The following is a 72089-nucleotide window of genomic DNA, read 5'->3' as shown; positions in this document are numbered from 1 at the left end:
TTCTCCCTCTGATATGTTCTCCCTCTAATATGTTCTCCCTCTGATATGTTCTCCCTCTAATATGTTCTCCCTCTAATATGTTCTCCCTCTAATATGTTCTCCCTCTAATATGTTCTCCCTCTAATATGTTCTCCCTCTAATATGGTCTCCCTCTAATATGTTCTCCCTCTAATATGTTCTCCCTCTAATATGTTCTCCCTCTAATATGTTCTCCCTCTAATATGTTCTCCCTCTAATATGTTCTCCCTCTAATATGTTCTCCCTCTAATATGTTCTCCCTCTAATATGTTCTCCCTCTAATATCAATATGTTCTCCCTCTAATATGTTCTCCCGCTAATATGTTCTGCCTCTAATATGTTCTCCCTCTAATATGTTCTCCCTCTAATATGAATATGTTCTCCCTCTAATATGTTCTCCCTCTAATATGTTCTCCCTCTAATATGTTCTCCCTGTAATATGTTCTCCCTCTAATATGTTCTCCCTCTAATATGTTCTCCCTCTAATATGTTCACCCTCTAATATGTTCTCCCTCTAATATGTTCTCCCTCTAATATGTTCTCCCTCTATTATGAATTTGTTCTCCCACTAGTATGAATAATTTCTCCCTCTAATATGTCCTCCCTCTGATATGTTCTCCCTCTAATATGAATATGTCCTTTCTCTAATATGTTCTCCCTCGAATTTGAATATGTTCTCCCTCTAATATGTTCTCCCTCTACTATGAATATGTTCTCCCTCTAATATGTTCTCACTCTAATATGAATATGTTCGCCCTCTAATATGAATATGTTCTCCCTCGAATTCGAATATGTTCTCCCTCTAATATGTTCTCCCTCTAATATGAATATGTTCGCCCTCTAATATGAATATGTTCTCCCTCTAATATGTTCTCCCTCTAATATGTTCTCCCTCTAATATGTTCTCCCTCTAATATGTTCTCCCTCTAATATGTTCACCCTCTAATATGTTCTCCCTCTAATATGTTCTCCCTCTAATATGTTCTCCCTCTATTATGAATTTGTTCTCCCACTAGTATGAATAATTTCTCCCTCTAATATGTCCTCCCTCTGATATGTTCTCCCTCTAATATGAATATGTCCTTTCTCTAATATGTTCTCCCTCGAATTTGAATATGTTCTCCCTCTAATATGTTCTCCCTCTACTATGAATATGTTCTCCCTCTAATATGTTCTCACTCTAATATGAATATGTTCGCCCTCTAATATGAATATGTTCTCCCTCGAATTCGAATATGTTCTCCCTCTAATATGTTCTCCCTCTAATATGAATATGTTCGCCCTCTAATATGAATATGTTCTCCCTCGAATTTGAATATGTTCTCCCTCTAATATGTTCTCCCTCTAATATGTTCTCCCTCTAATATGGTCTCCCTCTAATATTGTCTCCCTCTAATATGTTCTCCCTCTAATATGTTCTCCCTCTAATATTAATATGTTCTCCCTCTAATATGTTCTCCCTCTAATATGTTCTCCCTAGAATATGTTCTCCCTCTAATATGTTCTCCCTCTGATATGTTCTCCCTCTAATATTTTCTCCCTCTGATATGTTCTCCCTCTAATATGTTCTCCCTCTAATATGTTCTCCCTCTAATATGTTCTCCCTCTAATATGTTCTCCCTCTAATATGTTCTCCCTCTAATATGTTCTCCCTCTAATATGTTCTCCCTCTAATATGTTCTCCCTCTAATATGTTCTCCCTCTAATATGTTCTCCCTCTAATATGTTCTCCCTCTAATATGTTCTCCCTCTAATATGTTCTCCCTCTAATATGTTCTCCCTCTAATATGTTCTCCCTCTAATATGTTCTCCCTCTAATATGTTCTCCCTCTAATATGTTCTCCCTCTAATATCAATATGTTCTCCCTCTAATATGTTCTCCCTCTAATATGTTCTGCCTCTAATATGTTCTCCCTCTAATATGTTCTCCCTCTAATATGAATATGTTCTCCCTCTAATATGTTCTCCCTCTAATATGTTCTCCCTCTAATATGTTCTCCCTCTAATATGTTCTCCCTCTAATATGTTCTCCCTCTAATATGTTCTCCCTCTAATATGTTCTCCCTCTAATATGGTCTCCCTCTAATATGGTCTCCCTCTAATATGGTCTCCCTCTAATATGGTCTCCCTCTAATATGTTCTCCCTCTAATATGTTCTCCCTCTAATATGTTCTCCCTCTAATATGTTCTCCCTCTAATATGTTCTCCCTCTAATATGTTCTCCCTCTAATATGTTCTCCCTCTAATATCTTCTCCCTCTAATATGTTCTCCCTCTAATATGGTCTCCCTCTAATATGGTCTCCCTCCAATATGTTCTCCCTCTAATATGTTCTCCCTCTAATATTAATATGTTCTCCCTCTAATATGTCCTCCCTCTACTATGAATATGTTCTCTCCCTAATATGTTCTCCCTCTAAGATGAATATGTTCTCCCTCTAATATGTTCTCCCTCTAATATGTTCTCCCTCTAATATGTTCTCCCTCTAATATGTTCTCCCTCTAATATGTTCTCCCTCTAATATGTTCTCCCTCTAATATGTTCGCCCTCTAATATGAATATGTTCTCCCTCGAATTTGAATATGTTCTCCCTCCAATATGTTCTCCCTCTACTATGAATATGTTCTCTCTCTAATATGTTCTCCCTCTAAGATGAATATGTTCTCCCTCTAATATGAATATGTTCTCCCATTAATATGAATATGTCCTCCCTCTAATATGTTCACCCTCTAATATGAATATGTCCTCCCTCTAATATTAAATGGTCCTCCCTCTGATATGTCCTCCGTCTAATATGAATATGTTCTCCCTCGAATTTGAATATGTTCTCCCTCAAATATGTTCTCCCTCGAATATGAATATGTTCTCCCTCTAATATGTTCTCCCTCTAATATGAATATGTTCTCCCTCTAATATGTCCTACCTCTGATATGTTCTCCCTCTAATATGAATATTTTCTCCCTCTAATATGTTCTCCCTCTAATATGAATATGTTCATCCTCTAATATGAATATGTTCTCCCTCTAATATGTCCTACCTCTGATATGTTCTCCCTCTAATATGAATATGTTCATCCTCTAATATGAATATTTTCTCCCTCTAATATGTTCACCCTCTAATATGAATATGTTCTCCCACTAGTATGAATATGTTCTCCCTCTAATATGTCCTCCCTCTGATATGAATATGTCCTTCCTCTAATATGTTCGCCCTCTAATATGATTATGTTCTCCCTCGACTTTGAATATGTTCTCCCTCTAATATGTTCTCCCTCTACTATGAATATGTTCTCCCTCTAATATGTTCTTCCTCTAATATGATTATGTTCTCCCTCCAATTTGAATATGTTCTCCCTCTAATATGTCCTCCCTCTGATATGAATATGTCCTTCCTCTAATATGTTCGCCCTCTAATATGAATATGTTCTCCCTCAAATTTGAATATGTTCTCCCTCTAATATGTTCTCCCTCTACTATGAATATGTTCTCTCTCTAATATGTTCTCCCTCTAAGATGAATATGTTCTCCCTCTAATATGAATATGTTCTCCCATTAATATGAATATGTCCTCCCTCTAATATGTTCACCCTCTAATATGAATATGTCCTCCCTCTAATATTAAATGGTCCTCCCTCTGATATGTCCTCCGTCTAATATGAATATTTTCTCCCTCGAATTTGAATATGTTCTCCCTCAAATATGAATATGTCCTTTCTCTAATATGTTCTCCCTCTAATATGAATATGTTCTCCCTATATTATGTCCTACCTCTGATATGTTCTCCCTCTAATATGAATATGTTCTCCCTCTAATATGTTCTCCCTCTAATATGAATATGTTCACCCTCTAATATGAATATCTTCTCCCTCTAATATGTTCTCCCTCTATTATGAATATGTTCTCCCACTAATATGAAAATGTTCTCCCTCTAATATGTTCTCCCTCTACTATGAATATTAGAAGGACATATTAGAGATGTCCTCCCTCTGATATGTTCTCCCTCTAATATGAATATGTCCTTCCTCTAATATGTTCGCTCTCTAATATGAATATGTTCTCCCTCAAATTTGAATATGTTCTCCCTCTAATATGTTCTCCCTCTACTATGAATATGTTCTCTCTCTAATATGTTCTCCCTCTAAGATGAATATGTTCTCCCTCTAATATGAATATGTTCTCCCATTAATATGAATATGTCCTCCCTCTAATATGTTCACCCTCTAATATGAATATGTCCTCCCTCTAATATTAAATGGTCCTCCCTCTGATATGTCCTCCGTCTAATATGAATATGTTCTCCCTCGAATTTGAATATGTTCTCCCTCAAATATGTTCTCCCTCGAATATGAATATGTTCTCCCTCTAATATGTTCTCCCTCTAATATGAATATGTTCTCCCTCTAATATGTCCTACCTCTGATATGTTCTCCCTCTAATATGAATATTTTCTCCCTCTAATACGTTCTCCCTCTAATATGAATATGTTCATCCTCTAATATGAATATGTTCTCCCTCTAATATGTCCTACCTCTGATATGTTCTCCCTCTAATATGAATATGTTCATCCTCTAATATGAATATTTTCTCCCTCTAATATGTTCACCCTCTAATATGAATATGTTCTCCCACTAGTATGAATATGTTCTCCCTCTAATATGTCCTCCCTCTGATATGAATATGTCCTTCCTCTAATATGTTCGCCCTCTAATATGAATATGTTCTCCCTCGACTTTGAATATGTTCTCCCTCTAATATGTTCTCCCTCTACTATGAATATGTTCTCCCTCTAATATGTTCTTCCTCTAATATGATTATGTTCTCCCTCCAATTTGAATATGTTCTCCCTCTAATATGTCCTCCCTCTGATATGAATATGTCCTTCCTCTAATATGTTCGCCCTCTAATATGATTATGTTCTCCTTCGAATTTGAATATGTTCTCCCTCTAATATGTTCTCGCTCTAATATGAATATGTTCTCCCTATAATATGTCCTACCTCTGATATGTTCTCCCTCTAATATGAATATGTTCTCCCTCTAATATGTTCTCCCTCTAATATGAATATGTTCACCCTCTAATATGAATATCTTCTCCCTCTAATATGTTCTCCCTCTAATATCAATATGTTCTCCCTCTAATATGTTCTCCCTCTAATATGTTCTCCCTCTAATATGTTCTCCCTCTAATATGTTCTCCCTCTAATATGTTCTCCCTCTAATATGTTCTCCCTCTAATATGTTCTCCCTCTAATATGGTCTCCCTCTAATATGGTCTCCCTCCAATATGTTCTCCCTCTAATATGTTCTCCCTCTAATATTAATATGTTCTCCCTCTAATATGTTCTCCCTCTAATATGTTCTCCCTCTAATATGTTCTCCCTCTAATATGTTCTCCCTCTGATATGTTCTCCCTCTAATATGTTCTCCCTCTGATATGTTCTCCCTCTAATATGTTCTCCCTCTAATATGTTCTCCCTCTAATATGTTCTCCCTCTAATATGTTCTCCCTCTAATATGTTCTCCCTCTAATATGGTCTCCCTCTAATATGTTCTCCCTCTAATATGTTCTCCCTCTAATATGTTCTCCCTCTAATATGTTCTCCCTCTAATATGTTCTCCCTCTAATATGTTCTCCCTCTAATATGTTCTCCCTCTAATATGTTCTCCCTCTAATATGTTCTCCCTCTAATATGTTCTCCCTCTAATATCAATATGTTCTCCCTCAAATATGTTCTCCCTCGAATATGAATATGTTCTCCCTCTAATATGTTCTCCCTCTAATATGAATATGTTCTCCCTCTAATATGTCCTACCTCTGATATGTTCTCCCTCTAATATGAATATTTTCTCCCTCTAATATGTTCTCCCTCTAATATGAATATGTTCATCCTCTAATATGAATATGTTCTCCCTCTAATATGTCCTACCTCTGATATGTTCTCCCTCTAATATGAATATGTTCATCCTCTAATATGAATATTTTCTCCCTCTAATATGTTCACCCTCTAATATGAATATGTTCTCCCACTAGTATGAATATGTTCTCCCTCTAATATGTCCTCCCTCTGATATGAATATGTCCTTCCTCTAATATGTTCGCCCTCTAATATGATTATGTTCTCCCTCGACTTTGAATATGTTCTCCCTCTAATATGTTCTCCCTCTACTATGAATATGTTCTCCCTCTAATATGTTCTTCCTCTAATATGATTATGTTCTCCCTCCAATTTGAATATGTTCTCCCTCTAATATGTCCTCCCTCTGATATGAATATGTCCTTCCTCTAATATGTTCGCCCTCTAATATGAATATGTTCTCCCTCAAATTTGAATATGTTCTCCCTCTAATATGTTCTCCCTCTACTATGAATATGTTCTCTCTCTAATATGTTCTCCCTCTAAGATGAATATGTTCTCCCTCTAATATGAATATGTTCTCCCATTAATATGAATATGTCCTCCCTCTAATATGTTCACCCTCTAATATGAATATGTCCTCCCTCTAATATTAAATGGTCCTCCCTCTGATATGTCCTCCGTCTAATATGAATATTTTCTCCCTCGAATTTGAATATGTTCTCCCTCAAATATGAATATGTCCTTTCTCTAATATGTTCTCCCTCTAATATGAATATGTTCTCCCTATATTATGTCCTACCTCTGATATGTTCTCCCTCTAATATGAATATGTTCTCCCTCTAATATGTTCTCCCTCTAATATGAATATGTTCACCCTCTAATATGAATATCTTCTCCCTCTAATATGTTCTCCCTCTATTATGAATATGTTCTCCCACTAATATGAAAATGTTCTCCCTCTAATATGTTCTCCCTCTACTATGAATATTAGAAGGACATATTAGAGATGTCCTCCCTCTGATATGTTCTCCCTCTAATATGAATATGTCCTTCCTCTAATATGTTCGCTCTCTAATATGAATATGTTCTCCCTCAAATTTGAATATGTTCTCCCTCTAATATGTTCTCCCTCTACTATGAATATGTTCTCTCTCTAATATGTTCTCCCTCTAAGATGAATATGTTCTCCCTCTAATATGAATATGTTCTCCCATTAATATGAATATGTCCTCCCTCTAATATGTTCACCCTCTAATATGAATATGTCCTCCCTCTAATATTAAATGGTCCTCCCTCTGATATGTCCTCCGTCTAATATGAATATGTTCTCCCTCGAATTTGAATATGTTCTCCCTCAAATATGTTCTCCCTCGAATATGAATATGTTCTCCCTCTAATATGTTCTCCCTCTAATATGAATATGTTCTCCCTCTAATATGTCCTACCTCTGATATGTTCTCCCTCTAATATGAATATTTTCTCCCTCTAATACGTTCTCCCTCTAATATGAATATGTTCATCCTCTAATATGAATATGTTCTCCCTCTAATATGTCCTACCTCTGATATGTTCTCCCTCTAATATGAATATGTTCATCCTCTAATATGAATATTTTCTCCCTCTAATATGTTCACCCTCTAATATGAATATGTTCTCCCACTAGTATGAATATGTTCTCCCTCTAATATGTCCTCCCTCTGATATGAATATGTCCTTCCTCTAATATGTTCGCCCTCTAATATGAATATGTTCTCCCTCGACTTTGAATATGTTCTCCCTCTAATATGTTCTCCCTCTACTATGAATATGTTCTCCCTCTAATATGTTCTTCCTCTAATATGATTATGTTCTCCCTCCAATTTGAATATGTTCTCCCTCTAATATGTCCTCCCTCTGATATGAATATGTCCTTCCTCTAATATGTTCGCCCTCTAATATGATTATGTTCTCCTTCGAATTTGAATATGTTCTCCCTCTAATATGTTCTCGCTCTAATATGAATATGTTCTCCCTATAATATGTCCTACCTCTGATATGTTCTCCCTCTAATATGAATATGTTCTCCCTCTAATATGTTCTCCCTCTAATATGAATATGTTCACCCTCTAATATGAATATCTTCTCCCTCTAATATGTTCTCCCTCTAATATCAATATGTTCTCCCTCTAATATGTTCTCCCTCTAATATGTTCTCCCTCTAATATGTTCTCCCTCTAATATGTTCTCCCTCTAATATGTTCTCCCTCTAATATGTTCTCCCTCTAATATGTTCTCCCTCTAATATGGTCTCCCTCTAATATGGTCTCCCTCCAATATGTTCTCCCTCTAATATGTTCTCCCTCTAATATTAATATGTTCTCCCTCTAATATGTTCTCCCTCTAATATGTTCTCCCTCTAATATGTTCTCCCTCTAATATGTTCTCCCTCTGATATGTTCTCCCTCTAATATGTTCTCCCTCTGATATGTTCTCCCTCTAATATGTTCTCCCTCTAATATGTTCTCCCTCTAATATGTTCTCCCTCTAATATGTTCTCCCTCTAATATGGTCTCCCTCTAATATGTTCTCCCTCTAATATGTTCTCCCTCTAATATGTTCTCCCTCTAATATGTTCTCCCTCTAATATGTTCTCCCTCTAATATGTTCTCCCTCTAATATGTTCTCCCTCTAATATGTTCTCCCTCTAATATGTTCTCCCTCTAATATGTTCTCCCTCTAATATCAATATGTTCTCCCTCTAATATGTTCTCCCGCTAATATGTTCTGCCTCTAATATGTTCTCCCTCTAATATGTTCTCCCTCTAATATGAATATGTTCTCCCTCTAATATGTTCTCCCTCTAATATGTTCTCCCTCTAATATGTTCTCCCTCTAATATGTTCTCCCTCTAATATGTTCTCCCTCTAATATGTTCTCCCTCTAATATGTTCACCCTCTAATATGTTCTCCCTCTAATATGTTCTCCCTCTAATATGTTCTCCCTCTATTATGAATTTGTTCTCCCACTAGTATGAATAATTTCTCCCTCTAATATGTCCTCCCTCTGATATGTTCTCCCTCTAATATGAATATGTCCTTTCTCTAATATGTTCTCCCTCGAATTTGAATATGTTCTCCCTCTAATATGTTCTCCCTCTACTATGAATATGTTCTCCCTCTAATATGTTCTCACTCTAATATGAATATGTTCGCCCTCTAATATGAATATGTTCTCCCTCGAATTCGAATATGTTCTCCCTCTAATATGTTCTCCCTCTAATATGAATATGTTCGCCCTCTAATATGAATATGTTCTCCCTCTAATATGTTCTCCCTCTAATATGTTCTCCCTCTAATATGTTCTCCCTCTAATATGTTCTCCCTCTAATATGTTCACCCTCTAATATGTTCTCCCTCTAATATGTTCTCCCTCTAATATGTTCTCCCTCTACTATGAATATTAGAAGGACATATTAGAGATGTCCTCCCTCTGATATGTTCTCCCTCTAATATGAATATGTCCTTCCTCTAATATGTTCGCCCTCTAATATGAATATGTTCTCCCTCGAATTTGAATATGTTCTCCCTCCAATATGTTCTCCCTCTACTATGAATATGTTCTCTCTCTAATATGTTCTCCCTCTAAGATGAATATGTTCTCCCTCTAATATGAATATGTTCTCCCATTAATATGAATATGTCCTCCCTCTAATATGTTCACCCTCTAATATGAATATGTCCTCCCTCTAATATTAAATGGTCCTCCCTCTGATATGTCCTCCGTCTAATATGAATATGTTCTCCCTCGAATTTGAATATGTTCTCCCTCAAATATGTTCTCCCTCGAATATGAATATGTTCTCCCTCTAATATGAATATGTTCACCCTCTAATATGAATATCTTCTCCCTCTAATATGTTCTCCCTCTATTATGAATATGTTCTCCCACTAATATGAAAATGTTCTCCCTCTAATATGTTCTCCCTCTACTATGAATATTAGAAGGACATATTAGAGATGTCCTCCCTCTGATATGTTCTCCCTCTAATATGAATATGTCCTTCCTCTAATATGTTCGCCCTCTAATATGAATATGTTCTCCCTCGAATTTGAATATGTTCTCCCTCCAATATGTTCTCCCTCTACTATGAATATGTTCTCTCTCTAATATGTTCTCCCTCTAAGATGAATATGTTCTCCCTCTAACATGAATATGTTCTCCCATTAATATGAATATGTCCTCCCTCTAATATGTTCACCCTCTAATATGAATATGTCCTCCCTCTAATATTAAATGGTCCTCCCTCTGATATGTCCTCCGTCTAATATGAATATGTTCTCCCTCGAATTTGAATATGTTCTCCCTCAAATATGTTCTCCCTCGAATATGAATATGTTCTCCCTCTAATATGTTCTCCCTCTAATATGAATATGTTCTCCCTCTAATATGTCCTACCTCTGATATGTTCTCCCTCTAATATGAATATTTTCTCCCTCTAATATGTTCTCCCTCTAATATGAATATGTTCATCCTCTAATATGAATATGTTCTCCCTCTAATATGTCCTACCTCTGATATGTTCTCCCTCTAATATGAATATGTTCATCCTCTAATATGAATATTTTCTCCCTCTAATATGTTCACCCTCTAATATGAATATGTTCTCCCACTAGTATGAATATGTTCTCCCTCTAATATGTCCTCCCTCTGATATGAATATGTCCTTCCTCTAATATGTTCGCCCTCTAATATGATTATGTTCTCCCTCGACTTTGAATATGTTCTCCCTCTAATATGTTCTCCCTCTACTATGAATATGTTCTCCCTCTAATATGTTCTTCCTCTAATATGATTATGTTCTCCCTCCAATTTGAATATGTTCTCCCTCTAATATGTCCTCCCTCTGATATGAATATGTCCTTCCTCTAATATGTTCGCCCTCTAATATGAATATGTTCTCCCTCAAATTTGAATATGTTCTCCCTCTAATATGTTCTCCCTCTACTATGAATATGTTCTCTCTCTAATATGTTCTCCCTCTAAGATGAATATGTTCTCCCTCTAATATGAATATGTTCTCCCATTAATATGAATATGTCCTCCCTCTAATATGTTCACCCTCTAATATGAATATGTCCTCCCTCTAATATTAAATGGTCCTCCCTCTGATATGTCCTCCGTCTAATATGAATATTTTCTCCCTCGAATTTGAATATGTTCTCCCTCAAATATGAATATGTCCTTTCTCTAATATGTTCTCCCTCTAATATGAATATGTTCTCCCTATATTATGTCCTACCTCTGATATGTTCTCCCTCTAATATGAATATGTTCTCCCTCTAATATGTTCTCCCTCTAATATGAATATGTTCACCCTCTAATATGAATATCTTCTCCCTCTAATATGTTCTCCCTCTATTATGAATATGTTCTCCCACTAATATGAAAATGTTCTCCCTCTAATATGTTCTCCCTCTACTATGAATATTAGAAGGACATATTAGAGATGTCCTCCCTCTGATATGTTCTCCCTCTAATATGAATATGTCCTTCCTCTAATATGTTCGCTCTCTAATATGAATATGTTCTCCCTCAAATTTGAATATGTTCTCCCTCTAATATGTTCTCCCTCTACTATGAATATGTTCTCTCTCTAATATGTTCTCCCTCTAAGATGAATATGTTCTCCCTCTAATATGAATATGTTCTCCCATTAATATGAATATGTCCTCCCTCTAATATGTTCACCCTCTAATATGAATATGTCCTCCCTCTAATATTAAATGGTCCTCCCTCTGATATGTCCTCCGTCTAATATGAATATGTTCTCCCTCGAATTTGAATATGTTCTCCCTCAAATATGTTCTCCCTCGAATATGAATATGTTCTCCCTCTAATATGTTCTCCCTCTAATATGAATATGTTCTCCCTCTAATATGTCCTACCTCTGATATGTTCTCCCTCTAATATGAATATTTTCTCCCTCTAATACGTTCTCCCTCTAATATGAATATGTTCATCCTCTAATATGAATATGTTCTCCCTCTAATATGTCCTACCTCTGATATGTTCTCCCTCTAATATGAATATGTTCATCCTCTAATATGAATATTTTCTCCCTCTAATATGTTCACCCTCTAATATGAATATGTTCTCCCACTAGTATGAATATGTTCTCCCTCTAATATGTCCTCCCTCTGATATGAATATGTCCTTCCTCTAATATGTTCGCCCTCTAATATGAATATGTTCTCCCTCGACTTTGAATATGTTCTCCCTCTAATATGTTCTCCCTCTACTATGAATATGTTCTCCCTCTAATATGTTCTTCCTCTAATATGATTATGTTCTCCCTCCAATTTGAATATGTTCTCCCTCTAATATGTCCTCCCTCTGATATGAATATGTCCTTCCTCTAATATGTTCGCCCTCTAATATGATTATGTTCTCCTTCGAATTTGAATATGTTCTCCCTCTAATATGTTCTCGCTCTAATATGAATATGTTCTCCCTATAATATGTCCTACCTCTGATATGTTCTCCCTCTAATATGAATATGTTCTCCCTCTAATATGTTCTCCCTCTAATATGAATATGTTCACCCTCTAATATGAATATCTTCTCCCTCTAATATGTTCTCCCTCTAATATCAATATGTTCTCCCTCTAATATGTTCTCCCTCTAATATGTTCTCCCTCTAATATGTTCTCCCTCTAATATGTTCTCCCTCTAATATGTTCTCCCTCTAATATGTTCTCCCTCTAATATGTTCTCCCTCTAATATGGTCTCCCTCTAATATGGTCTCCCTCCAATATGTTCTCCCTCTAATATGTTCTCCCTCTAATATTAATATGTTCTCCCTCTAATATGTTCTCCCTCTAATATGTTCTCCCTCTAATATGTTCTCCCTCTAATATGTTCTCCCTCTGATATGTTCTCCCTCTAATATGTTCTCCCTCTGATATGTTCTCCCTCTAATATGTTCTCCCTCTAATATGTTCTCCCTCTAATATGTTCTCCCTCTAATATGTTCTCCCTCTAATATGGTCTCCCTCTAATATGTTCTCCCTCTAATATGTTCTCCCTCTAATATGTTCTCCCTCTAATATGTTCTCCCTCTAATATGTTCTCCCTCTAATATGTTCTCCCTCTAATATGTTCTCCCTCTAATATGTTCTCCCTCTAATATGTTCTCCCTCTAATATGTTCTCCCTCTAATATCAATATGTTCTCCCTCTAATATGTTCTCCCGCTAATATGTTCTGCCTCTAATATGTTCTCCCTCTAATATGTTCTCCCTCTAATATGAATATGTTCTCCCTCTAATATGTTCTCCCTCTAATATGTTCTCCCTCTAATATGTTCTCCCTGTAATATGTTCTCCCTCTAATATGTTCTCCCTCTAATATGTTCTCCCTCTAATATGTTCACCCTCTAATATGTTCTCCCTCTAATATGTTCTCCCTCTAATATGTTCTCCCTCTATTATGAATTTGTTCTCCCACTAGTATGAATAATTTCTCCCTCTAATATGTCCTCCCTCTGATATGTTCTCCCTCTAATATGAATATGTCCTTTCTCTAATATGTTCTCCCTCGAATTTGAATATGTTCTCCCTCTAATATGTTCTCCCTCTACTATGAATATGTTCTCCCTCTAATATGTTCTCACTCTAATATGAATATGTTCGCCCTCTAATATGAATATGTTCTCCCTCGAATTCGAATATGTTCTCCCTCTAATATGTTCTCCCTCTAATATGAATATGTTCGCCCTCTAATATGAATATGTTCTCCCTCTAATATGTTCTCCCTCTAATATGTTCTCCCTCTAATATGTTCTCCCTCTAATATGTTCTCCCTCTAATATGTTCACCCTCTAATATGTTCTCCCTCTAATATGTTCTCCCTCTAATATGTTCTCCCTCTATTATGAATTTGTTCTCCCACTAGTATGAATAATTTCTCCCTCTAATATGTCCTCCCTCTGATATGTTCTCCCTCTAATATGAATATGTCCTTTCTCTAATATGTTCTCCCTCGAATTTGAATATGTTCTCCCTCTAATATGTTCTCCCTCTACTATGAATATGTTCTCCCTCTAATATGTTCTCACTCTAATATGAATATGTTCGCCCTCTAATATGAATATGTTCTCCCTCGAATTCGAATATGTTCTCCCTCTAATATGTTCTCCCTCTAATATGAATATGTTCGCCCTCTAATATGAATATGTTCTCCCTCGAATTTGAATATGTTCTCCCTCTAATATGTCCTCCCTCTACTATGAATATGTTCTCTCCCTAATATGTTCTCCCTCTAAGATGAATATGTTCTCCCTCTAATATGTTCTCCCTCTAATATGTTCTCCCTCTAATATGTTCTCCCTCTAATATGTTCTCCCTCTAATATGTTCTCCCTCTAATATGTTCTCCCTCTAATATGTTCTCCCTCTAATATGAATATGTTCGCCCTCTAATATGTTCTCCCTCTAATATGTTCTCCCTCTAGTATGTTCTCCCTCTAATATGTTCTCCCTCTAATATGTTCTCCCTCTAGTATGTTCTCCCTCTAATATGTTCTCCCTCTAATATGGTCTCCCTCTAATATGGTCTCCCTCTAATATGGTCTCCCTCTAATATGTTCTCCCTCTAGTATGTTCTCCCTCTAATATGTTCTCCCTCTAATATGTTCTCCCTCTAGTATGTTCTCCCTCTAATATGTTCTCCCTCTAATATGGTCTCCCTCTAATATGGTCTCCCTCTAATATGGTCTCCCTCTAATATGTTCTCCCTCTAATATGTTCTCCCTCTAATATGTTCTCCCTCTAATATGTTCTCCCTCTAATATGTTCTCCCTCTAATATGTTCTCCCTCTAATATGGTCTCCCTCTAATATTGTCTCCCTCTAATATGTTCTCCCTCTAATATGTTCTCCCTCTAATATTAATATGTTCTCCCTCTAATATGTTCTCCCTCTAATATGTTCTCCCTAGAATATGTTCTCCCTCTAATATGTTCTCCCTCTGATATGTTCTCCCTCTAATATTTTCTCCCTCTGATATGTTCTCCCTCTAATATGTTCTCCCTCTAATATGTTCTCCCTCTAATATGTTCTCCCTCTAATATGTTCTCCCTCTAATATGTTCTCCCTCTAATATGTTCTCCCTCTAATATGTTCTCCCTCTAATATGTTCTCCCTCTAATATGTTCTCCCTCTAATATGTTCTCCCTCTAATATGTTCTCCCTCTAATATGTTCTCCCTCTAATATGTTCTCCCTCTAATATGTTCTCCCTCTAATATGTTCTCCCTCTAATATGTTCTCCCTCTAATATGTTCTCCCTCTAATATGTTCTCCCTCTAATATCAATATGTTCTCCCTCTAATATGTTCTCCCTCTAATATGTTCTGCCTCTAATATGTTCTCCCTCTAATATGTTCTCCCTCTAATATGAATATGTTCTCCCTCTAATATGTTCTCCCTCTAATATGTTCTCCCTCTAATATGTTCTCCCTCTAATATGTTCTCCCTCTAATATGTTCTCCCTCTAATATGTTCTCCCTCTAATATGTTCTCCCTCTAATATGGTCTCCCTCTAATATGGTCTCCCTCTAATATGGTCTCCCTCTAATATGGTCTCCCTCTAATATGTTCTCCCTCTAATATGTTCTCCCTCTAATATGTTCTCCCTCTAATATGTTCTCCCTCTAATATGTTCTCCCTCTAATATGTTCTCCCTCTAATATGTTCTCCCTCTAATATCTTCTCCCTCTAATATGTTCTCCCTCTAATATGGTCTCCCTCTAATATGGTCTCCCTCCAATATGTTCTCCCTCTAATATGTTCTCCCTCTAATATTAATATGTTCTCCCTCTAATATGTCCTCCCTCTACTATGAATATGTTCTCTCCCTAATATGTTCTCCCTCTAAGATGAATATGTTCTCCCTCTAATATGTTCTCCCTCTAATATGTTCTCCCTCTAATATGTTCTCCCTCTAATATGTTCTCCCTCTAATATGTTCTCCCTCTAATATGTTCTCCCTCTAATATGTTCGCCCTCTAATATGAATATGTTCTCCCTCGAATTTGAATATGTTCTCCCTCCAATATGTTCTCCCTCTACTATGAATATGTTCTCTCTCTAATATGTTCTCCCTCTAAGATGAATATGTTCTCCCTCTAATATGAATATGTTCTCCCATTAATATGAATATGTCCTCCCTCTAATATGTTCACCCTCTAATATGAATATGTCCTCCCTCTAATATTAAATGGTCCTCCCTCTGATATGTCCTCCGTCTAATATGAATATGTTCTCCCTCGAATTTGAATATGTTCTCCCTCAAATATGTTCTCCCTCGAATATGAATATGTTCTCCCTCTAATATGTTCTCCCTCTAATATGAATATGTTCTCCCTCTAATATGTCCTACCTCTGATATGTTCTCCCTCTAATATGAATATTTTCTCCCTCTAATATGTTCTCCCTCTAATATGAATATGTTCATCCTCTAATATGAATATGTTCTCCCTCTAATATGTCCTACCTCTGATATGTTCTCCCTCTAATATGAATATGTTCATCCTCTAATATGAATATTTTCTCCCTCTAATATGTTCACCCTCTAATATGAATATGTTCTCCCACTAGTATGAATATGTTCTCCCTCTAATATGTCCTCCCTCTGATATGAATATGTCCTTCCTCTAATATGTTCGCCCTCTAATATGATTATGTTCTCCCTCGACTTTGAATATGTTCTCCCTCTAATATGTTCTCCCTCTACTATGAATATGTTCTCCCTCTAATATGTTCTTCCTCTAATATGATTATGTTCTCCCTCCAATTTGAATATGTTCTCCCTCTAATATGTCCTCCCTCTGATATGAATATGTCCTTCCTCTAATATGTTCGCCCTCTAATATGAATATGTTCTCCCTCGAATTTGAATATGTTCTCCCTCCAATATGTTCTCCCTCTACTATGAATATGTTCTCTCTCTAATATGTTCTCCCTCTAAGATGAATATGTTCTCCCTCTAACATGAATATGTTCTCCCATTAATATGAATATGTCCTCCCTCTAATATGTTCACCCTCTAATATGAATATGTCCTCCCTCTAATATTAAATGGTCCTCCCTCTGATATGTCCTCCGTCTAATATGAATATTTTCTCCCTCGAATTTGAATATGTTCTCCCTCAAATATGAATATGTCCTTTCTCTAATATGTTCTCCCTCTAATATGAATATGTTCTCCCTATATTATGTCCTACCTCTGATATGTTCTCCCTCTAATATGAATATGTTCTCCCTCTAATATGTTCTCCCTCTAATATGAATATGTTCACCCTCTAATATGAATATCTTCTCCCTCTAATATGTTCTCCCTCTATTATGAATATGTTCTCCCACTAATATGAAAATGTTCTCCCTCTAATATGTTCTCCCTCTACTATGAATATTAGAAGGACATATTAGAGATGTCCTCCCTCTGATATGTTCTCCCTCTAATATGAATATGTCCTTCCTCTAATATGTTCGCTCTCTAATATGAATATGTTCTCCCTCAAATTTGAATATGTTCTCCCTCTAATATGTTCTCCCTCTACTATGAATATGTTCTCTCTCTAATATGTTCTCCCTCTAAGATGAATATGTTCTCCCTCTAATATGAATATGTTCTCCCATTAATATGAATATGTCCTCCCTCTAATATGTTCACCCTCTAATATGAATATGTCCTCCCTCTAATATTAAATGGTCCTCCCTCTGATATGTCCTCCGTCTAATATGAATATGTTCTCCCTCGAATTTGAATATGTTCTCCCTCAAATATGTTCTCCCTCGAATATGAATATGTCCTCCCTCTAATATGTTCTCCCTCTAATATGAATATGTTCTCCCTCTAATATGTCCTACCTCTGATATGTTCTCCCTCTAATATGAATATTTTCTCCCTCTAATACGTTCTCCCTCTAATATGAATATGTTCATCCTCTAATATGAATATGTTCTCCCTCTAATATGTCCTACCTCTTATATGTTCTCCCTCTAATATGAATATGTTCATCCTCTAATATGAATATTTTCTCCCTCTAATATGTTCACCCTCTAATATGAATATGTTCTCCCACTAGTATGAATATGTTCTCCCTCTAATATGTCCTCCCTCTGATATGAATATGTCCTTCCTCTAATATGTTCGCCCTCTAATATGAATATGTTCTCCCTCGACTTTGAATATGTTCTCCCTCTAATATGTTCTCCCTCTACTATGAATATGTTCTCCCTCTAATATGTTCTTCCTCTAATATGATTATGTTCTCCCTCCAATTTGAATATGTTCTCCCTCTAATATGTCCTCCCTCTGATATGAATATGTCCTTCCTCTAATATGTTCGCCCTCTAATATGATTATGTTCTCCTTCGAATTTGAATATGTTCTCCCTCTAATATGTTCTCGCTCTAATATGAATATGTTCTCCCTATAATATGTCCTACCTCTGATATGTTCTCCCTCTAATATGAATATGTTCTCCCTCTAATATGTTCTCCCTCTAATATGAATATGTTCACCCTCTAATATGAATATCTTCTCCCTCTAATATGTTCTCCCTCTAATATCAATATGTTCTCCCTCTAATATGTTCTCCCTCTAATATGTTCTCCCTCTAATATGTTCTCCCTCTAATATGTTCTCCCTCTAATATGTTCTCCCTCTAATATGTTCTCCCTCTAATATGTTCTCCCTCTAATATGGTCTCCCTCTAATATGGTCTCCCTCCAATATGTTCTCCCTCTAATATGTTCTCCCTCTAATATTAATATGTTCTCCCTCTAATATGTTCTCCCTCTAATATGTTCTCCCTCTAATATGTTCTCCCTCTAATATGTTCTCCCTCTGATATGTTCTCCCTCTAATATGTTCTCCCTCTGATATGTTCTCCCTCTAATATGTTCTCCCTCTAATATGTTCTCCCTCTAATATGTTCTCCCTCTAATATGTTCTCCCTCTAATATGTTCTCCCTCTAATATGGTCTCCCTCTAATATGTTCTCCCTCTAATATGTTCTCCCTCTAATATGTTCTCCCTCTAATATGTTCTCCCTCTAATATGTTCTCCCTCTAATATGTTCTCCCTCTAATATGTTCTCCCTCTAATATGTTCTCCCTCTAATATGTTCTCCCTCTAATATGTTCTCCCTCTAATATCAATATGTTCTCCCTCTAATATGTTCTCCCGCTAATATGTTCTGCCTCTAATATGTTCTCCCTCTAATATGTTCTCCCTCTAATATGAATATGTTCTCCCTCTAATATGTTCTCCCTCTAATATGTTCTCCCTCTAATATGTTCTCCCTCTAATATGTTCTCCCTCTAATATGTTCTCCCTCTAATATGTTCTCCCTCTAATATGTTCACCCTCTAATATGTTCTCCCTCTAATATGTTCTCCCTCTAATATGTTCTCCCTCTATTATGAATTTGTTCTCCCACTAGTATGAATAATTTCTCCCTCTAATATGTCCTCCCTCTGATATGTTCTCCCTCTAATATGAATATGTCCTTTCTCTAATATGTTCTCCCTCGAATTTGAATATGTTCTCCCTCTAATATGTTCTCCCTCTACTATGAATATGTTCTCCCTCTAATATGTTCTCACTCTAATATGAATATGTTCGCCCTCTAATATGAATATGTTCTCCCTCGAATTCGAATATGTTCTCCCTCTAATATGTTCTCCCTCTAATATGAATATGTTCGCCCTCTAATATGAATATGTTCTCCCTCTAATATGTTCTCCCTCTAATATGTTCTCCCTCTAATATGTTCTCCCTCTAATATGTTCTCCCTCTAATATGTTCACCCTCTAATATGTTCTCCCTCTAATATGTTCTCCCTCTAATATGTTCTCCCTCTATTATGAATTTGTTCTCCCACTAGTATGAATAATTTCTCCCTCTAATATGTCCTCCCTCTGATATGTTCTCCCTCTAATATGAATATGTCCTTTCTCTAATATGTTCTCCCTCGAATTTGAATATGTTCTCCCTCTAATATGTTCTCCCTCTACTATGAATATGTTCTCCCTCTAATATGTTCTCACTCTAATATGAATATGTTCGCCCTCTAATATGAATATGTTCTCCCTCGAATTCGAATATGTTCTCCCTCTAATATGTTCTCCCTCTAATATGAATATGTTCGCCCTCTAATATGAATATGTTCTCCCTCGAATTTGAATATGTTCTCCCTCTAATATGTCCTCCCTCTACTATGAATATGTTCTCTCCCTAATATGTTCTCCCTCTAAGATGAATATGTTCTCCCTCTAATATGTTCTCCCTCTAATATGTTCTCCCTCTAATATGTTCTCCCTCTAATATGTTCTCCCTCTAATATGTTCTCCCTCTAATATGTTCTCCCTCTAATATGTTCTCCCTCTAATATGAATATGTTCGCCCTCTAATATGTTCTCCCTCTAATATGTTCTCCCTCTAGTATGTTCTCCCTCTAATATGTTCTCCCTCTAATATGTTCTCCCTCTAGTATGTTCTCCCTCTAATATGTTCTCCCTCTAATATGGTCTCCCTCTAATATGGTCTCCCTCTAATATGGTCTCCCTCTAATATGTTCTCCCTCTAGTATGTTCTCCCTCTAATATGTTCTCCCTCTAATATGTTCTCCCTCTAGTATGTTCTCCCTCTAATATGTTCTCCCTCTAATATGGTCTCCCTCTAATATGGTCTCCCTCTAATATGGTCTCCCTCTAATATGTTCTCCCTCTAATATGTTCTCCCTCTAATATGTTCTCCCTCTAATATGTTCTCCCTCTAATATGTTCTCCCTCTAATATGTTCTCCCTCTAATATGGTCTCCCTCTAATATTGTCTCCCTCTAATATGTTCTCCCTCTAATATGTTCTCCCTCTAATATTAATATGTTCTCCCTCTAATATGTTCTCCCTCTAATATGTTCTCCCTCGAATATGTTCTCCCTCTAATATGTTCTCCCTCTGATATGTTCTCCCTCTAATATTTTCTCCCTCTGATATGTTCTCCCTCTAATATGTTCTCCCTCTAATATGTTCTCCCTCTAATATGTTCTCCCTCTAATATGTTCTCCCTCTAATATGTTCTCCCTCTAATATGTTCTCCCTCTAATATGTTCTCCCTCTAATATGTTCTCCCTCTAATATGTTCTCCCTCTAATATGTTCTCCCTCTAATATGTTCTCCCTCTAATATGTTCTCCCTCTAATATGTTCTCCCTCTAATATGTTCTCCCTCTAATATGTTCTCCCTCTAATATCAATATGTTCTCCCTCTAATATGTTCTCCCTCTAATATGTTCTGCCTCTAATATGTTCTCCCTCTAATATGTTCTCCCTCTAATATGAATATGTTCTCCCTCTAATATGTTCTCCCTCTAATATGTTCTCCCTCTAATATGTTCTCCCTCTAATATGTTCTCCCTCTAATATGTTCTCCCTCTAATATGTTCTCCCTCTAATATGTTCTCCCTCTAATATGGTCTCCCTCTAATATGGTCTCCCTCTAATATGGTCTCCCTCTAATATGGTCTCCCTCTAATATGTTCTCCCTCTAATATGTTCTCCCTCTAATATGTTCTCCCTCTAATATGTTCTCCCTCTAATATGTTCTCCCTCTAATATGTTCTCCCTCTAATATGTTCTCCCTCTAATATCTTCTCCCTCTAATATGTTCTCCCTCTAATATGGTCTCCCTCTAATATGGTCTCCCTCCAATATGTTCTCCCTCTAATATGTTCTCCCTCTAATATTAATATGTTCTCCCTCTAATATGTCCTCCCTCTACTATGAATATGTTCTCTCCCTAATATGTTCTCCCTCTAAGATGAATATGTTCTCCCTCTAATATGTTCTCCCTCTAATATGTTCTCCCTCTAATATGTTCTCCCTCTAATATGTTCTCCCTCTAATATGTTCTCCCTCTAATATGTTCTCCCTCTAATATGTTCTCCCTCTAATATGAATATGTTCGCCCTCTAATATGTTCTCCCTCTAATATGTTCTCCCTCTAGTATGTTCTCCCTCTAATATGTTCTCCCTCTAATATGTTCTCCCTCTAGTATGTTCTCCCTCTAATATGTTCTCCCTCTAATATGGTCTCCCTCTAATATGGTCTCCCTCTAATATGGTCTCCCTCTAATATGTTCTCCCTCTAATATGTTCTCCCTCTAATATGTTCTCCCTCTAATATGTTCTCCCTCTAATATGTTCTCCCTCTAATATGGTCTCCCTCTAACATGGTCTCCCTCTAATATGTTCTCCCTCTAATATGTTCTCCCTCTAATATTAATATGTTCTCCCTCTAATATGTTCTCCCTCTAATATGTTCTCCCTCGAATATGTTCTCCCTCTGATATGTTCTCCCTCTGATATGTTCTCCCTCTGATATTTTCTCCCTCTGATATGTTCTCCCTCTAATATGTTCTCCCTCTAATATGTTCTCCCTCTAATATGTTCTCCCTCTAATATGTTCTCCCTCTAATATGTTCTCCCTCTAATATGTTCTCCCTCTAATATGTTCTCCCTCTAATATGTTCTCCCTCTAATATGTTCTCCCTCTAATATGTTCTCCCTCTAATATGTTCTCCCTCTAATATGTTCTCCCTCTAATATGTTCTCCCTCTAATATGTTCTCCCTCTAATATGTTCTCCCTCTAATATGTTCTCCCTCTAATATCAATATGTTCTCCCTCTAATATGTTCTCCCTCTAATATGTTCTGCCTCTAATATGTTCTCCCTCTAATATGTTCTCCCTCTAATATGAATATGTTCTCCCTCTAATATGTTCTCCCTCTAATATGTTCTCCCTCTAATATGTTCTCCCTCTAATATGTTCTCCCTCTAATATGTTCTCCCTCTAATATGTTCTCCCTCTAATATGGTCTCCCTCTAATATGGTCTCCCTCTAATATGGTCTCCCTCTAATATGGTCTCCCTCTAATATGGTCTCCCTCTAATATGTTCTCCCTCTAATATGTTCTCCCTCTAATATGTTCTCCCTCAAATATGTTCTCCCTCTAATATGTTCTCCCTCTAATATGTTCTCCCTCTAATATGTTCTCCCTCTAATATCTTCTCCCTCTAATATGTTCTCCCTCTAATATGGTCTCCCTCTAATATGGTCTCCCTCCAATATGTTCTCCCTCTAATATGTTCTCCCTCTAATATTAATATGTTCTCCCTCTAATATGTTCTCCCTCTGATATGTTCTCCCTCTAATATGTTCTCCCTCTGATATGTTCTCCCTCTAATATGTTCTCCCTCTAATATGTTCTCCCTCTAATATGTTCTCCCTCTAATATGTTCTCCCTCTAATATGTTCTCCCTCTAATATGAATATGTTCGCCCTCTAATATGAATATGTTCTCCCTCGAATTTGAATATGTTCTCCCTCTAATATGTCCTCCCTCTACTATGAATATGTTCTCTCCCTAATATGTTCTCCCTCTAAGATGAATATGTTCTCCCTCTAATATGTTCTCCCTCTAATATGTTCTCCCTCTAATATGTTCTCCCTCTAATATCAATATGTTCTCCCTCTAATATGTTCTCCCTCTAATATGTTCTCCCTCTAATATGTTCTCCCTCTAATATGTTCTCCCTCTAATATGAATATGTTCGCCCTCTAATATGTTCTCCCTCTAATATGTTCTCCCTCTAGTATGTTCTCCCTCTAATATGTTCTCCCTCTAATATGTTCTCCCTCTAGTATGTTCTCCCTCTAATATGTTCTCCCTCTAATATGTTCTCCCTCTAATATGTTCTCCCTCTAATATGGTCTCCCTCTAATATGGTCTCCCTCTAATATGGTCTCCCTCTAATATGGTCTCCCTCTAATATGTTCTCCCTCTGATATGTTCTCCCTCTAATATTTTCTCCCTCTGATATGTTCTCCCTCTAATATGTTCTCCCTCTGATATGTTCTCCCTCTAATATGTTCTCCCTCTAATATGTTCTCCCTCTAATATGTTCTCCCTCTAATATGTTCTCCCTCTAATATGAATATGTTCCCCCTCTAATATGTTCTCCCTCTAATATGTTCTCCCTCTAATATGTTCTCCCTCTAATATGTTCTCCCTCTAATATGTTCTCCCTCTAATATGTTCTCCCTCTAATATGTTCTCCCTCTAATATCAATATGTTCTCCCTCTAATATGTTCTCCCTCTAATATGTTCTGCCTCTAATATGTTCTCCCTCTAATATGTTCTCCCTCTAATATGAATATGTTCTCCCTCTAATATGTTCTCCCTCTAATATGTTCTACCTCTAATATGTTCTCCCTCTAATATGTTCTCCCTCTAATATGTTCTCCCTCTAATATGTTCTCCCTCTGATATGTTCTCCCTCTAATATTTTCTCCCTCTGATATGTTCTCCCTCTAATATGTTCTCCCTCTGATATGTTCTCCCTCTAATATGTTCTCCCTCTAATATGTTCTCCCTCTAATATGTTCTCCCTCTAATATGAATATGTTCCCCCTCTAATATGTTCTCCCTCTAATATGTTCTCCCTCTAATATGTTCTCCCTCTAATATGTTCTCCCTCTAATATGTTCTCCCTCTAATATGTTCTCCCTCTAATATGTTCTCCCTCTAATATCAATATGTTCTCCCTCTAATATGTTCTCCCTCTAATATGTTCTGCCTCTAATATGTTCTCCCTCTAATATGTTCTCCCTCTAATATGAATATGTTCTCCCTCTAATATGTTCTCCCTCTAATATGTTCTCCCTCTAATATGTTCTCCCTCTAATATGTTCTCCCTCTAATATGTTCTCCCTCTAATATGTTCTCCCTCTAATATGTTCTCCCTCTAATATGGTCTCCCTCTAATATGGTCTCCCTCTAATATGGTCTCCCTCTAATATGGTCTCCCTCTAATATGTTCTCCCTCTAATATGTTCTCCCTCTAATATGTTCTCCCTCTAATATGTTCTCCCTCTAATATGTTCTCCCTCTAATATGTTCTCCCTCTAATATGTTCTCCCTCTAATATGTTCTCCCTCTAATATGGTCTCCCTCTAATATGGTCTCCCTCCAATATGTTCTCCCTCTAATATGTTCTCCCTCTAATATTAATATGTTCTCCCTCTAATATTTTCTCCCTCTAATATGTTCTCCCTCTAATATGTTCTCCCTCTAATATGTTCTCCCTCTAATATGTTCTCCCTCTAATATGTTCTCCCTCTAATATGTTCTCCCTCTAATATGTTCTCCCTCTAATATGTTCTCCCTCTAATATGTTCTCCCTCTAATATGGTCTCCCTCTAATATGTTCTCCCTCTAATATGTTCTCCCTCTAATATGTTCTCCCTCTAATATGTTCTCCCTCTAATATGTTCTCCCTCTAATATGTTCTCCCTCTAATATGTTCTCCCTCTAATATGAATATGTTCCCCCTCTAATATGTTCTCCCTCTAATATGTTCTCCCTCTAATATGTTCTCCCTCTAATATGTTCTCCCTCTAATATGTTCTCCCTCTAATATGTTCTCCCTCTAATATGTTCTCCCTCTAATATCAATATGTTCTCCCTCTAATATGTTCTCCCGCTAATATGTTCTGCCTCTAATATGTTCTCCCTCTAATATGTTCTCCCTCTAATATGAATATGTTCTCCCTCTAATATGTTCTCCCTCTAATATGTTCTCCCTCTAATATGTTCTCCCTCTAATATGTTCTCCCTCTAATATGTTCTCCCTCTAATATGTTCTCCCTCTAATATGTTCTCCCTCTAATATGTTCTCCCTCTAATATGGTCTCCCTCTAATATGGTCTCCCTCTAATATGTTCTCCCTCTAATATGTTCTCCCTCTAATATTAATATGTTCTCCCTCTAATATGTTCTCCCTCTAATATGTTCTCCCTCTGATATGTTCTCCCTCTAATATTTTCTCCCTCTGATGTGTTCTCCCTCTAATATGTTCTCCCTCTGATATGTTCTCCCTCTAATATGTTCTCCCTCTAATATGTTCTCCCTCTAATATGTTCTCCCTCTAATATGTTCTCCCTCTAATATGAATATGTTCCCCCTCTAATATGTTCTCCCTCTAATATGTTCTCCCTCTAATATGTTCTCCCTCTAATATGTTCTCCCTCTAATATGTTCTCCCTCTAATATGTTCTCCCTCTAATATGTTCTCCCTCTAATATGAATATGTTCCCCCTCTAATATGTTCTCCCTCTAATATGTTCTCCCTCTAATATGTTCTCCCTCTAATATGTTCTCCCTCTAATATGTTCTCCCTCTAATATGTTCTCCCTCTAATATGGTCTCCCTCTAATATGGTCTCCCTCTAATATGGTCTCCCTCTAATATGGTCTCCCTCTAATATGGTCTCCCTCTAATATGTTCTCCCTCTAATATGTTCTCCCTCTAATATGTTCTCCCTCTAATATGTTCTCCCTCTAATATGTTCTCCCTCTAATATGTTCTCCCTCTAATATGGTCTCCCTCTAATATGGTCTCCCTCCAATATGTTCTCCCTCTAATATGTTCTCCCTCTAATATTAATATGTTCTCCCTCTAATATGTTCTCCCTCTAATATGTTCTCCCTCTAATATGTTCTCCCTCTAATATGTTCTCCCTCTGATATGTTCTCCCTCTAATATGTTCTCCCTCTAATATGTTCTCCCTCTAATATGTTCTCCCTCTAATATGTTCTCCCTCTAATATGTTCTCACACTAATATGTTCTCCCTCTAATATGTTCTCCCTCTAATATGGTCTCCCTCTAATATGTTCTCCCTCTAATATGTTCTCCCTCTAATATGTTCTCCCTCTAATATGTTCTCCCTCTAATATGTTCTCCCTCTAATATGTTCTCCCTCTAATATGTTCTCCCTCTAATATGAATATGTTCCCCCTCTAATATGTTCTCCCTCTAATATGTTCTCCCTCTAATATGTTCTCCCTCTAATATGTTCTCCCTCTAATATGTTCTCCCTCTAATATGTTCTCCCTCTAATATGTTCTCCCTCTAATATCAATATGTTCTCCCTCTAATATGTTCTCCCGCTAATATGTTCTGACTCTAATATGTTCTCCCTCTAATATGTTCTCCCTCTAATATGAATATGTTCTCCCTCTAATATGTTCTCCCTCTAATATGTTCTCCCTCTAATATGTTCTCCCTCTAATATGTTCTCCCTCTAATATGTTCTCCCTCTAATATGTTCACCCTCTAATATGTTCTCCCTCTAATATGTTCTCCCTCTAATATGTTCTCCCTCTATTATGAATTTGTTCTCCCACTAGTATGAATAATTTCTCCCTCTAATATGTCCTCCCTCTGATATGTTCTCCCTCTAATATGAATATGTCCTTTCTCTAATATGTTCTCCCTCGAATTTGAATATGTTCTCCCTCTAATATGTTCTCCCTCTACTATGAATATGTTCTCCCTCTAATATGTTCTCACTCTAATATGAATATGTTCGCCCTCTAATATGAATATGTTCTCCCTCTAATATGTTCTCCCTCTAATATGTTCTCCCTCTAATATGTTCTCCCTCTAATATGTTCTCCCTCTAATATGTTCACCCTCTAATATGTTCTCCCTCTAATATGTTCTCCCTCTAATATGTTCTCCCTCTATTATGAATTTGTTCTCCCACTAGTATGAATAATTTCTCCCTCTAATATGTCCTCCCTCTGATATGTTCTCCCTCTAATATGAATATGTCCTTTCTCTAATATGTTCTCCCTCGAATTTGAATATGTTCTCCCTCTAATATGTTCTCCCTCTACTATGAATATGTTCTCCCTCTAATATGTTCTCACTCTAATATGAATATGTTCGCCCTCTAATATGAATATGTTCTCCCTCGAATTCGAATATGTTCTCCCTCTAATATGCTCTCCCTCTAATATGAATATGTTCGCCCTCTAATATGAATATGTTCTCCCTCGAATTTGAATATGTTCTCCCTCTAATATGTCCTCCCTCTACTATGAATATGTTCTCTCCCTAATATGTTCTCCCTCTAAGATGAATATGTTCTCCCTATAATATGTTCTCCCTCTAATATGTTCTCCCTCTAATATGTTCTCCCTCTAATATGTTCTCCCTCTAATATGTTCTCCCTCTAATATGTTCTCCCTCTAATATGTTCTCCCTCTAATATGTTCTCCCTCTAATATGTTCTCCCTCTAATATGTTCTCCCTCTAATATGTTCTCCCTCTAATATGTTCTCCCTCTAATATGTTCTCCCTCTAATATGAATATGTTCGCCCTCTAATATGTTCTCCCTCTAATATGTTCTCCCTCTAGTATGTTCTCCCTCTAATATGTTCTCCCTCTAATATGTTCTCCCTCTAGTATGTTCTCCCTCTAATATGTTCTCCCTCTAATATGTTCTCCCTCTAATATGTTCTCCCTCTAATATGGTCTCCCTCTAATATGGTCTCCCTCTAATATGGTCTCCCTCTAATATGGTCTCCCTCTAATATGTTCTCCCTCTAATATGTTCTCCCTCTAATATGTTCTCCCTCTAATATGTTCTCCCTCTAATATGTTCTCCCTCTAATATGTTCTCCCTCTAATATGGTCTCCCTCTAATATGGTCTCCCTCTAATATGGTCTCCCTCTAATATGTTCTCCCTCTAATATGTTCTCCCTCTAATATTAATATGTTCTCCCTCTAATATGTTCTCCCTCTAATATGTTCTCCCTCTAATATGTTCTCCCTCTAATATGTTCTCCCTCTGATATGTTCTCCCTCTAATATTTTCTCCCTCTGATATTTTCTCCCTCTAATATGTTCTCCCTCTAATATGTTCTCCCTCTAATATGTTCTCCCTCTAATATGTTCTCCCTCTAATATGTTCTCCCTCTAATATGTTCTCCCTCTAATATGTTCTCCCTCTAATATGTTCTCCCTCTAATATGTTCTCCCTCTAATATGTTCTCCCTCTAATATGTTCTCCCTCTAATATGTTCTCCCTCTAATATGTTCTCCCTCTAATATGTTCTCCCTCTAATATGTTCTCCCTCTAATATGTTCTCCCTCTAATATGAATATGTTCGCCCTCTAATATGTTCTCCCTCTAATATGTTCTCCCTCTAGTATGTTCTCCCTCTAATATGTTCTCCCTCTAATATGTTCTCCCTCTAGTATGTTCTCCCTCTAATATGTTCTCCCTCTAATATGTTCTCCCTCTAATATGTTCTCCCTCTAATATGGTCTCCCTCTAATATGGTCTCCCTCTAATATGGTCTCCCTCTAATATGGTCTCCCTCTAATATGTTCTCCCTCTAATATGTTCTCCCTCTAATATGTTCTCCCTCTAATATGTTCTCCCTCTAATATGTTCTCCCTCTAATATGTTCTCCCTCTAATATGGTCTCCCTCTAATATGGTCTCCCTCTAATATGGTCTCCCTCTAATATGTTCTCCCTCTAATATGTTCTCCCTCTAATATTAATATGTTCTCCCTCTAATATGTTCTCCCTCTAATATGTTCTCCCTCTAATATGTTCTCCCTCTAATATGTTCTCCCTCTGATATGTTCTCCCTCTAATATTTTCTCCCTCTGATATTTTCTCCCTCTAATATGTTCTCCCTCTAATATGTTCTCCCTCTAATATGTTCTCCCTCTAATATGTTCTCCCTCTAATATGTTCTCCCTCTAATATGTTCTCCCTCTAATATGTTCTCCCTCTAATATGTTCTCCCTCTAATATGTTCTCCCTCTAATATGTTCTCCCTCTAATATGAATATGTTCCCCCTCTAATATGTTCCCCCTCTAATATGTTCTCCCTCTAATATGTTCTCCCTCTAATATGTTCTCCCTCTAATATGTTCTCCCTCTAATATGTTCTCCCTCTAATATGTTCTCCCTCTAATATGTTCTCCCTCTAATATCAATATGTTCTCCCTCTAATATGTTCTCCCTCTAATATGTTCTGCCTCTAATATGTTCTCCCTCTAATATGTTCTCCCTCTAATATGAATATGTTCTCCCTCTAATATGTTCTCCCTCTAATATGTTCTCCCTCTAATATGTTCTCCCTCTAATATGTTCTCCCTCTAATATGTTCTCCCTCTAATATGTTCTCCCTCTAATATGTTCTCCCTCTAATATGTTCTCCCTCTAATATGTTCTCCCTCTAATATGTTCTCCCTCTAATATGAATATGTTCCCCCTCTAATATGTTCCCCCTCTAATATGTTCTCCCTCTAATATGTTCTCCCTCTAATATGTTCTCCCTCTAATATGTTCTCCCTCTAATATGTTCTCCCTCTAATATGTTCTCCCTCTAATATGTTCTCCCTCTAATATCAATATGTTCTCCCTCTAATATGTTCTCCCTCTAATATGTTCTGCCTCTAATATGTTCTCCCTCTAATATGTTCTCCCTCTAATATGAATATGTTCTCCCTCTAATATGTTCTCCCTCTAATATGTTCTCCCTCTAATATGTTCTCCCTCTAATATGTTCTCCCTCTAATATGTTCTCCCTCTAATATGTTCTCCCTCTAATATGTTCTCCCTCTAATATGTTCACCCTCTAATATGTTCTCCCTCTAATATGTTCTCCCTCTAATATGTTCTCCCTCTGATATGTTCTCCCCCTAATATATTCCACCTCTATGTTCTCCCTCTAATATGTTCTCCCTCTAATATGTTCTCCCTCTAATATGTTATCCCTCTAATATGTTCTCCCTCTAATATGTTCTCCCTCTAATATGAATATGTTCTACCTCTGATATTTTTTCCCTCTAATATGAATATGTTCTCCCTCTAATATGTTCTCCCTCTAATATGAATATGTTCTCCCTCTAATATGTTCTCCCTCTAATATGTTCTCCCTCTAATATGAATATGTTCTCCCTCTAATATGTTCTCCCTCTAATATGTTCTCCCTCTAATATGTTCTCCCTCTAATATGTTCTCCCTCTAATATGTTCTCCCTCTAATATGTTCTCCCTCTAATATGTTCTCCCTCTAATATGTTCTCCCTCTAATATGTTCTCCCTCTAATATGAATATGTTCCCCCTCTAATATGTTCTCCCTCTAATATGTTCTCCCTCTAATATGTTCTCCCTCTAATATGTTCTCCCTCTAATATGTTCTCCCTCTAATATGTTCTCCCTCTAATATGTTCTCCCTCTAATATCAATATGTTCTCCCTCTAATATGTTCTCCCTCTAATATGTTCTGCCTCTAATATGTTCTCCCTCTAATATGTTCTCCCTCTAATATGAATATGTTCTCCCTCTAATATGTTCTCCCTCTAATATGTTCTCCCTCTAATATGTTCTCCCTCTAATATGTTCTCCCTCTAATATGTTCTCCCTCTAATATGTTCTCCCTCTAATATGTTCACCCTCTAATATGTTCTCCCTCTAATATGTTCTCCCTCTAATATGTTCTCCCTCTGATATGTTCTCCCCCTAATATATTCCACCTCTAATATGTTCTCCCTCTAATATGTTCTCCCTCTAATATGTTCTCCCTCTAATATGTTCTCCCTCTAATATGTTCTCCCTCTAATATGTTCTCCCTCTAATATGAATATGTTCTACCTCTGATATTTTTTCCCTCTAATATGAATATGTTCTCCCTCTAATATGTTCTCCCTCTAATATGAATATGTTCTCCCTCTAATATGTTCTCCCTCTAATATGTTCTCCCTCTAATATGAATATGTTCTCCCTCTAATATGTTCTCCCTCTAATATGTTCTCCCTCTAATATGTTCTCCCTCTAATATGTTCTCCCTCTAATATGTTCTCCCTCTAATATGTTCACCCTCTAATATGTTCTCCTTCTAATATGTTCTCCCTCTAATATGTTCTCCCTCTGATATGTTCTCCCCCTAATATATTCCACCTCTAATATGTTCTCCCTCTAATATGTTCTCCCTCTAATATGTTCTCCCTCTAATATGTTCTCCCTCTAATATGTTCTCCCTCTAATATGTTCTCCCTCTAATATGAATATGTTCTACCTCTGATATGTTCTCCCTCTAATATGAATATGTTCTCCCTCTAATATGTTCTCCCTCTAATATGAATATGTTCTCCCTCTAATATGTTCTCCCTCTAATATGTTCTCCCTCTAATATGAATATGTTCTCCCTCTAATATGTTCTCCCTCTAATATGTTCTCCCTCTAATATGAATATGTTCTCCCTCTAATATGTTCTCCCTCTAATATGTTCCCCCTCTAATATGTTCCCCCTTGCCCAATTATTGCAACTTATCCAATATGATTAATCAAAAGAGAAATGATTGGCAAAAGATCCAAATTGAACTGCCTGTGTAAACGCAGTGACTCTGAAACAATTTACAATAATATGAGACTATGAGCTAACATGTCCACCGTACACGCAGCACACTGTTGGAAAGCTGTACCTCTGCTGACTAACCATTAGGTCAGGAAGCAGACAGAATCCCAACATTACATTGACCCCCCCCCCCTCTCCACCCTTGTGTACAGTGCTGCTACTCACTGTTTGTTTGTTACCTATGCATAGTCACTTCGCCCCCACCTACATGTACAGATTACATTAACTAGCCTGTACCCGTGCACACTGACTCGGTACCGGGGCCCACTGTACCCGTGCACACTGACTCGGTACCGGGGCCCACTGTATATAGCCTCGTTATTGTTTTTCTTATTGTGTTACTTTTTATTATTACTTATTTTTTTATTTTAGCCTAATTGGTAAATAGTTTCTTCATCTTGAACAGCACTGTTGGTTAAGGGTTTGTAAGTAAGCATTTCCTAGCCTACAAGTGGCAAAGTAAAACTCCTTTGATTGAACATGTATTTCACTATGATTGAAATAGGTCTATAGCCTCCTATATATATTTAAATGCAGTCATCTCACTTTTCATTTGAAGCATATTTTCATATTTGTATCAATTGCAAAGACATCGACAACTGTGTTCTGTAACAATTCTCGTCTGGTGAAGGAGAAGAGGACCAAAATGCAGTGTGGTAAGTGTTCGTCATTATTTAATTGAAAACTGAACACTACACAAAATAACAACGAGGAGAACACGAAACAGTTCTGCAAGGTGAACAGACACTAAACAGAAAATAAACACCCACAACCAAAATGGGGGAAACAGGCTACCTAAGTATGATTCTCAATCAGAGACAACGATCGACAGCTGCCTCTGATTGAGAACCATACCAGGCCAAACACAGAAATATAACAACATAGAAATAATAACATAGACTACCCACCCCAACTCACTCAGTTATTGGCAGGTCACAGAGAAACAGATAAACAATGTGACTCTATGTTTAGCGGACATCTACTGTGTATAAAGTACCACAGGAGGGGGAAAGCGTATAGCGGTGCACTTAGCTGTTCCACGAAAGGTCTGAGGCAGGCGTTAGATTAGAGTGTTTTCAACGTTAATAACGATGGTCTTGAGATTTAATGAATGTTCTATTTATGAATTCAGCAGATGCTATTGGGAAACCGAAAACCGACTCAAACGTCAACATAACAGAATGATGTCATGGTTGCTACGTGTGACGGTGAGCGTGGGGCACTGGCATGTTAATACATGTATTATATTATTTTAAAATCTTACCCTTTCCTGACTTATGTTGTGACTAGACACACACGCAATCACAAGCATACAAGCACGCACACACCTGAGGTATTTCTACAGATGGTGATAGCCCTCCCATTTCCTGTCAGCGACAAGGTGGAAGAGAGAGGGACAGACACAGAGCGAGAGAGAGACAGAGACAGACACAGAGCGAGAGAGCTAGACAGATACAGACACAGAGAGAAAGCGAGACAGAGACAGACACAGAGAGAGAGAGAGACAGAGACAGACACAGAGCGAGAGAGCGAGACAGATACAGACACAGAGAGAGAGCAAGACAGAGACAGACACAGAGCGAGAGAGCGAGACAGATACAGACACAGAGAGAAAGCGAGACAGAGACAGACACAGAGCGAGAGAGCGAGACAGATACAGACACAGAGAGAGAGCAAGACAGAGACAGACACAGAGAGACAGACAGAGATAGAGAGATATTAAATTGAATGAACTGCAGGACAAAATACAACCTCCAACCCAAAAAGGACTGTGGTGTTGATGGTATCCTCAATGTGAAATGATAAAATATAGACCACAAATTCCAATTGACTATACTTAAACTCTTTAACGTCCTCCTCAGCTCTGGCATCTTCCCCAATATTTGGAACCAAGGACTGATCACCCCAATCCACAAAGGTGGAGGCAAATTTGACCCCAATAACTGCCGTGGAATATGCGTCAACAGCAACCTTGGGAAAATCCTCTACATTAACATTAAAACCTGTTGGGGATGGGGGCGCTGTTTAGACTATTTATGCTAATTGGGTAATTTTTGAAACGGCTTCCCACAAAATCCTTGATCGTAGAATATGCATATTATTATTATTATTGGATAGAAAACAGTCTATAGTTTCTATAGGAGTTGAAATTTTGTCTATAAGTGGAACAGAGCCCATTCTACAGCAATTTCCCTGACATGGATTCAGATTTCAGAAATGTTGGCCACTGTTCTGAAGTCAGTTAAAAGGGCACTCTTATTGCTATGACTGTACGGACACTTCTTACGTCTTCCCCTGGATGCCTTTACGTGATGACGATTCCAATGGGGTCGATTGCGCGTTCACAGGCCCTATAAATCAAAAAACCCTGTAGCTAGCAAGTCTTTTCTTGGTGCGTCACGCGCGTGGAGGACACCGACCCTCTCCTGTTCCAAGCGTTAGTTTAGCCTGTTATATTTCTCCGGTCATCTTTTCACTCGTTATAGGAGTTAAAAACATCATAAGGTAGTTAATTTAAAGCGTTTTATAGCAATTTATATCCGTTTAGTGCGATTTTGGGACATTTATTTTTGCAACGATGTGAATAGTTGGGCACGCTTTTCAGTTCATCCCGAACGCAGTTGGCATTTCCACATGGCAAGAGGACAGCTTTCCACCAAAAGACGATTGCTCCCAAGAAAGGATCCTTTGCCCAAGATACTGATGGAAGAACAGCTCAAGGTAGGACATTTTTATTATGATAAATCGTGTTTCTGTCGAAACATTTTAGTGGCTTAGGACGCCATGTTTTTTGACGTAGCTTCGCTTGGCGCAAACTGTATTGAAAAGTAAGGATAAATTAAAAAATGTTATTCCGCAATTGTATTAAGAATTAAATTGTCTATCAATCCCTGTCCACCCTATATTTTTTAGTCACGTTTATGAGTATTTATGTATAAGAGTAGATCACTGTCTAAGTGGCGCAAGGACATTTTTCTGACCAGCTTGTCTACATTTCACATTGTCTAACCATGATTTTGGTGGCTAAATATAAACATTTGCGATCAAACTCTATATGGATTGTGTAATATGATGTTACAGGAGTGTCATCGGAAGAATTCTGAGAAGGTTAGTGAAAAAATTAATATCTTTTGGCGATGTTGACTTTTATCGCTCACTTTGGCTAGAATCATTGCTGGGCTGCTATGTGCTATGTGCTATGCTAATATAACGATTTATTGTGTTTTCGCTGTAAGACACTTAGAAAATCTGAAATATTGTCTGTATTCACAGGATCTGTGTCTTTCGATTCGTGTATGCTGTGTATTTTTACGAAATGTTTGATGATTAGTAAGTAGGTAAACACGTTGCTCTAAGTAGTTTTTCTATTCCATTTGTGACGGTGGGTGCAATTGTAACCTATGCCATCTACCTGAAATATGCACTTTTTTCTAACAAAACCTATCCCATACCATAAATATGTTATCAGACTGTCATCTAATGAGTTTTTTTGTTGGTTAGGGGCTATAAATATCTTAGTTTAGCCGAATTGGTGATGGCTACTGGTGTTGGTGGACAAATAAAAGATGGTGGATTATGCTAATGTGTTTTTAGGTAATAGATGTACATCTTTACATATTGTGTCTTCCCTGTAAAACATTTTAAAAATCGGACATGTTGACTGGATTCACAAGATCTGTGTCTTTCATTAGCTGTATTGGACTTTAATGTGTGAAAGTTAAATATTTAAAAAAAATATTTTTTTTGAATTTCGCGGCACTGGTTTTTCAGTGGGGGGGGGGGGGGGGTGCCGCTAGCGCCACGCTGATCCTAGACAGGTTAAAAGCAGACTCATACATTTCCTCAGTAAAAACTATGTACTGAGCAAATGTCAAATTGGCTTTATACCAAATTATCGTTTGACTGACCACGTATTCACCCTGCTCATCCTAATTTACAAACAAACAAACCAAAACAAAGGCAAAGTCTTCTCATGCTTTGTTGATTTCAAAAAAGCTTTTGACACCATTTGGCATGAGGGTCTGTTATACAAATTGATGGAAGGTTGTTTTTTGGGGAAAACCATATGACATTTTAAAATCCATGTACACAAACAACAAGTGTGCGGTTAAAATTGGTAAAAACACACATTTCGTTCCATAGGGCCGTGGGGTGAGACAGGGATGCAGATTAAGCCCCACCCTCTTCAACATATATATCAACGAACAGTCTGCAGCACCCGGCCTCACCCTACTAGAATCTGAAGTCAAATGTCTACTGTTTGCTGATGCTTCTGTTTGCTGGTGCTTCTCTCCCCAACCAATAAGGGCCTACAGCAGCACCTTGATCTTATGCTCAAATTTTGTCAGACCTGAGCCCTGGTCCTGGGGCTCTGTTCACAAACACAAACAGACCCCACAGAGCCCCAGGAGAGCAACACAATTAGACCCAACCAAATCATGAGAAAACAAAATTATTATTACCTGACACATTGGAAAGAATGAACAAAAAAACTGAGCAAACTAGAATGCTATTTGGCCCCAAACAGAAAGTACACAGTGTCAGAATACCTGACCACTGTGACTGACCCAAACTTAAAGAAAATCTTTGACTACGTACAAACTCAGTGAGCATAGCTTTGCTATTGACAAATGTTGCTGTAGGCAGACCTAGCTTTCACATTGCCCACAAAATGAGGTGGAAACTGAGCTGCACTTCCTAACCTCCTGCCAAATGCATGACCATATTACAGACAAAAATTTTCCTCAGATTACAAAGATCCCACAAAAAAATCTGAAAACATACCCGATTTTGATAATCTCCCATATCTACTGGGTGAAATATCACAGTGTGCCATCACAGCAGCAACATTTGTGACCAGTTGCCACAAGAAATTGGCTAGTGAAGAACAAGCACCATTAAAAAATATAACCTATATTTATGTTTATTTTTTCCCCTTTTGTACTTTATCTATTTGCACAACGTTAAAACACTGTATATATACAGTTGAAGTCAGAAGTTTACATACACTCAGGTTGGAGTCATTAAAACTCGTTTTTCAACCACTCCACAAATGTCTTGTTAACAAACTATAGTTTTGGCAAGTCGGTTAGGACATCTACTTTGTGCATGACACAAGTAATTTTTCCAACAATTGTTTACAGACAGATTATTTCACTTATAATTCACTGTATCACAATTCCAGTGGGTCAGAAGTTTACATACACTAAAGTTGACTGTACCTTTAAACAGCTTGAAAAATTCCAGAGAAATATGTCATGACTTCAGAAAGCTCCTGTTAGGCTAATTGACATCATTTGAGTCAATTGGAGGTGTACCTGTGGATGTATTTCAAGGCCTACCTTCAAACTCAATGCCTCTTTGCTTGACATCATGGGAAAATCAAAAGAAATCAGCCAAGACCTCTGAAAAATTGTAGACCCCCACAAGTCTAGTTCATCCTTGGGAGCAATTTCCAAACGGCTGAAGGTACCACGTTCATCTGTACAAACAATAGTACGCAATAATAAACACCATGGGACCACGCAGCCGTCATACCACTCAGGAAGGAGACACGTTCTGTCTCCTAGAGATGAACGTACTTTGGTACGAAAAGTGCAAATCAATCCCAGAACAACAGCAAAGGACCTTGTGAAAATGCTGGAGGAAACAGGTACAAAAGTATCTATATCCACAGTAAAACGAGTCCTATATCGACATAACCTGAAAGGCCGCTCAGCAAGGAAGAAGCCACTACTCCAAAACCGCCATAAAAAAGCCTGACTACGGTTTGCAACTGCACATGGGGACAAAGATCGTACTTTTTGGAGAAATGTCCTCTGGTCTGATGAAACACAAATAGAACTGTTTGGCCATAATGACCATCGTTATGTTTGGAGGAAAAAGGGGAAGTTTGCAAGCTGAAGAACACCATCCCAACCATGAAGCACAGGGGTGGCAGCATCATGTTGCGGGGATGCTTTAATGCAGGAGTGACTGGTGCACTTCACAAAATAGATGGCATAATGAGGAAGAAAAATTATGAGGATATATTGAATCAACATCTCAAGACATCAGTCAGGAAGTTAAAGTTTGGTCACAAATGGGTCTTCCAAATGGACAATGACACCAAGCATTCTTCCAAAGTTGTGACAAAATGGCTTAAGGACAACAAATTCAAGGTATTGGAGTGGCCATAACAAAGCCATTACCTCAATCCTACATAAGATTTGTGGGCAGAACTGAAAAAGCATGTGTGAGCAAGGAGGCCTACAAACCTGACTCAGTTACACCAGCTCTGTCAGGAGGAATGGGCCAAAATTCATTATGACTTATTATGGGAAGCTTGTGCAAGCTTGTGGAAGGCTACTCGAAACGTTTGACCCAAGTTAAACAATGTAAAGGCAATGCTCCTAAATACAAATTGAGTGAATGTAAACTTCTGACACACTGGGAATGTGATGAAAGAAATTAAAGCTCAAATAAATCATTTTCTCTTCTATTGTTCTGACATTTCACATTCTTAAAATAAAGTGTTGATCCTAACTGACCTAAAACAGGGAATTGTTACTCGTATTAAATGTCAGGAATTGTGAAAACACTGAGTTTAAATGTATTTGGGTAAGTTGTATGCAAACTTCCAACTTCAACTGTGCATACATAGTATGACATTTGAAATGTCTTTATTCTTTTGGAACTTTTGTGAGTGTAATTTTTTCTGTTTATTTTTTATTGTTTATTTCACTTTTGTTTATTATCTACTTCACTTGCTTTGGCAAAGTTAACATATGTTTCTCATGTCAATAAAGCCCCTTGAATTTGATTGAATTGAGAAGACCCCGAACAGATTGGCTATTTTCCGTTTCTCCTTGGCACAGACAATTTCTCATATTTCCAACGAAGTGGCTTACCTCCTCGTTTTCTAATGTAACCCAGACACTGGCTGCCTTTCCCAATCTGTTCCCAGAATTATCTCCCTCAGGAGAGCCCCGTACTGTACCACAGGGAAGCAGGCCAATGCCAACTTCTCCTCTCCGCTGAGTTCAGTTTTAGCTGGAGGCTGTAGTCATCCTATATACCGTACCTCAGATCTCAGGAACACTGGTGTGGAGGGTGAGGGCTTAATTTAGTTATCCAGAGTAGCTTTGACTGTATCTCCCCCAGGGCTAATACACATAGAGGAGTTATCCTCTCCTTACTCAAGGGTGCTAATAACAGCAAATCCATAGAGCTGCAGACTCTTCATTTTACTAAGTGAAGGTCTAAGGTAGAAAAGCATTGCTTTACTATATCCATGAGTTCTGTGAGATGAAATACATTACGTGGTTGTGTCGAAAGACGTGGTGAGTTGTTACACGGAGCAGGTCTGAGGTTCTTCTCATTCTACCAGTGAATAGGACTTCTCTCAAAGAGCTTCTTACCCTTTTATGTCAACTACAGTCAGGTATACTCCATTATGGTTTTACACTGGCACCTTGAAAGCTTCATGAGAAACGTTTATTTTTGTCAAAGGTAGGGAGAGAGAGCGAGAGAGAGAAAATGGAGAAGAGAGAGAGAGACAGACAGGAGAAGAGAGAAACAGGAGAAGAGAGAGAGAGATAGAAGAAGAGAGAGCGAGACAGACAGACAGACAGACAGACAGACAGACAGACAGACAGACAGACAGACAGACAGAGTGAGAGAGATGAAGACAGATAGGAGAAGAGAGAGAGCGCAACAGACAGACATAAATGAGAAGAGAGAGAGAGAGAGAAAGATTAATTTAATTGAGAGAGATTAATTGACTTGAGAGAGATGAATTTAATTTAATCTGTCAAGGGCATGCGCCGTTAAATTATATACATTTAGCTAATAGAAATTATATCACTTTAGCTAATATATCAATTATATCACTGTAGCTCATATAGAAAGGATAGCACAAAATAGAAATTATATCCCTGTAGCTAATATAGAAATTAGATTCTTGTAGCTAATATAGAAATTACATCACTATAGCTAATATAGAAATGGTATCCCTGTAGCTAATATAGAAATTATATCCCTGTAGCTAATATATAAATTATAAACACTTTAGCTGATATAGAAATGATATCACTGTAGCTAATATATACATTATATCAATGTAGCTAATATAGAAATTATATCCCTGTAGCTAATATAGAAATGATATCACTGTAGCTAATATAGAAATGATATCCCTGTAGCTAATATAGAAATGATATCCCTGTAGCTAATATATACATTATATCCCTGTAGCTAATATAGAAATTATATCACTTTAGCTAATACAGAAATTATATCACTGTAGCTAATATAGAAATGATATCCCTGTAGCTAATATAGAAATGATATCCCTGTAGCTAATATAGAAAGTATATCCCTGTAGCTAATATATAAATGATATCCCTGTAGCTAACATAGACATGTTATCACTGTAGCTAATATGGAAATGATATCCCTGTAGCTAATATAGAAACGATATCCCTGTAGCTAATATATACATTATATCACTGTAGCTAATACAGAAATTATATCACTGTAGCTAATGTAGAAATGATATCCCTGTAGCTAATACAGAAATTATATCCCTGTAGCTAATATATACATTATATCCCTGTAGCTAACATAGACATGTTATCACTGTAGCTAATATGGAAATGATATCACTGTAGCTAATACAGAAATTATATCCCTGTAGCTAACATAGAAATTATATCCCTGTAGCTAATATAGAAATTATATCACTGTAGCTAATGTAGAAATGATATCCCTGTAGCTAATACAGAAATTATATCCCTGTAGCTAACATAGAAATTATATCCCTGTAGCTAACATAGACATGTTATCACTGTAGCTAACATAGAAATTATATCCCTGTAGCTAATATAGAAATTATATCCCTGTAGCTAACATAGAAATGATATCCCTGTAGCTAACATAGACATGTTATCACTGTAGCTAACATAGAAATTATATCCCTGTAGCTAATATAGAAATTATATCCCTGTAGCTAACATAGAAATGATATCCCTGTAGCTAATATAGATATTATATCCCTGTAGCTAATACAGAAATTATATCACTGTAGCTAATATAGAAATGATATCCCTGTAGACCATCTTCCCTATATCTGTCACTCCAATTGGTTCTTTCCTCAGGTATTATTGACTCTGTTTTCATGTCGGTGCGTTTGTGTTTCATGTTTATTGTTTTATTTAACACTTTAGCTAATATATACATTATATCACTTTAGCTGATATAGAAATGACATCACTCTAGCTAATATAGAAATGATATCACTGTAGCTAATATAGAAATGATATCACTTTAGCTAACATATCAATTATATCCCTGTAGCTAATATAGAAATGATATCACTGTAGCTAATATATAAATGATATCACTGAGAAATTATGATAAGAAAAGCAGAGAGAAGGAAAACACAACCACTGGTGAAGGAATAAGGAATAACATGCTTCCTCATCTCTTAACAAAGACCTGGTTTGCCCCTCAGTGGACGTAGCTTAAAGTAATGATGTGAAGTCATAGCTGTTCTTGTGTGGAGCTTTGACATGACGTGCTGAGCCAATGGAAAATAGAAATGACAACTCTAAACCCAGGCCATCTGGAGAAGTTATGTTTTTTTCTATGCTCAGACAAGAAAATGACCGTCCATTAGTCCTCACTTTGAGGCTCAGTGGCTGATGAAACGCCCCTTTAAAAGCTCCATCCCAAAATGCACCCTGTTCCCTCTATAGTGCACTACTTCTCACCAGGGCCCTATGGGGTAAATTGAGGCATCTGAGACCCAATTAAGAGAGAGGTCCTATTCATACCTGGGACTGATGACGTTCGGATGCAAGGATTATTAATCAATAACAGTCATTAAACACGTAGTATAAAGCAAAAAAGACTCCCAAGTACAAACCTTTCTGTTACATCTGACAGCTAAATTTGTACGTGTAGTTATTATAAAATTAAATGTGGTCTATTTGGATCTTGGCTGTGTCTCAAATGGAACTCTATTTCCCGTAGAGTATTCTACTTTTGACCAGGGCACAAAGGGAACAATATATAGGGAACAGGTTGGCATTTGAGGCACATTCCTATTGGTTCATGAGTTACTCATCTATCTGATGAATAGTGATATGTTCAGCTGAAGGAAATATTTTAAGGAAGTCAGTCAGTCTTAGCCTGGTCCCAGAGCTGTTTGTTCTGTCTTGCCAAGTCCTATGGTCATTCACCTAGCCTGGTCGCAAAGCTTTTTGTGCTGCCTTGCCAAGTTTTATGGTCATTCACTGAGCCTGCTCCCAGATCTGTTTGTGCTGTCTTGCCAAGTCCTATGGTCTTATGGTTCTATGGTCTTATGGTGGCGTGACACCACAAAACAGTTTATTCATAGATTTATAGAACAGTTTAATTTGTTTTCAGGGTTTGTCCCCAAGATTTGCCATGTCTTGTCACCACCGATAAATCTAAGATAATCGATAATTTCAATAAACATTTCTTTTATGGCTGGCCATGCTTTCCACCTGGCTACCCCTACCCCGGCCAACATTTCAGCAACTTCCCCAAGCCCCCCCCCTCCCGCTTCTCCTTCACCCAAATCCAGACAACTGATGTTCTGAAAGAGCTGCAAAATCTGCACCCCTACAAATCAGCAGGGCTAGACAATCTGGACCCTCTCTTTCTAAAATGATCCACCAAAATTGTTGCAACCTCCATTTATAGCCTATTCAAACTATCCTTTGTATCATCTGAAATCCCCAAAGATTGGAAAGCTGCCGCGGTTATCCCCCTCTTCAAAGGGGGAGACACTCTAGACCCAAACTGTTGTAGACCTATATCCATCCTACCCTTCCTCTCTAAAATCTTCGAAAGCCAAGTTAACAAACAGATCACCGACCATTTCAAATCCCACCGTAACTTCTCCACTATGCAATCTGGTTTCTGAGCTGGTCATGGGTGCACCTCAGCCACTCTCAAGGTCCTAAAAGATATCATAACCGCCATCGATAAGACAGTACTGAGCAGCCGTCTTCATCAAACTGGCCAAGGCTTTCGACTCTGTCAATCATCGCATTCTTATCGGCAGACTCAATAGCCTTGGCTTCTCAAATGACTGCCTCGCCTGGTTCACCAACTACTTTTCAGATAGAGTTCAGTGTGTCAAATCGGAGGGCCTGTTGTCCAGACCTCTGGCAGTCTCTATTGGGGGTACCACAGCGTTCAATTTTCGGGCCGACTCTTTTCTCTGTTCATATCAATGATGTCGCTCTTGCTGGTAGTGATTCTCTGATCCACCTCTAGATGACACCATTCTGTATCCACTGTATCCATTCTGTATCCACTGGCCCTTCTTTGGACACTGTGCTAACAAACCTCCTATTGAGCTTCAACACTCCTTCTGTGGCTCCAACTGCTTTTAAATGCTAGTAAAATTAAGTGCATGCTCTTCAACCGATTGCTGCCCCTACCCTCCCGTCCGACTAGCAGCACTACTCTGGATTGTTCTGACTTAGAATATGTGGACAACTACAAATACCTAGGTGTCTGGTTAGCCTGTAAACTCTCCTTCCAGACTCACATTAATAAGCATCTCCAATCCAAAATTAAATCTAGAATCGGCTTCCTATTTCGCAGAAAGCATTCTTCACTCATGCTGCCAAACATACCCTCATAAAACGGACTATCCTACTGATCCTTGACTTCAGCAATGTCATTTACAAAATAGCCTCCAACACCCTACTCAGCAAACTGGATGTAGTCTATCACAGTGCCATCCGTTTTGTCACCAAAGCCCCATATGCTACCCACAACTGCGACCTGTATGCGCTCGTTGGCTGGCCCTCGCTATATATTCGTCGCCAAACTCACTGGCTCCAGGTCATCTATAAGTCTATGCTAGGTAAAGCCCCGCCTTATCTCAGCTCACTGGTCACCATAGCAACACCCACCCGTAGCACGCGCTCCAGCAGGTATATTTCACTGGTCATCCCCAAAGCCAACACTTCCTTCGGCCGCCTTTCCTTCCTGTTCTCTGCTGCAAATGACTGGAACGAATTGCAAAAATCACTGAAGATGGAGTCTTATATCTCCCTGTCTAACTTTAAGCATCAGCTGTCAGAGCAGCTTACCGATCAATGTACCTGCACACAGTCAATATGTAAATAGCACTCCCGGCTACCTCATCCCCATATTGTTACTTATCCTCTTGCTCTTTTGCACCCCACTATCTCTACTTGCACATCATCCTCTGCACATCTATCACTCCAGTGTTAATGCTAAACTGTAATTATTTTGCCTCTATGGCCTATTTATTGCCTTACCTGCCTACTCTTCTACTCTTCTACATTTGCACACACTGTGCATATATTTTTCTATTGTGTTATTGACTGTACGTTTGTTTATGTGTAACTCTGTGTTGTTGTTTTTGTCGCACTGGTTTGCTTTATCTTGGTCAGGTCGCAGTTGTAAGTTGGTTAAATAAAGGTGAAATAAAAAATAATAATTGTTAGCTTTTAAGGACTCGATTTAATCATCAAAGTTCAGCACTATAGAAAGCCTGAAATTTAAAGGTAATTTCCGATTGAGCCGACATATGCAGCGTTTAACATGACTGCAGTCTCCGGTAACGCGGTAACATTGCCTTTAAATTTCAATCATGTTACAAAACTGATCTTCAGCGCTACAAATTTAACCAAGCCCGTAGTTGAGCATTTCATTTACTGTTCATGAAGTTTAGAGTTTGGGACTGTTTTCCTTTTTGCCTCTAGTGCCATTCTGTTTTCATGGAGACAGACAATTCTCCATTCTCTCTGTACAAAAAAAGAACAAGAGAAAAATTGAGTTAGAAAGACAATTTGCAAAAAAGATTGATTAAATATTAATCTGTCAGTTGGATTTTTCATTGCAACATTTTTGGGGAATGTGGTCTAAATAAGATCAATATCTGTGATAAATGATTAAAACAACACTAGAAACCCATCTGTTATTTCTTGTGTCAGTTCTTCTGATTTAAAAGAAAACAACATGTTGAGCTGTTTGTCACGATCAGATTCTGATCTGTTTATATCTGGGTTAAATGTTATTGTATTAAAGAACAGTAAACCAACTGTATTAGATAAATAGTTCCTCCACCGTGTCTCCTTAAATAGGTTAGAGAGATATGTTTCCTCTCTCCACTCTGGTATACGTGGAACTCAGGTGTGCAAGTGGAATTGCTCAAGGGACAAGAAGCAGAGTTGAGATTCAATTTTGATAAGTGTGTGGATCTCAGGTCTGTGGAGCTCAGGTCTGTGGAGCTCAGGTCTGTGGATCTCAGGTCTGTGGATCTCAGGTCTGTGGAGCTCAGGTCTGTGGAGCTCAGGTCTGTGGAGCTCAGGTCTGTGGATCTCAGGTCTGTGGAGCTCAGGTCTGTGGACCTCAGGTCTGTGGAGCTCAGGTCTGTGGAGCTCAGCACTGTGGATCTCAGGTCTGTGGATCTCAGGTCTGTGGATCTCAGGTCTGTGGAGCTCAGGTCTGTGGATCTCAGGTCTGTGGAGCTCAGGTCTGTGGAGCTCAGGTCTGTGGATCTCAGGTCTGTGGATCTCAGGTCTGTGGAGCTCAGATCTGTGGATCTCAGGTCTGTGGATCTCAGGTCTGTGGATCTCAGGTCTGTGGATCTCAGGTCTGTGGAGCTCAGGTCTGTGGAGCTCAGGTCTGTGGAGCTCAGGTCTGTGGATCTCAGGTCTGTGGATCTCAGGTCTGTGGATCTCAGGTCTGTGGAGCTCAGGTCTGTGGAGCTCAGGTCTGTGGAGCTCAGGTCTGTGGACCTCAGGTCTGTGGAGCTCAGCACTGTGGATCTCAGGTCTGTGGATCTCAGGTCTGTGGATCTCAGGTCTGTGGATCTCAGGTCTGTGGAGCTCAGGTCTGTGGATCTCAGGTCTGTGGAGCTCAGGTCTGTGGAGCTCAGGTCTGTGGATCTCAGGTCTGTGGATCTCAGGTCTGTGGATCTCAGGTCTGTGGAGCTCAGGTCTGTGGAGCTCAGGTCTGTGGATCTCAGGTCTGTGGATCTCAGGTCTGTGGATCTCAGGTCTGTGGAGCTCAGGTCTGTGGATCTCAGGTCTGTGGATCTCAGGTCTGTGGATCTCAGGACTGTGGATCTCAGGACTGTGGAGCTCAGGACTGTGGATCTCAGGTCTGTGGAGCTCAGGTCTGTGGATCTCAGGTCTGTGGATCTCAGGTCTGTGGATCTCAGGTCTGTGGATCTCAGGTCTGTGGAGCTCAGGTCTGTGGATCTCAGGTCTGTGGAGCTCAGGTCTGTGGATCTCAGGTCTGTGGAACTCAGATATGTGCTTGTTTTTAGTCTAATTTAAGCATAGAGAGCAGCTTGTTTCACCCTCAAGTCAGAATAATCAGTGATAATCATACAATATCTGTGTGGTATACACTAGTCCATTCTGTCACTGTAGAAACCCTTCACTACTTACTGAATGTAGCTATATTTAACTAGGATATAGTTAAAAGTGTGTGGTGTGACTGGGAATGTCCCAAAAGGAATGTTTAGCTGCAGACAAGGTGAGGAAATTGTTTTTGTTCTCCTGGTTCGTCTTACTTCATTTCTCTGTTGTGTTTTCCTCCCTGGGGCTGTTCTAGATTGACAGTTCCAACTGCTGTTCAACGTCCTTTTTTATTCTCTTCTTTTCTGTCCCTTTTTTCTGAAAGGAAGCATATGGTTTTAATAACGAATGATAATTTGATGCCAAAAAATGAAGGGAAACATTTCATCGTTCCAATAATATACGGTGCCTACGAAAAAAGTATTCAGACCCCTTGACTTTTTCCACATTTTGTTACGTTACAGCCTTATTCTAAAATGGATCAAATCGTTTCCCCCCCCCCCATCAATCTACACACAATACCCCATAATGACATCACAATACCCCATAATGACATCACAATACCCCATAATGACATCACAATACCCCATAATGACAAAGCAAAAACAGGTTAAGAATTGCTAGGCGTTCCGCCAGCAGGACAACTTCCGGTGAAACTGAAGGGGGCGCAATTCACCGTGCTTCTACACCTGCATTGCTTGCTGTTTGGGGTTTTAGGCTGGGATTCTGTACAGCACTTTGTGGCATCAGATGAAGTAAGAAGGGCTATATAAATAAATATACATTTTAAATAAATAATCATAAAAATTATGGATATTAAACATTTAGGTACATACAAATGTCTTATATTGGTTGAAAGCTTAACTTCTTGTTAATCTAACTGCATTGTCCAATTTACAGTAGGCTTTACAGCGAAGCATGCCATGTGATTGTTTGAGGACGGCGCCCCACATCAACATATTTTTCCACCGGCACAGGTTTCATAAATTCACAAATAGCGATTAAATATGAATTTACGTTTTGAAAATATTCCTCTGATTTCTCATCCAAAGGGTCCCAGGTATAACATGCAGTGTCGTTTTGTTACATAAAAACCTTCTTTATATCCAAAAAGTCAGTTTAGTTGGCGCCATCGATTTGAGTAATCCACTCGTTCAACCTGCAGAGAAATGAATCAAAAAATCTACCCTTAAACTTTCTTTCAACAAGTCAAAATACATTTCTATTGACTCCTCAGGTACCCTAAAATGTAATCAAACTCTAACATTTCTTACGGAAAGAATTTTGTTCAATAGGAAACCGATTTTAGCAGTTGCGTCTTGTCTTCATGGCGCGCCCAAACACAAATTTTCAAAACTGTGTCCCTGTACTAAAACTGATATTTCTTATTCGTTTTGGAAGTTAAAAACCTGAAACCTTGAACATAGACTGCTGACACCCTGTGGAAGCCATAGGAATTGCATCCTGGGAGCAAGAATTCAGTATACCCCTATACTTTCCATTGTAAGAACACAGTCTCTCCCCCAAAAAATATTCAGGTTGGTTTTTCTTTTGATTTTGTCCTACCATATCTGTTGTGTTTATTCTCCTACATAATTTAAACATTTCTACAAACTTCAAAGTGTTTTCTTTCCAATGGTACCAATTATATGCATATCCTGGCTTCAGGGCGTGAGCAACAGGCAGTTTACTTTGGGCACGTCACTCAGGCTGAAATTGAGATCAGAATTCAGATCCTCTCAAGCTCTGTCAGGTTGAATGGGAAAAGTTGCCACACAGCTATTTTCAGGTCTCTCCAGAGATGTTCGATCGGCGTCAAGTACGGACTGTGGCTGGGCCACTCAAGTACATTCAGTAACTTGTCCCGAAGGCACTGCTGCGTTGTCTTGGCCGTGTGATTTGGTTCGTTGTCCTGTTGGAAGTCTGAGATCTTGAGCGCTCTGGAGCAGGTTTTCATCAAGGATCACCTCACTGACCAAGGCCTTTCTCCCCCGATACCTCAGTTTGCTCTAGGAAGAGTCTTGATGGTTCCAAACTGAATTTAGCACTGGTGGACTCCAATCAAGTTGTAGAAACTTCTCAAGTTCAATCAAAGTTCAAAGTTCAATGGAAACTAAGATGCAGCTGAGCTCAAAAAAGCAAAGGGTCTGAATAAGGAATTTCTGTTCAACTTTTTAAAATAAATTGAACCTTTTCTAAAAATCTGTTTTTGGCTTTGTCATTATGGGGTATTGTGTGTAAACTGCTGAGGAAAACAATGACTTTAAATAATTTAAGAATAAGGCTTTAAAACCTGTTGGGGATGGGGGCGCTGTTTAGACTATTTATGCTAATTTGGCTAATTTTTTAAACGGCTTCCCACAAAATCCTTGATCGTACAATATGCATATTATTATTATTATTGGATAGAAAACAGTCTATAGTTTCTATAGGAGTTGAAATTTTGTCTCTAAGTGGAACAGAGCCCATTCTACAGCAATTTCCCTGACATGGAGTCAGATTTGAGAAATGTTGGCCACTCTTCTGAAGTCATTTAAAAGGGCACTGTCGTTGCTATGACTATACGGACACTTCTTACGTCTTCCCCTGGATGCCTTTACGTGATGACGATTCCAACGGGGTCGATTGCGCGTTCACAGGCCCTACAAATGAAAAAACCCTGAAGCTAGTCATTCTTTGGGAGCTGCGTCATGAGCCTAGAGGACACCGGCGCGCACCTGTTCCAAGCGTTAGTTTAGCCTGTTATATTTCTCCGGTCATCTTTTCACTCGTTATAGGAGTTAAAAACATCATAAGGTAGTTAATTTAAAGCGTTTTATAGCAATTTATATCCGTTTAGTGCGATTTTGGGACATTTATTTTTGCAACGATGTGAAAAGTTGGGCACGCTTTTCAGTTCATCCCGAACGCAGTTGACATTTCCACATGGCAAGAGGACAGCTTTCCACCAAAAGATGATTTCTCTCAAGAAAGGATCCTTTGCCCAAGATACTGATGGAAGAACAGCTCAAAGTAGGACATTTTTATTATGATAAATCGTGTTTCTGTCGAAACATTTTAGTGGCTTAGGACGCCATGTTTTTTGACGTAGCTTCGCTTGGCGCAAACTGTATTGAAAAGTAAGGATAAATTAAAAAATGTAATAACGCAATTGTATTAAGAATTAAATTGTCTATCAATCCCTGTCCACCCTATATTTTTTAGTCACGTTTATGAGTATTTATGTATAAGAGTAGATCACTGTCTAAGTGGCGCAAGGACATTTTCTGACCAGCTGAGCTACATTTCACATTGTCTAACCATGATTTTGGTGGCTAAATATAAACATTTTCGATCAAACTGTATATGCATGTTGTAATGTGATGTTACAGGAGTGTCATCGGAAGAATTCTGAGAAGGTTAGTGAAAAAATTAATATCTTTTGGCGATGTTGACTTTTATCGCTCACTTTGGCTAGAATCAATGCTGGGCTGCTAATTGCTATGTGCTAAGCTAATATAACGATTTATTGTGTTTTCGCTGTAAGACACTTAGAAAATCTGAAATATTGTCTGTATTCACAGGATCTGTGTCTTTCGTTTCGTGTATGCTGTGTATTTTTACGAAATGTTTGATGATTAGTAGTTAGGTACACACGTTGCTCATTGTAATTATTCTAGTCCATTTGTGATGGTGGGTGCAATTGTAAACTATGCCATCTACCTGAAATATGCACTTTTTTCTAACAAAACCTATCCCATACCATAAATATGTTATCAGACTGTCATCTAATGAGTTTTTTTGTTGGTTAGGGGCTATAAATATCTTAGTTTAGCCGAATTGGTGATGGCTACTGGTGTTGGTGGACAAATAAAAGATGGTGGATTATGCTAATGTGTTTTTAGGTAATAGATGTACATCTTTACATATTGTGTCTTCCCTGTAAAACATTTTAAAAATCGGAAATGTTGACTGGATTCACAAGATCTGTGTCTTTCATTAGCTGTATTGGACTTTAATGTGTGAAAGTTAAATATTTTAAAAAAATATTTTTTTTGAATTTCGCGGCACTGGTTTTTCAGTGGGGGGGGGGGGGGGGGGGTGTGCCGCTAGCGCCACGCTGATCCTAGACAGGTTAACGTATCAAAATGTGGAAAAAGTAAAGGGGTCTGAATACTTTCCCGAAGGCACTGTATAGTATGCCCCTGACTGTCATGTAGTTGCTAATTGTTTCACTATTTCTGTTCTGTGATAAATGTGAATTCAGTTTGCCAGTCAGTTTAGTAGGATTTATAGTAGGTGTTTACTAGGGTTTATAGTAGGTGTTTAGTAGGGTTTATAGTAGTTGTTTAGTAGGGTTTATAGTAGGTGTTTAGTAGGTGTTTAGTAGGGTTTATAGTAGGTGTTTAGTAGGGTTTATAGTAGGTGTTTAGTAGGGTTTATAGTGGGTGTTTAGTATGGTTTATAGTAGGTGTTTAGTAGGGTTTATAGTAGGTGTTTAGTAGGGTTTATAGTAGGTGTTTAGTAGGGTTTATAGTAGGTGTTTAGTAGGGTTTATAGAAGGTGTTTAGTAGAGTTTATAGTAGGTGTTTAGTAGGGTTTATGCTAGGTGTTTAGTAGGGTTTATTGTAGGTGTTTAGTAGTGTTTATAGTAGGGTTAATAGTAGGTGTTTAGTAGGGTTTATTGTAGGTGTTTAGTAGGGTTTATAGTAGGGTTAATAGTAGGTGTTTAGTAGGGTTTATAGTAGGTGTTTAGTAGGGTTTATTGTAGGTGTTTAGTAGGGTTTATAGTAGGGTTAATAGTAGGTGTTTAGTAGGGTTTATAGTAGGTGTTTAGTAGGGTTTATAGTAGGTGTTTAGTAGGGTTTATACTAGGTGTTTAGTAGGGTTTATAGTTGGTGTTTAGTAGGGTTTATAGTAGGTGTTTAGTAGGGTTTATACTAGGTGTTTAGTAGGGTTTATAGTAGGTGTTTAGTAGGGTTTATAGTAGGTGTTTAGTAGGGTTTATAGTAGGTGTTTAGTAGGGTTTATAGTAGGTGTTTAGTAGGGTTTATTTTAGTTGTTTAGTAGGGTTTATTTTAGTTTTAGTAGGGTTTATTTTAGTTGCTTAGTAGGGTTTATTTTAGTTGTTTAGTAGGGTTTATAGTAGGTGTTTAGTAGGTGTTTAGTAGGGTTTATACTAGGTGTTTAGTAGGGTTTATACTAGGTGTTTAGTAGGGTTTATAGTAGGTGTTTAGTAGGGTTTATAGTAGGTGTTTAGTAGGTGTTTAGTAGTGTTTATAGTAGGTGTTTAGTAGGGTTTATAGTATGTGTTTAGTAGGGTTTATACTAGGTGTTTAGTAGGGTTTATAGTAGGTGTTTAGTAGTGTTTATAGTAGGTGTTTAGTAGGGTTTATAGTAGGTGTTTAGTAGGGTTTATAGTAGGTGTTTAGTAGGGTTTATACTAGGTGTTTAGTAGGGTTTATTTTAGTTGTTTAGTAGGGTTTATTTTAGTTGTTTAGTAGGGTTTATAGTAGGTGTTTAGTAGGGTTTATAGTAGGTGTTTAGTAGGGTTTATAGTAGGTGTTTAGTAGGGTTTATAGTAGGCGTTTAGTAGGGTTTATTTTAGTTGTTTAGTAGGGTTTATTTTAGTTGTTTAGTAGGGTTTATTTTAGTTGTTTAGTAGGGTTTATAGTAGGTGTTTAGTAGGTGTTTAGTAGGGTTTATACTAGGTGTTTAGTAGGGTTTATAGTAGGTGTTTAGTAGGGTTTATAGTAGGTGTTTAGTAGGGTTTATACTAGGTGTTTAGTAGGGTTTATAGTAGGTGTTTAGTAGGGTTTATACTAGGTGTTTAGTAGGGTTTATAGTAGGTGTTTAGTAGGGTTTATACTAGGTGTTTAGTAGGGTTTATAGTAGGTGTTTAGTAGGGTTTATTGTAGGTGTTTAGTAGGGTTTATAGTAGGTGTTTAGTAGGTGTTTAGTAGGGTTTATAGTAGGTGTTTAGTAGGGTTTATACTAGGTGTTTAGTAGGGTTTATTTTAGTTGTTTAGTAGGGTTTATTTTAGTTGTTTAGTAGGGTTTATTTTAGTTGTTTAGTAGGTGTAACGGCATTCCTCCTCCTCTTCATCTTCGGAAAAGGAGGAGTATTGAGGGAACCAAGGCGCAGCGTAGAGAACAGACATATTTTATTAACGAAACACGAACTTGATTAAACTAACAAAAACAACAAACGGTGTAAACAGACCTAGACGACGTACTTACATAAAACAAGAAAACGCACGAATAGGAACATAAGCTACACAAACCGAACAAACCGTAAACAGTCCCGCGTGGTGTACAAACACAGACACGGAAGACAATCACCCACAACGAACACTGTGACAACGCCTACCTAAATATGACTCTTAATTAGAGGAACGCAAAACACCTGCCTCTAATTAAGAGCCATACCAGGCAACCCAAAACCAACACAGAAACAGAAAACATAGAATGCCCACCCAACCTCACGTCCTGACCAACCAACACACATAATAAACTAACATAAATAGGTCAGGAACGTGACAGTAGGGTTTATAGTAGGTGTTTAGTAGGGTTTATAGTAGGTGTTTAGTAGGGTTTATAGTAGGTGTTTAGTAGGGTTTATTTTAGTTGTTTAGTAGGGTTTATAGCAGGGTTTATAGTAGGTGTTTGGTAGGGTTTATAGTAGGGTTTATAGTAGGTGTTTAGTAGGGTTTATAGTAGGTGTTTAGTAGGGTTTATAGTAGGGTTTATAGTAGGTGTTTAGTAGGGTTTATAGTAGGTGTTTAGTAGGGTTTATTTTAGTTGTTTAGTAGGGTTTATAGCAGGGTTTATAGTAGGTGTTTAGTAGGGTTTATTTTAGTTGTTTAGTAGGGTTTATAGTAGGTGTTTGGTAGGGTTTATAGTAGGGTTTATAGTAGGTGTTTAGTAGGGTTTATAGTAGGTGTTTAGTAGGGTTTATAGTAGGTGTTTACTAGGGTTTATAGTAGGTGTTTAGTAGGGTTTATAGTAGGTGTTTAGTAGTGTTTATAGTAGGTGTTTAGTAGGGTTTATAGTAGGTGTTTGGTAGGGTTTATAGTAGGGTTTATAATAGGTGTTTAGTAGGGTTTATAGTTGGTGTTTAGTAGGGTTTATAGTAGGGTTTATAGTAGGTGTTTAGTAGGGTTTATAGTAGGTGTTTAGTAGGGTTTATAGTAGGGTTTATAGTAGGTGTTTAGTAGGGTTTATAGTAGGTGTTTAGTAGGGTTTATAGTAGGTGTTTAGTAGGGTTTATAGTAGGTGTTTAGTAGGGTTTATAGTAGGGTTTATAGTAGGTGTTTAGTAGGGTTTATAGTAGGTGTTTAGTAGGGTTTATAGTAGGGTTTATAGTAGGTGTTTAGTAGGGTTTATAGTAGGTGTTTAGTAGGGTTTATAGTAGGTGTTTAGTAGGGTTTATAGTAGGGTTTATAGTAGGTGTTTAGTAGGGTTTATAGTAGGTGTTTAGTAGGGTTTATAGTAGGTGTATAGTAGGTGTTTAGTAGGGTTTATAGTAGGTGTTTAGTAGGGTTTATAGTAGGTGTTTAGTAGGGTTTATAGTAGGTGTTTAGTAGGGTTTATAGTAGGTGTTTAGTAGGGTTTATAGTAGGCGTTTAGTATGGTTTTAGTTGGGTTTAGGTAGGTGTTTAACCTTTCACGAGTATCTACCCCGTGTCCGGGGGCACCCCCCACCCCCCCCCACACTGAGTAGCATAGCCTAGCATAGCGTCACAATTAAATAGTAGCATCTACATTTCATTAAATCACAAGTCCAAGACACCTAATGAAAGATACAGATCTTGTGTACAAAGCCACCATTTCAGATTTTTAAAATGTTTTACAGGGAAGACAAAATCTGTAAATCTATTAGCTAACCACGTTAGCAAAAGACACCACTTTTCTAACTCCATCAGTTTCTTACTCCATCAGGTGCTATCACCAATTCGGCTAAACTAAGATATTGATAGCCACTAACCAAGAAAAAACCTCACCAGATGACAGTCTGATAACATATTTATGGTATAGGATAGGTTTTGTTAGAAAAATGTGCATATTTCAGGTAGATTTCAGAGTTTACAATTGCACCCACCGTCACAAATGGACTAGAATAAATACAATGAGCAACGTGTATTACCTAATTACTAATCATCAAACATTTCGTAAAAATACACAGCATACACTAATCGAAAGAAACAGATCCTGTGAATACAGACAATATTTCAGATTTTCTAAGTGTCTTACAGCGAAAACACAATAAATCGTTATATTAGCATACCACATATGCAAACGTTACCAGAGCATTGATTCTAGCCAAAGAGAGCGATAACGTAAACATCGCCAAAATATATTAATTTTTTCACTAACCTTCTCAGAATTCTTCAGATGACACTCCTGTAACATCACATTACAACATACATATACAGTTTGTTCGAAAATGTGCATATTTAGCCACCAAAATCATGGTTAGACAATGACAAAAGTTGCCCAGCTGGTCAGACAATGTCGTGCGCCATATTAGACAGTGATCTAGTCGTATACATAAATACTCATAAACGTGACAAAAAAATATAGGGTGGACAGCGATTGATAGACAATTTAATTCTTAATACAATCGCTGATTTACATTTTTTAAATTATCCTTACTTTTCAATACAGTTTGCGCCAAGCGAGAGCTACGTCTAATAAGATGGCGTCATAAGCCACTAACATTTTTCGACAGAAACACGATTTATCATAATAAATTGTTCCTACTTTGAGCTGTTCTTCCGTCAGAATCTTGGGCAAAGAATCCTTTCTTGGGTCTAATCGTCTTTTGGTCGAAAGCTGTCCTCTTGCCATGTGGAAATGCCAACTGCGTTCGGCATGAACTGGAAACCTTTCCGGCGCTTCAAAGTGTCTCAGAAATAAATGTCCCAAAATGCGCACTAAACGGATATAAATTGCTATAAAACGGTTTAAATTAACTACCTCATGATGTTTTTAACTCCTACAACGAGTAAAAACATGACCTGAGAAATATTACTGGCTACACTAATGCTTGGAAAAAGAACGGGTCGGTGTCCACCGTGCGTCCGACGCAGCTGGAAAGGAGTTCCTACCTACACGTTTTTTTGTTTTATAGTGGCTGTGATTGGGCAATCGATACCATTCAAAGCGTCATCACGTAAAGGCATCCAGGGGAAGACGTAAGCAGTGTCCGTATCCTTATAGCATTCACAGTGGCCTTTAAACTGACTCCAGATCAGGGGCCAAAATGTGTGAAATCTGACTCCATGTCAGGGAAATTGCTGTAGAATGAGTTCATTTCCACTCAGAGACAAAATTCCAATGCCTATAGAAACTAGAGACTGTTTTCTATCCAATAATAGTAATAATATGCATATTGTACGATAAAGAATTTAGTAGGAAGCCGTTTAATCTGTAATGTAATTATGCTAATGAGAAAACAGCACCCCCTGTAGTCGCAAGAAGTTAACTGTGTTACCTATCGTTCTGAAGGAGACAGGTCCCAGCTACTGTGTTACCTATCGTTCTGAAGGAGACAGGTTCCAGCTACTGTGTTACCTATCGTTCTGAAGGAGACAGGTTTCATCTACTGAACTGTGTTACCTATCGTTCTGAAGGAGACATGTTTCAGCTACTGAACTGTGTTACCTATCGTTCTGAAGGAGACAAGTTTCATCTACTGAACTGTGTTACCTATCGTTCTGAAGGAGACAGGTTTCATCTACTGTGTTACCTATCGTTCTGAAGGAGACAGGTCCCAGCTACTGTGTTACCTATCGTTCTGAAGGAGACAGGTTCCAGCTACTGTGTTACCTATCGTTCTGAAGGAGACAAGTTTCAGCTACTGAACTGTGATACCTATCGTTCTGAAGGAGACAAGTTTCAGCTACTGTGTTACCTATCGTTCTGAAGGAGAGAGGTTTCATCTACTGTGTTACCTATCGTTCTGAAGGAGACAGGTTTCATCTACTGTGTTACCTATCGTTCTGAAGGAGACAAGTTTCAGTTACTGAACTGTGATACCTATCGTTCTGAAGGAGACAGGTTTCATCTACTGAACTGTGATACCTATCGTTCTGAAGGAGACAGGTTTCAGTTACTGTGTTACCTATCGTTCTGAAGGAGACAAGTTTCAGCTACTGAACTGTGTTACCTATCGTTCTGAAGGAGACAGGTTTCAGTTACTGTGTTACCTATCGTTCTGAAGGAGACAAGTTTCAGCTACTGAACTGTGATACCTATCGTTCTGAAGGAGACAGGTTCCATCTACTGAACTGTGATACCTATCGTTCTGAAGGAGACAGGTTTCATCTACTGAACTCTGATACCTATCGTTCTGAAGGAGACAAGTTTCAGCTACTGAACTGTGTTACCTATCGTTCTGAAGGAGACAGGTTTCATCTACTGAACTGTGATACCTATCGTTCTGAAGGAGACAAGTTTCAGCTACTGAACTGTGTTACCTATCGTTCTGAAGGAGACAGGTTTCATCTACTGAACTGTGATACCTATCGTTCTGAAGGAGACAGGTTTCAGTTACTGTGTTACCTATCGTTCTGAAGGAGACAGGTTTCAGCTACTGAACTGTGTTACCTATCGTTCTGAAGGAGACAAGTTTCAGCTACTGAACTGTGTTACCTATCATTCTGAAGGAGACAAGTTTCATCTACTGAACTGTGATACCTATCGTTCTGAAGGAGACAAGTTTCAGCTACTCAACTGTGATACCTATCGTTCTGAAGGAGAGAGGTTTCAGTTACTGAACTGTGTTACCTATCGTTCTGAAGTAGACAGGTTCCAGCTACTGTGATACCTATCGTTCTGAAGGAGACAGGTTCCAGCTACTGTGATACCTATCGTTCTGAAGGAGACAGGTTTCATCTACTGAAATGTGTTACCTATCGTTCTGAAGGAGACAGGTTTCAGCTACTGTGTTACCTATCGTTCTGAAGGAGACAGGTTTCAGCTACTGTGTTACCTATCGTTCTGAAGGAGACAGATTCAAGCTACTGTGTTACCTATCGTTCTGAAGGAGACAGGTCCCAGCTACTGTGTTACCTATCGTTCTGAAGGAGACAGGTCCCAGCTACTGTGTTACCTATCGTTCTGAAGGAGACAGGTTTCAGTTACTGAACTGTGATACCTATCGTTCTGAAGGAGACAGGTTTCAGTTACTGAACTGTGATACCTATCGTTCTGAAGGAGACAGGTTCCATCTACTGAACTGTGATACCTATCGTTCTGAAGGAGAGAGGTTTCAGTTACTGAACTGTGTTACCTATCGTTCTGAAGGAGACAGGTTTCAGCTACTGAACTGTGTTACCTATCGTTCTGAAGGAGACAGGTTCCATCTACTGTGTTACCTATCGTTCTGAAGGAGACAGGTCCCAGCTACTGTGATACCTATCGTTCTGAAGGAGACAGGTTTCATCTACTGAACTGTGATACCTATCGTCTTGAAAGTTGTTTCAATCATCATAATCCTCCCTCACCATCACACACACATTCAAGTAATTAGCATTAGCATGATACAGCTCTCTCTCTCTTTATCTCACTCTTTCTCTCTCTCTCTCTCTCTCTCCTTTTCTCCATCAGTGAGAGCTATGAGAGATCTCCTCCATGGCCTATTTAATTTGAGAGACCGGGCCTTCTGTTTGTCTCTCTCTCTCTCTCTCTCCACTCAGCAAACACTGATAAATCACAGCAAAGTACCCACTATTAGTAAGTGACAAATAGCTCATTGTAATGAAATTACCCCCCCCCCCCCCACCATCACCACACACCCTGAAACATTATCGTTCAGCAGAGTATGCTTGTCTATCGGATAGATCTCCTCCCAATTGCTCGTCAGAAAACTTTTAAAGGGATAAGTCACCAAATTACAAAATTACATATTTGTTTACAGTCTATGGACAATGTTTTTTTGTAATTTGAGTTGAACTATCCCTTTAACGCCACGCCTGACACTACCAGAGGACACAACATACCAATGTGTTGATTTGTGTTCATGGTTGCTTCCCAAGTGGCACACTATTGCCTATGTAGTACATGACTTTTGACCAAAAGAGTTAAAACAAAACTTGTCAAAAAGCAGACATGTTGTAGATTGGGTGTCCTGAGACTGTAGTCCTCCTGGTTTCCAGCATCAGACAAATAATATTATTTCAATAACAAACATTTACATTTAAGTCATTTAGCAGAACTGTCACAAAACTGTGACTTGTTATAATCTTGCAATATAGGAAATGCAGCACTAACATGTCCACACTGTTTATAAACACTTATTTGTCACCTCCAGATGAAACCATTAACAATGCACTCATTTGCCAATTTTTTTGCCTTTTCAACAACAACACCACCCTTGTGTCACCGATGTGAAATGGCTAGTTAATTAGCGGTGGTGCGCGCTAATAGCGTTTCATTCGGTCATGTCACTCGCTCTGAGACCTTGAAGTAGTTGTTCCCCTTTGCTCTGCAAGGGCCGTGTTTTTTTGGGGGGCTCGATGGGTAACGATGCTTCGAGGGTGGCTGTTGTCTATGTGTGCAGAGGGTCCCTGGTTCGTGTCCAGGTCGGGGCGAGAAGAGGGACAGAAGCTATACTGTTACACTGGTTGATGCTTGTGCTGTAGTTTTACAGGGCTGCATTTATTGTAACTGGAGACTTTAATAAAGGACAATGCTACTTAAATTCTATCAACACATCTGCTTTGCGTGAACATTCTTGACCATTGCTACTCTCCTTTCTGAGACGACTACAAGGCCCTCCCTTGCCCTCCCTTCAGGAAATCTGACCACACCTACATCCTGCTCTTCCCCATCCTACAGGCAGAAACTTAAGCAGGAAGCACCTGTGGTAAGGACGGGTCAACGTTGGTCTGAGCAGGATTGTTTTGATCACATGGACTGGGATATGTTCTGGGTATCCTCTGGGAATAATATTGACGTACACGCTGAGTCGGTGACTGGGTTCATCAGGAAGTGCACAGGGGATGTTGTTGATTCTGTGACGATTAGAACATATTTAAATCAGAAACCGTGGATAGATGACAGAATTCGCAGAAAGCTGAAAGCGTGAGCCATCGGAGGGAGGAGGGGAGTAGCTTGGCGGAGTGGTGCCAGGATTAACGTCAACAAAATGAAGAAGCCGATCGTTGACCACAAGAGATAGCAGAGAGAGTACGCGCCCATCCACATCGATGAGGGCCGCAGTGGAGAGGGTCTAAAGCTTCAAGTTCTTCGTTCTACAAGTCTGGTTCATCCTTTGGGAGCAATTTCCAAACACCTGAAGGTATCACGTTCATCTGTACAAACAATAGTACGCAAATATATACAACATGGGACTACGCAGCCATTGTACAGCTCAGGGAGGAGGGAAAATTATGTGGATATATTGAAGCAACATTTTTTTTAAATTCACCTTTATTTAACCAGGTAGGCCAGTTGAGAACAAGTTCTCATTTACAACTGCGACCTGGCCAAGATAAAGCAAAGTAGTGTGACAAAAACAACACCACAGAGTTACAGATGGGATAGACAAACTTACAGTCAATAACACAATAGACAAATCTGTATACAGTGTGTGCAAATGAAGTAAGGAGGTAAGGCAATAAATAGGCCAATAGTGGTGAAGTAATTACAATATAGACATTTACACTGAATACATCAGTCAGGAAGTTGAAGCTTGGTCGCAAATGGGTCTTCCACATGGACAATGACCCCAAGCATACTTCCAAAGTTTTGGCAAAATGGCAAAGACAACAAATTCAAGGTATTAGAGTGGCCATCACAAAGCCCTGACCTCAATCCCATAGAAAATGTATGTGCAGAACTGAAAAAGCGTGTGTGAGCAAGGAGGCCTACAAACCTGACTCAGTTACACCAGCTCTGTCAGTAGGAATGAGCCAAAATTTACCCAACTTATTGTGAGAAGCTATTGGAAAGCTACCCAGAACGTTTGACCCAAGTTAAAGAATTTATAGGCAATGCTCCCAAATACTAATTGAGTGTATGTAAACTTCTGACATACTGGGAATGTGATGAAATAAATAAAATCTGAAATAAATCATTCTCTACTATTATTCTGACATTTCACTTTCTTAAAATAAAGTGGTGATCCTAACTGAACTAAGTCAGGGATATTTTACTAGGATTAAATGGTGAAAAACTGAAAAAAAAGGAATTGTGAAAAACTGAGTTTAAATGTATTTGGCTAAGTTGTATGTAAACTTCCGACTTCAACTGTAAATAGTCATTGAACACTAGTGACTTTAATAATGTTTTTATACTCTTGATACCTATATATATATCTTTATCTTCTACTGCTGTACTACATTTTTTTACTGTTATTATTGTGTGCTTGTTTGACATTTACTGCATTGATTTATAGGAACTGGAAGCATTGTGCTGCACAGAACACCTGCTAAACTGTGTACACGACCAATAACGCTTGATATGTTTCGTTTCAGAGATTTTTGACAACTTTGCGGAAATTTGCTGGTTTCCCCACCATTCTCAGATACACAGTTCAAGAAATGACTTTGCTTTTCTAACAAGAATTAGACAGGTGAAGCATTTCCTCAAATGTCTGAAGGACTGCCAATCAGATGTAGTAATCAGTCAATCTATCCTATAGCCCAATTTATGTATATTTCCTGTCATTTTTCAGACCAAATTCATGGGTGAACCAAGAGTCTAGCCTTTACTCTTAATAAAGGATAGTGTTAAACTGATCCTAGTCACACAACCTTAGATCAGACATGAAATATGTGTATCATTCAATATTCAATATCATTGATTTGATTTAGCTCAGCACAAATATATTTCAGCCTGAAACTGGCATAAATCAATCCCAATTAAAATCCACCAATATTGATCTTTCAGATTTAGGATAGTCAGACAGTAGTTCAGACAATTTGCTTACAAGGCGGAGCTGAGGGCTCTATCACTACATTCTCCCACTAGTATCAGTTGAGCTCACATTTAGAATTAGACATTAAAATTGCTTAGGGACAGAGGTGGAAAGGGACACAGAAACATTTAAGTTGTTATTTACAACTATGGAGACACTCCCACCTCTGCCAACTCTGTCAGATCTATTTACCTTATAACCAGTCAGAGACAGATACGAATTCAGCATAGACTTATTCATCCAACATCCAGCAATAATCAGAATGTCTGCTTCGGTTTGAGAATACAGAGTTACAATCAAATCCATTTTCACTGCGGGATTTCAGATCAGACGGAGTCTCTAAAATATTCATGATGTGTTCAGTTGGTTAAACCTCTGTTTAAAGATACCGCAGAATTGGTATACATATATTATAAGATTACCTTTTAAAAAAATAGATACGTGTTTCACAAATGCATAAGTCAGTCAATTCTACCTCTATCACAACGGTGAAAAAAATCACAGGTCTCACATTTTATAGCTTTTACCATCCGTCTCCAGATCCAACTCCAAAGCAGAGGAGTCTGGCTTATATTCAAGTCAGAAAAAGTGGACCCGGCTACAAAAGCCAACCACAACGTGAGACAAGCTTTGCCGGTGACAGCCAGGTAACCTAGCTAGCCGGCTAGCCTGCAAATATTAGCTCCAGGAGACGGTCGAACACGATGTGTTAACAGCACTAATACCGTGGTCCCATAAAAAAACACTTAAAAAAAAGATTTTAAATGGATAAAATGAACGATTGTCTTAGAAATATTAAATATATATATATATATATATATATATATATATATATATATATATATATATATAAAATTGTTATAAAAAAGTTGAAAACATTGAAGTGCTGTGTCGCCACTCCAAACGTTTCCTACTTCCTACTTCCTGGTCACGTGAGAAAATCCACAGTCCAACCACACCAATGCAAGTGGGGGTGGGGGGGGGGGAAAGACAGCATAATCATAATCTCCATTCTCTAGTCCCTAGCCTCTCCTGCAGATATTTATTTATGTTATTTTATTTATTTATTTGACAGGAACAATGTACATCAATTAATATTTCAGAAATGTGTCCTCTGTAGTCCCTGGGCTGATAGGCCATGTGGTTTTCTGTTAGGGGCGGTGTGAACTATATGACAGCACAATAGGCCAAGACGGAGGTCATTAATCAGAAAAGTACTAAAAGTTACAAACCCAAACCACCTCTATACTATCCTAATCCAGGCCTAAACCTGATGTGAAGGAGGCTCCATCTGTTCTACTATAATTTCATGGGAATGTGTCGTTCTTGTCGCTCTGAAAGTCACGCTTGGACTGAATCTGAGAAACAAGCCACTCCATTATGGTCATTTTATAGAATCTAATTTCTGCATTTCTCCAGATGTTGCCCCAGATGTTGCCCCTGTAGCACACAGCAAACATAGGCTCCTGTCTACGACCCATTGGGGAATTATAGAGAGACATTATTTTACCGGAAGGTTAATGGATTTAAAAGACCAGAGCGTAGGTCTAAAACCACAACATTAAACCTCAGAAACAATACCTCGGGATGGGACCCTGATCACATATACAGGACAACTAGCTGACGAGTCTAGTAGCTGATGAGTCTAGTAGCTGACGAGTCTAGTAGCTGATGAGTCTAGTAGCTGATGAGTCTAGTAGCTGATGAGTCTAGTAGCTGACGAGTCTAGTAGATGATGAGTCTAGTAGATGACGAGTCTAGTAGCTGACGAGTCTAGTAGCTGACGAGTCTAGTAGTTGACGAGTCTAGTAGCTGACGATTCTAGTAGCTGACAAGTCTAGTAGCTGATGAGTCAAGTAGCTGATGAGTCAAGTAGATGATGAGTCAAGTAGCTGATGAGTCTAGTAGCTGATGAGTCTAGTAGCTGATGAGTCTAGTAGCTGATGAGTCTAGTAGCTGATGAGCCAAGTAGCTGATGAGTATAGTAGCTGATGAGTCTAGTAGCTGATGAGTCAAATAGCTGCTAAGCCAAGTAAATGATGAGTCTAGTAGCTGATGAGTCTAGTAGCTGATGAGTCTAGGAGCTGATGAGCCAAGTAGCTGACGAGTCTAGTAGCTGACGAGTCTAGCAGCTGACGAGTCAAGTAGCTGACGAGTCTAGTAGCTGACGAGTCTAGTAGCTGACGAGTCTAGTAGCTGACGAGTCTAGTAGCTGATGAGTCTAGTAGCTGATGAGTCTAGTAGCTGATGAGTCTAATAGCTGATGAGTCTAGTAGCTGATGAGTCTAGTAGCTGATGAGTCTAGTAGCTGATGAGTCTAGTAGCTGACGAGTTTAGTAGCTGACGAGTCTAGTAGCTGATGAGTCTAGTAGATGATGAGTCTAGTAGATGATGAGTCTAGTAGCTGACGAGTCAAATAGCTGCTAAGCCAAGTAAATGATGAGTCTAGTAGCTGATGAGTCTAGTAGCTGATGAGTCTAGCAGCTGATTAGTCTAGCAGATGATGAGTCTAGTAGCTGATGAGTCTAGTAGCTGATGAGTCTAATAGCTGATGAGTCTAGTAGCTGATGAGTCTAGTAGCTGATGAGTCTAATAGCTGATGAGTCTAGTAGCTGATGAGTCATGCAGCAGATCCTGGATATTTATTCTATTTCTTTTAGATGAGAATTAAACAAAGTGTGAGTGTGCATGTGTCTGTGTGTGGTGTCCGTGTGTGGTGTTCGTGTGTGTGTGTGTGCGTGTGTGTGCGTGTGTGTGTCTGTATGTGGTGTTCGTGTGTGTGTGTGTGTGTGCGTGTGTGTGTGTGTGTGTGTCTGTATGTGTGTGCGTGTGATGTATGTGTGTCGAGGGTGTGTTCGTGCTTGCCTGCAAGCGTGTCCCAATGCATTAGATTAGAAGTAAACAAAGAGAACATACACTGAAAAAAAATATGAACACAACATGTAAAGTGTCGGTCCCATGTCTCAGGAGCTGAAATGAAATGATAATCCATCCACATCAAAGCTGATCAAACAGCATGATCATTACACAGGTGAACCTTGTGCTGGGGGCACTAAAAGGCAACTCTAAAATGTGCAGTTTTGTCACAAAACACAATGCCACAGATATCCCAAGTTTTGAGGGAGCATGCAATTGGCATGCTGATACCAGAAATGTCCACCAGAGCTGTTGTCAGAGAATGTAATGTTGATTTCTCTACCATAAGCCGCCTCCAACTTAATAAAAAAAATATATATATGAATGCAACATGTAAACATGTAAACATAAATTTTAAAATAAAAAAATATGAACGCAACATGTAAAGTGTTGGTCCCATTTTCATGAGCTGATATAAAAGATCCCAGAAATATTCCATGCGCACAATAAAGCTTATTTCTATCAAATTTTGTTCACACATTTTATCGGTGGAAATTTTAATGCACAGAGATACCGTGACGCCATCACCTCATGTTTCAGTATGATAATGTAGCAAGGATATGTGTACAATACCTGGAAGCTGAAAATGTCCCAGTTCTTCCATGGCCTGCATACTCACCAGACATGTCACCCATTGAGCATGTTTGGGATGCTCTGGATTGACATGTACTACCAGGTTTTTCAGTTCCCACCAACTTTACACAGCCATTGAAGCAGAGTGATCCAACATTCCACTCTATGTGAAGGGGATGTGTCACACTGCATGAGGCAAATGGTCAAATACTGACTGGTTTTCTGAGCAACTTCCCTACCATTTTTTTAAGGTATCTGTGAACTGTATTCCCTGTATTGTGAAATCCTCCTGCCTGTCCCACCTCCTGTCTGTCCCACCCCCTGTCTGTCCCACTTCCTGTCTGTCCCACCTCCTGTCTGTCCCACCCCCTGTCCGTCCCACTCCCTGTCTGTCCCACTCCCTGTCTGTCCCACCTCCTGTCTGTCCCACCCCCTGTCCGTCCCACTCCCTGTCCGTCCCACTCCCTGTCCGTCCCACTCCCTGTCTGTCCCACTCCCTGTCTGTCCCACCCCCTGTCTGTCCCACCTCCTGTCTGTCCCACTCCCTGTCTGTCCCACCCCCTGTCTGTCCCACCTCCTGTCTGTCCCACCCCCTGTCTGTCCCACCCCCTGTCTGTCCCACCCCCTGTCTGTCCCACCCCCTGTCTGTCCCACCCCTGTCTGTCCCACTCCCTGTCTGTCCCACTCCCTGTTTGTCCCACCCCCTGTCTGTCCCTCCTCCTGTCTGTCCCACTCCCTGTCTGTCCCACCCCTGTCTGTCCCACCCCCTGTCCGTCCCATTTCCTGTCCGTCCCACTCCCTGTCCGTCCCACTCCCTGTCCGTCCCACCCCCTGTCCGTCCCACCCCCTGTCTGTCCCACCCCCTGTCTGTCCCACCCCTGTCTGTCCCACTCCCTGTCTGTCCCACTCCCTGTCTGTCCCACTCCCTGTTTGTCCCACCCCCTGTCTGTCCCTCCTCCTGTCTGTCCCACTCCCTGTCTGTCCCACCCCTGTCTGTCCTACCCCCTGTCCGTGCCACTCCCTGTCCGTCCCACTCCCTGTCCGTCCCACTCCCTGTCCGTCCCACTTCCTGTCTGTTCCACTCCCCGTAACAATGATGCTGTGTGTTTTTGTCCTAGCAACATCTCCCTTCAGTTAAATAATATCAAAAACACCAGACACAATGTGTGAGTAGGAGAGATCATGACCTCCAAATAATCCCTTTTTGGACCAAAAAAGCTAAATTACCCCCCTGGACACAGAAACACTACTAATAATACCCTGCAAACAACACCTGAGAAAATGTGACAACATTTTAGTTGCACTGAAGTAAAATGATGGGCCCATAATTCCCTATGATGGGTACCTCGCCCCTCTTCCCCCTCTCCACCCCCCATCCACGCTCGCCGCCCCTCTTCCCCCTCTCCACCCCCCATCCACGCTCGCCGCCCCTCTTCCCCCTCTCCACCCCCCATCCACCCTCGTCGCCCCTCTTCCCCCTCTCCACCCCCCATCCACCCTCGCTCTGGATGCATCACTATCTTTGTGGGGCATAGACTGCTGCCCCTATACTGCATCTCTCCACTAGCCCCCCCCCCCCCCCCCCCCATATATCAGCACTTTGACCTGTCCACCACTCATTACTTTATTAACACCCTCTCTCTCTCTCTCTCTATTTTCCTTTGACCATTTCAGAACCTAGACCACCGCGCTCTCTTTCTTTTTTCTGTGGTTTTTTTTTTTTTAGACCAATCATGATGCCATTTCCCAGCCTAGTTTACCCGGTGATGGATGACCATTGGCCGTCTTGCTGACAGACCGGCAGCTGATGCCACATAATTACAGTATCACCGTTTAGGAGAAATTACACCAGTCCTCAGAAGACTGGGGGAGACTGACAGCACTGCCAACAGTGGCAGTGAGAGAGAGAGAGAGAGAGAGAGAGAGAGAGAGAGAGAGAGAGAGAGAGAGAGAGAGAGAGAGAGAGAGAGAGAGAGAGAGAGACAGAGAGAGAGAGAGACAGAGAGACAGAGAGACAGAGAGACAGAGAGACAGAGAGACAGAGAGACAGAGAGACAGAGAGACAGAGAGACAGAGAGACAGAGAGAGAGATTATATTAACTACACAGACCGGTATATTAACTACACTGTCCTTATGAACCACATAGCATATCATTACAGCATTATGGACCGGTATGTTAGCTAGCTACCTAACGTTAGTTGACTACTTCTACATCAAACTTGCCAGTATATTAACTGTAGGCTATCTAACTAACTACCCAACATTTATTCTTCTACACCTGCATTGCTTGCTGTTTGGGGTTTTTAGGCTGGGTTTCTGTGCAGCACTTTGAGATATCAGCTGATGTAAGAAGGGGTATATAATTTTTTGGGGGATTTGATTTGATTTGATTTATTGACTTGATTATTTCCGTGGTTCATAGCTAAGTGGTATAGTCGTTGTGCGTTCTCAATGGAAATCCGGGTGCTTTCGTAAATTCACTCTGGCTATCTACTCCAATTTCAGAGCACTCTCACCTGAGTGTACCAGAGCGCAATTAATTTTTGAGCGCTCAGCACCCATTGTGTCCGGTGTCAGTAAACCTCGGCAAAAAAAAGCATAATTAAATTGTTGCCAGCAGCACAGTTACAGTCACCAACGCTCTGGATAACATGAAAACATCCTAACCAGCTCTGCTAGGGCGAGTAAAATGGTCAGAGTGAAGTGATCCTCTCATTTGTCTCTGGAAGTAGCTAGCAAGCTAGCCGACGTTAGCTTGGGTGCTTGACTGCCCTTGTAAGGTCAGAACGCTCAAATTAACCCTGCTCCTTGGCCCAGTGTGTGCCCAGAGAGCGAAACACTCTGAATTTACAAACGGACAATCTGAACAACGCATTGAACTTACAAGCGCACTCTGGCACTCCAGATTGAATTTAAGAATACACCCGAATTTGTAAAATGTCTAGCTAGTAATTTGTTATGCTAACTAGCTAGCAAGAGGTTGCATAGCAACAGCATAAACTTCAAGTAGACAGGCGAAGAGCCAGTAAACTCAACTGAAAGGATACCGCTCGTTTACAGTATACTAAAAATGAACTAATAGTTTATATTGTGTAGTGTATACTCATTAAGTATGTGAAAGACAGTATGTTATTATGGGTAATCAAGCACAGCTACGGTCTCTGAATCAGGGCAGTTAAATTTGGTGTTCCAGGTTTTGAGAGAACACTGATTGCAGCCACTGAGTATGCCAGAAGGAGCTGTTGATTATTGTCTAGAGTGTGTGTGTGTGTGTGTGTGTGTGTGTGTGTGTGTGTGTGTGTGTGTGTGTGTGTGTGTGTGTGTGTGTGTGTGTGTGTGTGTGTGTGTGTGTGTGTGTGTGTGTGTGTTTGAGGCAAATTCTCACTCATTATTCGTGTCTGGTAAACATCTGGTCTCCTTGATATCACAATTCTGTTTTTCTACTCTTCAATGAGTTCAGTTATTAAATTGTCGCTTTATTTCCACTGTCTAATCACATTACAGTTGAACTGCGATACTGTGAGAAATGAGATAGTTTGGGTATGGGTATTCATGTTTAAATGCATCTAACAACTGATATTTCATGAAATTCAGATTGAACCGATGTTTATCACGCAGATATGAGTAGAAATGTTTCTCCATCTGAAGTTGCACCAGAAGAAAGAAGACAAGAATATTATATGTTTCCAGAGAGCGTTTCATAGTGTTTTGAGCCTTTCTCTGGTCAAAAGTCTGGCAACTACTCTGGTAACTACTCTGGCAACTACTCTGGTACCTACTCTGGTAACTACTCTGGCAACTACTCTGGTAACTACTCTGGCAACTACTCTGCTAACTACTCTGGTAACTACTCTGGTAACTACTCTGGCAACTACTCTGGTCAAACTCTGGTAACTACTCTGGCAACTAATCTGGTAACTAGTCTGGTAACTAGTCTGGCAACTACTCTGGTAACTACTCTGGTAACTACTCTGGTAACTACTCTGGTAACTACTCTGGTAACTACTCTGGTAACTACTCTGACAACTAATCTGGTAACTAGTCTGGTAACTAGTTTGGCAACTACTCTGGTAACTACTCTGGTAAATACTCTGGTAACTACTCTGGTAACTACTCTGGTACCTACTCTGGTAACTACTCTGGTAACTACTCTGGTAACTACTCTGGTAACTACTCTGGTAACTAATCTAACTACTCTGGCAACTACTCTGGTAACTACTCTGGCAACTACTCTGGTAACTACTCTGGTAACTACTCTGGCAACTACTCTGGCAACTACTCTCGTAACTACTCTGGTAAATACTCTGGTAACTACTCTGGTAACTACTCTGGTAACTACTCTGGTAACTACTCTGGCAACTACTCTGGTCAAAACTCTGGTAACTACTCTGGCAACTAATCTGGTAACTAGTCTGGTAACTACTCTGGCAACTACTCTGGTAACTACTCTGGTAACTACTCTGGCAACTACTCTGGTAACTACTCTGGTAACTACTCTGGTAACTACTCTGGTACCTACTCTGGTAACTACTCTGGCAACTACTCTGGTAACTACTCTGGCAACTACTCTGGTAACTACTCTGGCAACTACTCTGGTAACTACTCTGGTAACTACTCTGGCAACTACCCTGGTAACTACTCTGGCAACTACTCTGGCACCTACTCTGGTAACTACTCTGGTAACTACTCTGGCAACTACTCTGGTAACTACTCTGGTAACTACTCTGGTAACTACTCTGGCAACTACTCTGGTAACTACTCTGGTAACTACTCTGGTAACTACTCTGGTAACTACTCTGGCAACTACTCTGGTAACTACTCTGGTAACTACTCTGGCAACTACTCTGGTACCTACTCTGGTAACTACTCTGGCAACTACTCTGGCAACTACTCTGGTAACTACTCTTGCAACTACTCTGGTAACTACTCTGGTAACTACTCTGGTAACTACTCTGGCAACTACTCTGGTAACTACTCTGGCAACTACTCTGGTACCTACTCTGGCAACTACTCTGGTAACTACTCTGGCAACTACTCTGGCAACTAATCTGGTAACTACTCTGGCAACTAATCTGGTAACTACCCTGGTCTCAACTCTGGTCTCTACCCTGGTCACTACCCTGGTCACTACTCTAGTCACTACCCTGGTCACTACCCTGGTCAGCTACCCTGGTCTCGACCCTTGTCACTACCCTGGCCACTACCCTGGCTACTACCCTGGTCTCTACCCTAGTCTCTACCCTGGTCTCTACCCTGGCCACCTCCCTTGTCACTACCCTGGTCACTACCCTGGTCACTACCCTGGGCTCTACCCTGGTCACTTCCCTGGTCACTACCCTGGTCACTACCCTGGCCACTACCCTGGTCTCTACCCTGGTCACTACCCTGGACAATACCATGGTCTCCACTCGGGTCTCTACCCTGGTCACTACCCTATTCACTACCCTGGTCACTACCCTATTCACTACCCTGGTCACTACCCTGGTCTCTACTCTGGTCTCTACCCTGGTCACTACCCTATTCACTACCCTGGTCACTACCCTGGTCTCTACTCTGGTCTCTACCCTGGTCACTACCCTATTCAATACCCTGGTCACTACCCTGGTCACTACCCTGGTCTCTACCCTGGTCACTACCCTGGTCTCTACCCTGGTCTCTACCCTGGTCTCTACTCTGGTCTCTACCCTGGTCACCTCCATGCTCACCTCCATGGTCACTACCCTGGTCAATACCCTGGTCACTACCCTGGTCAATACCCTGGTCTCTACCCTGGTCTCTACTCTGGTCTCTACCCTGGTCTCTACCCTGGTCTCTACCATGGTCTCTACCCTGGTCACTACCCTGGTCACCTCCATGCTCACCTCCATGTTCACTACCCTGGTCAATACCCTGGTGTCTTCCCTGGTCTCTACCCTGGTCAGCTACCCTGGTCTCTACCCTGGTCACTACCCTGGTCTCTACCCTGGTCACTACCCTGTTCTCTACCCTGGTCACTACCCTGGTCTCTACCCTGGTCACTACCCTGGTCTCTACCCTGGTCACCTCCCTGGTCACTACCCTGGTCACTACCCTGTTCTCTACCCTGGTCTCTACCCTGTTCTCTACCCTGTTCTCTACCCTGGTCTCTACCCTGTTCTCTACCCTGGTCACCTACCCTGGTCTCTACCCTGGTCACTACCCTGGTCTCTACCCTGGTCTCGTCTCTACCCTGTTCTCTACCCTGGTCTCTACCCTGGTCTCTCTCCTGGTCTCTACCCTGGTCACTACCGTGGTCTCTACCCTGGTCTCTAGTCTGGTCTCTACCCTGGTCACTACCCTGGTCTCTACTCTGGTCTCTACCCTGGTCTCTACCCTGGACTCTACCCTGGTCACCTACCCTGGTCTCTACTCTGGTCACTCTGTTGGTGAGGTGACAGGTATGATCTGTGTACTAGCAGTTTGGAGTGGAGCGGTCGGTCTTGTGTGTGTGTGTGTGTGTGTGTGTGTGTGTGTGTGTTTGTGTGTAGAAGTGTATACGTTGACTCAGCTCTGTGTTGATGTCATAGGAGCTGCTATGAATGGCTATGGGAAGCCCACCAGGACACACACACACACACACACACACACACACACACACACACACACACACACACACACACACACACACACACACACACACACACACACACACACACACACACACACACACACAGAGACACACACACAAACACACACAAACACACACACACACACACACACACACACACACACACACACACACACACACAGCCCACTATAGGGCAGTAAATTTGCCTGTCTGACACAAAGAAAAGGTGCCCTAAAAAAAAAAAAAAAGCAAGCTTTGATGCACACAGTTGAAAAAGCGACAAGCTTGATTTAGTTTTTAATAAAAGTGCCAGAGATATAAAATGAAAATATGACATTGAAATCAATTCAATAGCCGTTGTTGTCGCTAGTCGTCTAGGGGTTCTGATCTCTACCCTCCTCTGTTACATAAGCGCCTCAGATACAAACGTTATATTCTCCCGCACCATAACTTTGAAATAAAATACCTTTTCAGCAGGCAGGTTGCAGTGTTCACATTAAATCCCTCTCTGATTGACATGTTTCATTTATACTTTTTT

At 39.3% G+C, this 72089-nt stretch overlaps 1 protein-coding gene across 1 annotated transcript; it reads right to left on the bottom strand.

The window, feature by feature from the left end:
* Nucleotides 1-45391: 45391 nt before the first annotated feature.
* LOC129828438 (uncharacterized) lies at nt 45392-46790 on the bottom strand. The gene is made up of 2 exons (XM_055889485.1): nt 46786-46790; nt 45392-46505 (listed from the first exon to the last, which is right to left on the bottom strand). Exons 1-2 carry the CDS (start codon nt 46788-46790, stop codon nt 45392-45394), a joined length of 1119 nt encoding a protein of 372 aa, XP_055745460.1.
* Nucleotides 46791-72089: the final 25299 nt, after the last annotated feature.

Source organism: Salvelinus fontinalis, chromosome 30 (genome assembly GCF_029448725.1).
Source record: "Salvelinus fontinalis isolate EN_2023a chromosome 30, ASM2944872v1, whole genome shotgun sequence".
In the NCBI taxonomy this organism is placed as follows: Eukaryota; Metazoa; Chordata; class Actinopteri; order Salmoniformes; family Salmonidae; genus Salvelinus; species Salvelinus fontinalis.
Note: the sequence above shows the minus strand (reverse complement) of the source record. Positions and strands in the feature narration are given on the sequence as shown.